The sequence below is a fragment of the Macaca mulatta genome, chromosome X (assembly GCF_049350105.2).
Source record: "Macaca mulatta isolate MMU2019108-1 chromosome X, T2T-MMU8v2.0, whole genome shotgun sequence".
Classification (NCBI taxonomy): Eukaryota; Metazoa; Chordata; class Mammalia; order Primates; family Cercopithecidae; genus Macaca; species Macaca mulatta.
In genome coordinates this window covers 128,375,049-128,447,137 of record NC_133426.1, presented here as the reverse complement: position 1 = coordinate 128,447,137, position 72,089 = coordinate 128,375,049, and the positions used below count along the sequence as shown (strand labels likewise).

Sequence of the window (72,089 nt, the reverse complement as noted above, 5' to 3'; positions counted from 1 at the left end):
AGCAAAGAAAAAATCAACAAAGTGAACAGCCAACCCACAGGATAAGAGAATATATCTTCAAACTATAAATCTGACAGAGGATTAGTAACCAGTGTACATAAGGAGCTCAAACAATCTAATAAATCTGGAAACACATAATAATCTGATTTTAAAATGAGCTAAAAATCTGAATACACATTTCTCAAAATAAGACAGACAAATGGCAAACAGGTATATGAAAAGGTTCTCAGCACCACTGACCATCAAATAAATTCAAATTAAACTACAATGAGATATCATTGTTAAAAAGATATCATCCTAGTTAAAATGGCTTCTTTCTAAAAGTCAGGCAATGGAAAGTGCTGGTGAGGATGTGGAGAAAAGGGAATCCTTGTGCACTGTTGGTGGGAATGTAAATTAGTACAACCACTATAGAGAACAGTTTGTAGGTTCCTCAAAAAAGTATAAATAGAGCTACCTTACAATCCAACAACCCCACTCCTAGGTATATACCCAGAAGAAAGGAAATCAGTATATTGAAGACATATCTGCACTCCCAGGTTTACTGCAGCACTATTCCAGAAGCACAGATTTGGAAGCATCCTAAGCATCTATCAACAGGTAAATGTATAAAGAAAATATGGTACCTATGCACAATGGAGTACTATTCAGATATTTCTTTGAATGAGTTCTTGTCATTTGCAACAACACAGATAAAACTGGAGGTCATTAATATAATTAGCTAGGCACAGAGACACAAAGTTGGTATGTTCTCACTTATTTGGAGGAGTTCAAATTAAAATAATTGAACTCATGGGATAGAGAGTAGAAGAATGGTTACCTGAGGCTGAGATTGGTGGTCGTAGGGGGTTGGGAATGCAGATGGTTAGTGAATACAAAAACGTAGTTAGAAAGAATGAATGAGACCTGGTATTTGCTAGCACAACAGGGTAACTATAGTCAAAAATAATTTAATTGTACATTTTAAAATAACTAAAAGTGTAGAATTGAATTTTTTGTAACACAAAGGATAAATGCTTGAGGTGAAGAATACCTAATTGACCCCGATTTGATTATCACACATTGCATGCCTGTATCAAAATATCTCATGTAACCCATTGATATATATACTTACTATGTACACAAAAATTAAAATAAGTTATACAAATAAATAAATAATATTTTGAGCTAGCTAACATTTAGGTAATTTTGGATCAACAACATGACAAATTTAAGCTTCATGTGGTTCAGTTAACTTCACCCAGATAAAACTTACTCCTCTTCCTATGCTATGCTATGCTATGTTTCTAAACCAGACCAGCTGTCTCACCAATGCCTGAATTTTACTATTCCATTACGTTACTGGAAACAGGGGTCTTTGCATATATAAGAGTAGTATCATCTTAGGTAAAATGAGATTTTACCCGTTTGATACGCTTTTCCTCATACTACATATTTTCTTACTATTTGACACCTGCATCATTTCACTGTAATTTCTAGGACCATAGTTAAGCAATAAACCAATCATGCTTTAATCTCTTACCAAACATTGTGCACATCCTCTTAAATGAACTTGAACCAAGTTTTTCCACAAAACAATAAAGGTCTATTACAATGGACACTTTTCTATCTTCATCTCTCTCTTTGGCATTGCATAGTGTTGAACACTCTTAATATTGTTCTCTTGGCTTCTGTGATAAAACTTAATTTCTTGTAGTATACAGGATATCTAACATAAGAAAGTATATACCAGATGCTTCATGATCACAGATACATCTCCTACTATCCCTCCTCCACCCTTAGCATGCCTAATGCTGTATAAACTTGCTGTTTGCTCATGAAAAGTCCATTGACTGACTAAAAACACCCACCATTTAAGCCATTGCTCTTCCCAGAGTTCTCTCCTTGACTTTTTTCCCATCTTACTTTGACCTCTCTCCCTCAGCCATCTCTTCCATTCCTAAGAATTATATTATTATTATACACTGATGATTCCGAAAGTTTCATTTCCAATTCAAACCACTTCCTAAAACTAGATTTTTGCAGGCTAGTATTTGACAACATTTTCATCATGCCCTATATACAACTCAAACTCAAAACATCTAAAACTAAATTCCTAATTATTTCCTCCACTCTCCACTTCTTCTGTATTTACCATAATGCTGAACACTAACTCCAGTTATTTCAACATCATAAGAACCTTAGTAATTGACCCCATGTGTTCTACCCTGACAACCCCCCATTTATTCTACTCAACTATTACAAGTTTTCCTCTCAATTATATTGCAATAAGCAGTTCAGTTTCAAATCTATGCCTGCCACTGCCTACAGAGACAGTGATATTTCTAATACATGTATCTGGTCAAGTTACTTCTTTACTTATAATCATGCATTGGCTTCCCATTATCTACAGAACAATTTTCAAAGTCATTAGATTGGAAAAGAAAGCCCTTCATGATATGCTGCCTGTCTACATGGTCAGCCACATCTCTCCTCACTATATACGCCCTATGCTCTCTATCTGTGTACTCATGGTCATAACTACACACTTCAGAGTTGTGTATTCAGACAGAAAGATTGGGAGAAGTACTGTAGTTACTTTGAGCTAGAGCTACAATGGTAGAGGCTCACTATATTCTCTAACTCCTCATAACTCAGCAAACCCTATTTCCACTGAGGAGTCACTTGCGACTTCTCACTCCACACCAGCAACACTAAGAAAGCTGGGAAAAAGTACAAGATTTACTGAATTCACCACTGACTAAATCTTTGCACTTGAATTGAAGGACAATTTAGGCAGACTTAAGCTTCCTGGGAGCACTGGCTTATCTCTGAGCACAATGATATTTCAGCTCTAACCACTGGTCTGGAGTTAGAAAAAGCTAGACTAAAATATCTATTCTGTCACTTGACTTTGAGTTTCAGTTTCCACATTGGTAAAATAAAAATAACTAGTTTGTGAGGTTGTTTGAATAATTAAATGAGATAATAAAGTATGTCACAATAGCACCTGGAACATAACAAGTACATTTAGTTATGACCATATGTAAGAAAAGTGTTGACAAATTGGAGATGTATAGTTTTGAAAGGCAAGATAGACACATGACTCGATTTTAATATAAGAGAAAAATGCATTTTTAATATTAAATACTTGAATATTTATAAGCTATCAATAAATGAATATACATTGATATGTTTCTGGCACTAGGCTGGTAGCAGTGGTTATAAAACAATAAAACATACTCATGGTTTCTACCCATAAGAGACCTATGTTACAATTGGAGAGAGAAGATAAACACCTGAAGCAAGACCTCCTGCCACTACTGCATACGTATATAAAGCACCCACTCTAGGTTCCAAACTCAGCATTTCATATTCCCAGGACTTGCTGTGTACCCAGTTCCAGAGTGGAGCCAATTGAAAGTGAAATATTTTTCTCAATTATTGGCTACTTGCCCCAACTACTAAGAAGCAGAGAGACTCTAGGAAGATGACCTGAATGATACACATAGGCCAATAATAGATAATTATCTTTGTAATGTGTATCCTTTTGCTGAGCAACAGGTGCATTTAAAGCTGACAGAGAAATAAAGCATAGTGAGTTCACAAAAGAACAAAGGAGTTAGCTCTGAGAGAGAATGTCTCCTCTCTGGGACCTCTTCAAGATGCTCTTAGATCCTCCCCAAACAGTAGGAGTAAGTTAGTGCTGCTAACTAATCATTAAAGTATTGCTCATAATCCTGGCAAGTTGTCTTCACTTCACTCTTAAGTACAAAGACTACACTTTCAGGAAAAAGGGGCAAAGCACTTTGGGAAACTAAAAGAAAATATCAAGGAGCAAAGCTCATGGGGTTTTTATTGCCCTCAGCCTTACAGAGCATCCTCGAGAATTGCATTTGACCATTTGTTTCCCTAACCAGCCCAGCTGCTCTCACCAGGATATTGTTCTGTCCTAAGAAACTGCGTGCCATGTGTTCTATTTTAGAAATAAACTTATCATTGCTACTGAAATGCCATTTTGCCTTTGGAAACACTCACAGGAACTAGGATTCAGAAAGTGAAAAGATATGTGAAAGCTTGAAAACTTCTCAGTAGGAGCTCCAATTCTCAAAAAGCCAAAAAAGAAAACAGACTGCATCACAGCTAATACAATACTAACAAAGATGAAAATATCATACAAAGCATATGATAATAAAATATTCTTATTGCATTGACAAATGATATTATCAGTATTAGCTACCATGCATTGCTTTCAATTTTGCATTAAGAGCTTTACATTGAATATCTCAATCTTCAAAACTCTCTATATAAAAATAGAAAGTGAAGTTCAGAGAGGTTAAGTAATTTGTCCATGGTTACCAAATCGATAAGTTGTACAAAATGGAATTTTAACCCAAAGTGTCTGTTCTTTCCATAACCCCAAACTGTTTGATTCCCATCCAGGGATGGAGCCTAACCCTTAAAATAGGTAAAAATGTGGTAGACCCTTGAAGTGAGTAAGCTGAACTCTTCAATTATGATAAGGAAATAAGTTTCTCCTGATATTTTGCATATGAAATATTTTATCTACAGATATCATTTGCTTTCTGGTGTTTTCTTATTATAATTTAAGTTCTGGGATACATGTGCAGAATGTGCAGGTTTGTTATTTAGGTATACATGTGCAATGGTGGTTTGCTGCACCCATCAACTCATCCCCTACATTAGGTATTTCTTGTAATGCCATCCCTCCCCTTGCCCACGATCCTGCAACAGGGCCCAGTGTGTGATGTTCCCCTTCCTATGTCCATATGTTCTCATTGTTGAACTCCTACTTATGAGAACATGCAGTGTTTGGTTTTCTGTTCCTGTGTTAGTTTGATGAAGATGATGGCTTCCAGCTTCATTCATGTCCCTACAAAGGATGTGAACTCATCCTTTTTTATGGCTGCATAGTATTCCATGGTGTACACGTGCCACACTTTCTTTATCCAGTCTATCATTGATGGGCATTTGGGTTGGTTCCAAGTCTTTGCTATTGTGACTAGTGCTGCAATAAACATATGTGTACATGTGTCTTTATAGTAGAATGATTTATAATCCTTTGAGTATATAACTAGAAATGGGATTGCTGGGTCAACTGGTATTTCTAGTTCTAGATCCTTGAGGAATCACCACACTGCCTTCACCAATGGTTGAACTAATTTACACTCCCACCAACAGTGTAAAAGTGTTCCTATTTCTCCACATCCTCTCCAGCATCTGTTGTTTCCTGACTTTTTAATGATCACCATTCTAACTGGCATGAGATGGTATCTCATTGTGGTTTTGATTTGCATTTCTCTAATGACCAGTGACAATGAGCTTTTATTCATATGTTTGTTGGCAGCATAAATGTCTTCTTTTTAGAAGTGTCTGTTTATATACTTCACCCACTTTTTGATGGGATGATTTTTTTTCTTGTAAATTTGTTTAAGTTCCTTGTAGATTCAGGACATCAGCCTTTTGTCAGATGAATAGATTGCAAAAATTTTCTCCCATCCTGTAGGTTGCCTGTTTACTCTGATGATAGTTTCTTTTGCTGTGCAGAAGCTCCTTAGTTTAATTAGATCCCATTTGTCAATTTTGGCTTTTGTTGCCATTGCTTTTGGTGTTTTGATCATGAAGTCTTTGTCCATGCCTATGTCCTGAATGGTATTTCCTAGATTTTCTTCTAGGGTTTTGATGGTTTTAGGTTTTATGTTTAAGTCTTTAATCCATCTTGAGTTAATTTTTGTATAAGGTGTAATGAAGGGGTCCAGTTTCAGTTTTCTGTATATGGCTAGCCAGTTTTTGGAACACCATTTATTAAATAGGGAATGCTTTCCCTACTGCTTGTTTTTGTCAGGTTTGTCAAGGATCAGATGGTTGTAGATGTGTGGTATTATTTCTGAGGCTGCTGTTCTGTTCCATTGGTCTATATCTCTGTTTTGGTACCAGTACCATACTGTGTTTTTTACTGTAGCCTTGGTAGCCTTGTAGTATAGTTTGAAGTCAGTAGCATGGTGCCTCCAGCTTTGTTCTTTTTGCTTAGGAATGTCTTGGCTATATGGCCTCTTTTTCGGTTCCATATGAAATTTAAAGTAGTTTTTAATAATTCTGTGAAGAAAGTCAATGGTACCTTGATGGGAATAGCATTGATTCTTTCTATCCATGACCATGGAATGTTTTTTTTTTTTTTCATTTTTTTGTGTGTCCTCTCTTATTTCCTGGAGCAGTGGCTTGTTCTCCTTGAAGAGGTCCTTCACATCCCTTTAAGTTGTATTTCTAGGTATTTTATTCTCTTTGTAGCAATTGTGAATGGCAGTTTGCTCATGATTTGGCTCTCTGTTTATCTATTATTGGTGTATAGGAATGGTTGTGGTTTTTGCACATTGATTTTGTATCCTGAGACTGATGAATTTGCTTATCAGCTTCAGGAGTTTGAGGCTGAGACGATGGGGATTTCTAAATATAGAATCATGTCATCTGCAAACAGAGACAATTTGACTTTCTCTGTTAGTATTCAAGTACCCTTTATTTTTTGTGTTTCCTGGTTGCCCTAGCCAGAACTTCCCCTACTATGTTTAATAGGAGTTGTGAGAGAGGGCATCCTTGTCTTGTGCTGGTTTTCAAAGGGAATGCTTCCAGCTTTTGTCCATTCGGTATGACATTCACTGTTAAGTTAGTCATAAATAGCTCTTATTATTTTGAGGCATGTTTCATCAATATCTAGTTTATTGAGAGATTTTAACATGAAGGGATGTTAAATTTTATCAAAGGCATTTTCCGCATCTATTGAGATAATCATGTGGTTTTTGTCATTTGTTCTGTTTATGTAATGTATTACATTTATTGATTTGCATATGTTGAACCAGCCTTGAATCCCAAAGATGAAGCTGACTTGATTGTGGTGGATAAGCTTTTTGATGTGCTGCTGGATTCGATTTACCAGTATATTATTGAGGATTTTCGCATCAATGTTCATCAGGGATATTGGTGTAAAGTTTTCTTTCTTTGTTGTGTATCTGCAGGATTTGATATAAAGATGATACTGGCCTCATAAAATGAGTTAGGGAGGAGTCTCTCCTTTTTAATTGTTTGGAATAGCTTTAGAATTCCAAACAATTAGGTTGTGAATCTGACTAGTCCTGGGCTTTTTTTGGTTCGTAGGCTATTAATTACTGCCTCAATTTCAGAACTTGTTATTGGTCTATTCAGGAATTCAACTTCTTCCTGGTTTAGTCTTGGAGGGGGGTGTATGTGTCCAGGAATTTATCCATTTCTTCTAGATTTTCTAGTTTATTTCCATAGAGGTGTTTATAGTATTCTCTGATGGTAGTTTGTATTTTTGTGAGATAAGTGGTGATCTCCCCTTTATCATTTTTTTACTGTGTCTATTTGATTCTTCTCTCTTTTCTTCTTTATTAGACTAGCTATCAGTCTATCTGTTCTGTTAATCTTTTCAAAAACAAGCTTCTGGATTCATTGATTTTTTGAAGGGTCTTTCATGTCTCTATCTCCTTCAGTTCTGCTCTGATCTTAGTTATTTCTTCTCTTCTGCTAGCTTTTGCATTTGTTTGCTCTTGCTTCTCTAGTTCTTTTAATCGTTATGTCAGAAGTGTTGATTTTAGATCTTTCCTGCTTTCTCCTGTGGGCATTTAGTGCTATAAATTTCCTTCTACACACTGCTTTAGCTGTGTCCCAGAGATTCTGGTACATTGTGTCTTTGTACTCATTGGTTTCCAAGAACTTATTTATTTCTGCATTAATTTCATTATTTACACTGTAGTCATTCAGGAGCAGGTTGTTCAGTTTCCATGTAGTTGTGTGGTTTTGAGTGAGTTTCTTATTCCTGAATTCTAATTTGATTTCACTGTGGTCTGAGAGACTGTTTGTTATGATTTCCATTCTTTTGCATTTGCTGAGGAGTATTTTATTTCCAATTATGTGGTCAATTTTAGAATAAGTGTGACGTGGAGCTGAGAAGAATGTATATTCTGTTGATCTGTGGTGGAGAGTCCTGTAGATGTCTATTAGGTCCATTTGATCCAGAGCTGAGTTCAAGTCCTGAATATCCTTGTTAACTTTCTGTCTTGTTAATCTGTCTAATAATGACAGTGGGGTATTAAAGTCTCCCACTGTTATTGTGTGGGAGTCTAAGTCTCTTTGTAGGTCTCTAAGAACTTCCTTTATGAATCTGGGTGCTCCCTTATTGGGTGCATATATATTTAGGATAGTTAGCTCTTCTTGTTGCATTGATTCCTTTACCATTATGTGTTGCTATTCTTTGTGTTTTTTGATGTTTGTTGTTTTAAAATCTGTTTTATCAGAGACTAGGATTGCAACCCCTGCTTTTTATTTTCTTTCTTTCCATTTGCTTGGTAAATATTCCTCCATTCCTTTATTTTGAGCCTATGTGTGTCTTTGTATGTACGATGGGTCTCCTGAATACAGCATACTGATGGGTCTTGAATTGTTATCCAGTTTGCCAGTCTGTACCTTTTAATTGGGGCATTTAGCCCATTTACATTTAAGGTTAGTACTGTTATGTATCAATTTAATCCTGTCATTATGATGCTAGCTGGTTATTTTGCCCATTAGTTGATGCAGTTTCTTCATAGTGTCGATGGTCTTTACCTTTTGCTTTATTTTTGCAGTGGCTGGTACTGGTTTTTCCTTTCCATATTTAGTGCTTCCTTCAGGAGCTCTTGTAAAGCAGGCCTGGTGGTAACAAAATCTCTTAACATTTGCTCGTCTGTAAAGGATTTTATTTCTCCTTCATTTACGAAGCTTATTTTGGCTGGATATAATATTGTGGGTCAAAAATTCTTTTAAGAATATTGAATATTGGCCCCCACTCTCTTTGTAGGTCTCTAAGAACTTGCTTTATGAATCTGGGTGCTCCTGTATTGGGTGCATATACATTTAGGATAGTTAGCTCTTTTTTTTTTTTTTTTTGATGTTGATGCTATTGCTTTCTGTTTGTTAGTTTTCCTTCTAATGGTCAGGTCCCTCTTCTGCAGGTCTGCTGGAGTTTATTTGGGGTTTACTCCAGACCCTGTTTGCCTGGGTATCACCAGTGTAGGCTGCAGGACAGCAAAGATTGCTTCCTGCTCCTTCCTCTGGAAGCTTTGTCCCAGAGGTGCACCTGCCAGATGCCAGCTGAAGCTCTCCTGCATGAGGTGTCTGTCAACCCCTGCTGAGAAATATCTCTCTGTCAGGAGGCTCGGAGGTCAGCGACCCACTTGAGGAGGCAGTCTGTTCCTTAGCAGAGCTTGAGCACTGTGCTGGGAGATCCACTGCTCTTTTCAGAGCTGGCAGGCAGGAACGTTTAAGTCTGCTGAAGCTGCGCCCACAGCCACCCCTTCCCCCAGGTGCTCTGTCCCAGGAAGATGGGAGTTTTATCTATAAGCCCCTGACTGGGGCTGCTGCCATTCTTTCAGAGATGCCCTGCCCAGAGAGGAGAAATCTAGAAAGCCAGTCTGGCTACAGAGGCTTTGCAGAACTGAGGTGGGCTCCACCCAGTTTGAACTTCCTGGCAGCTTTGTTTACACTGTGAGGGGAAAACCACCTACTCAAACCTCAGTAATCGCGGACGCCCCTCCCCCCACCAAGATAGAGTGTCCCAGGTCCGCTTCAGACTGCTGTGCTGGCAGTGAGAATTTCAAGCCAGTGGATCTTAGCTTGCTGGGCTCCATGGAGGTGGGATCTGCTGAGCAAGACCACTTGGCTCCCTGGCTTCAGCCCCCTTTCTAGGGGAGTGAATGGTTCTGTCTCGCTAGCATTCCAGGCTCCACTGGGGTATGAAAAAAAACTTCAGCTAGCTCGGTGTCTGCCCAAATGGCCGCCCAGTTTTGTGCTCAAAACCCAGGGCCCTTGTGGTATAGGCAACCGAGGGGATCTCCTGGTCTGTGGGTTGCAAAGACCATGGGAAAAGCATAGTATCTGGGTCGGATAGCACCATCCTTCAAAGCATGGTCCCTCAGGACTTCCCTTGACTAGGAGAGGGAGTTCCCTGACCCCTTGTGCTTCCTGAGTGAGGCAATGCTCCACCCTGCTTCTGCTGGCCCTCCATGGGCTGCACCCACTGTCTAACCAGTCCCAATGAGGTGAATCAGGTACCTCAGTTGGAAATGCAGAAATCATCCACCTTCTGCGTTGGTCTCACTGGAAGCTGCAGACTGAAGCTGTTCCTGTTCAGCCATATTGTCCCCGCTTTCAGGGTTTTAAGAAAAAAACGTACTGAGAAGACATTAATAATTTATTTTTGCCTATTACATGTTATGTACTTTATATATCTTACTTATTTTTAGGACAGCCCTTCTAGTTACATAGCATCATTACTTTTTACTAGATGAGAAATCTAAAGCTCAGAAAGATAGTCATAGAGAGAGAACGTGAGTTCCTATATTCCTAAGACTTAGTGCATACTTAAGTGTCTTAGCAACTTGAAGCGTTTTGGTGCTGATGCCTTCTTCAACCATCTCATCTTATGAAGTACACATTGGCATAAATTAAGTTTAAATTTGATTTAAATAGTAAAAATATTATTTTCTAAAACCCTCTTCAGAAATATTAGAGTAGGCAGATTTATGAAATTCTAATTTATAACTCAGGGCTAATATTGGTGTGCCAATTTATCTATTTTTGTCAAATAAACTGAATTAGACACTTATTTTAATAAAATCTAAGCCATAGTTTGCTTTATTTTCCCATTGTCAGGTTATTGAAGTATATTCAAATGAGATAGAGTAGCTCAGAGAAAGGGGTGTATGGGATTCAATTGCCAAATGATAGATTTCTCCCTACCTTCCTCCCTTGAATATACACCAACTTTTTTTTAAAGAAGTTACTTACTGATACAACAACACTGTGTAACAAAATACTAGAGAATGAAAGAGCTTTAAAACAATAAGCCTTTAAGTCAGGAGTCTGTGGGTTGGCAGTTTATGCTGCACTCATATGGGTTCTTCTGGTCTTAGATGGGCTCATTCGTATGTTTGGTAGTTGGTGGTTGATAGTCTGGTTATAGGAGCCACATGTATTTTATCATGAGCAGTTTAAATTAGGAATGCTCTCATGCTGAAGGCAGAGTAGCAAGAAAAGAAACAGAAATACCTAAGTACTTTTTAAATCCTTTGCTTGCATCGAGTTTTTAAATACCCAATTAGCCAAAGCAAGTCACAAGGTCAAGCCCAGAGTCTACAATGAGTAATGATATAGGAAGGATTGTTACAGAGTGCCATTAACACACTCCATAAATCATATTCCACTCTTGTCACAATAATTCACATCCTTCACACATGCAAAATATGCTTACCCCCAAACTAGGATCTCAACAGTCTTATTCAGTCAGGTCATCAGGCCCCGAATCTAGGATCCCAAAATCTATTATCAGGTGCTGCTATGGTTCAGATAACAATTATCCTAATCAAAAGACCAATAACAATTTATTAGCCACTCAACATTCAGTGGTGATACAGGAATTGGATGACTATATAAACACTCTTGTTCAGAAACAAAAAATAAAAATAAAAATAAAAAGGAAGCACATAGCACTGTTGTATAGTAATTATTGCTGGGCAAGTGTGGCTAAGACTCCACACAGGATTGAAGAATGCTCCTTAATTACATCGTTACACTTCCTTGGATTCGCTTACCTGTCCATTGTTCTTCATGGTCTTTACCTTTGTTGTCTGAAATATAATTCTTTTGACATTCTGCTCAGTCACTTTTGAAGAAGGCATTTAAAAATATGATTTTTGAGCAACTTCTTAGCCTGCTTCCTGTGCATAGAATATTGAAATACCAGTGCTTTTCAGAATTTATAGCCTCATTCTCTTTTAATCAAGGCTGATAGCACTATTTCCCATGCAACATCTTTAAAACTTTTTGGGCTTCACATAAATGCAGTTCAAACTCACTCCATTGCAAAAAAGCCACAGACATAATTCTTTTTGAGATGGCCTTCTGCCTCTAGACTTCATAGTGTTTCTTTAGGTCTCTTAGGTTGCTATAAGACAATGCTCTTAATATTCTTAGAAACACTTTTCTGTAGTTGAGAGCGTCTATATAACATCTCCTTAATTACTTCAAATATCTAAACAAAGAGTCTTACAAAATTATCTTGGTCTTTAGTACTAAGAACATGTTTCTGGCAGCTCCCTGGATTTGATTTTTTACTAGCTTGAGAAGATAAAGAGGAGAAAAAGTAATTTTCCAATCCAGTGAATTATGGGACTCTCTAAATGTTACTCACAAACTGGCTAGTTATTTACTTAGCTCATTTCTTTTCTGTTGTATCTTATCATACACTGCCAGTAAGATCCAGTTGACATTTTCAATATTTTGCCTGGAGATATCTTTGTTCCAGTATAAATGTTAATTTGATATATTTTCCATATTCAATGTTACCACATGTTTTGCCAAATGTTTCACCACTAGATAACACTGTTTGCCATTTATTCAGGCTGCTATAACAGTTTCCTCACCACTTTTCCAGTCTCTACTGTTTCCAATCTCTTTTACCACTCTTTACGCACTGCCTTTATAAAAGTCAATAACACATGTTTTAGGTTTCTACTAGAGTGGCATTCAGCTTTCAAAATTAAACTTTTGTATATTTGTTATCTATTACTACAATAATGCTATGTAACAAAACAAATCCAACTAAGTGATGTAGAACATTAGGTATTTATTTAGCTCATAAGCCTGTGAGCTAATAATTTAGAATAGACTTATCTGGGCCATTCTTCTGGTTTTAGTTGGTCTCACACACACATCTAGTGGTTGTCTGGCTGTCAACCAGGATAATAGCCATGACTGGGCCATATCTCTTACCCCACCTAGCAGGCTAGCCTGGGCATTTTTTTTCATGGCGAAGCCAGAAAAACAAGAAAAGAAGTAAAAACACCAAATATTTTTTAAAGCCTCTGATTGCATCTTTTAAAAAGAAAATTTGTTTGCCAAAGCGAATTTTGTGGTAAGGCATAGAGTTAATATAAAAAGATACTTACAAAGAATATTGATACAGGCAGACATGAAAAATTGGGGTTATTAATGCAATCAATCTAAAACACTTATTATATAACTGTCTCAATTCTGATAACTTCTTTTCTTATCAAAAAGATGATAGAAATCTCCAGGAAAAGGAATTGCTGTGCCTTATATGGTTTGGATGTGTGTCCCCTCTAAATCTCATGTTGAAATGTAATCCACAGTGTTGCAGGTGGGAGGTGTTTGGTTCATGGGGGTAGATCTCTCATAAATAGCTTGGTGCTGTCCTCATGATAATGAGTGAACTCTCACTGAGTTCACATGAGATATAGTTGTTTAATAGACAGTGGAACCTCCATGCTCTATCTTGCTCCTGCTCTCACCATGCAATGTGTTGCTCCCACTTCATCATTTTCCATGAGTTGAGTTACCTGAGGTTTCAACAGAAGCCAAGAAGATACCAGCACTATGCATCCTATACACCTTACAGAACCAATTAAACCTATTTTCTTTATAAATCTCCCAGCTTTAGGTATTTTTTTATAGTTACACAAAGTAGAACTATGCAATGCCCTTTTTGGTTTTGCTAAGAATAATTTTAAAACACATATTTTTGAAATAGAAGATATGGAAAACAGCAATAGTTCAAACAGATAGACTTAGATAAGGCTTTTCTATATCCAGTGCCTACAGAGATCAGAAAGCTAGTGCAAATTGCATATCCCATATTTAAAATGTTCCAGACCAAAGTGTTTCAGATTTTTTAATCATTCAGATTTTGGAATATTAGCATGTACATAATGAGATATCACAGGGTGGAACCCAAGTATAAACATGAAATTTATGGAAGATTTTGGAGAAGGTATGATACATTTTTTGTGTACATTTAAAGACTGCTCTTATTTTCTTCAGGATAAGCCCAAGTGCTTACAAGGATCAACAAATAAAGTCATAGGTAGATAGATTTTGCTTCAATACAAGAAGAAAAAAAAAACTTACAGTCATACTTGCCTGAAGGTGAAATAAGATAGATCAAGAAGTAGATTTTGGTAAAAATCCTCCAAGTAATGGGAAACAGTCAGTATATGATGTATTAGGAATGTTGCAGAAAGGATTCAAATTTTTGATAGAGGAGAAGAGATTTCAATTATGTGGACTTCAGAGTCTTTTCCAATTCTGTTTTTAATACATATGATTCTATTAGGAGCATAGAATGTTTTAAGTCAGACAACCAACATATGCTTGAAAATCTTACATTCACTATCAAAAAAGTAATAGAAGAAAGTTTGAAAGAACAAAATGAGAGCCATAGGGCAGAAGAGAAACCAAAATTAATCTGAGGTTAATGTCACAAGTGATGTAAGCTGCCAAGTCACTTTTGAAGCAGCCTTGGATAAGAGATCAGCCATGGATGAAGCAAGATCATTTTAGAACTGAATGAGAAACAGTCACTGAGGATGGTGAAGTAATTCAAGCATTAAATTAATTCTTACATGTTTACCAAATGAATGATGAACAATATGCCTACTCTTCTGTGTTTCAAGAAAATTTTTTTTAAGTCACAAGGGTGATTGAAATGCCAAGTATCCAGATAAGATTAGTGCCATGTTTTAACCCTAAATTAGTCCTCTTCCATGTTTCTGTATTATCCAATACAGAAATCTTAAGTCTTATCTTTGACCCTTTGCATCTGGGTTAAGTAGCACCAGGAGCTGGCAAAAATGGAAGCCATAGTCATATCCATAGCATTTCCATTTGTTTGAGACCAACCAGTTTTAGTGCCCACAGGGCAGAACAGCCCTTCACAAAATTGAATGGAAAAGAATTGGCTGCATTTCTCATCCTGAGGCACTAATGCAAACCTGGATTTCATTTCCAAAATTATTGCTCATGTAACCCAGTTTACTTGGGTTTGCTAATTTTCTCTATTTCTCTATCTGTATTAAGGATAAGTTTCATTTCAAAATAATCAAGGTATAAGATGAAACTGCATCTGCTACAAAGAAAACTGCAAAGGCAGAACAAAAGTTACATATACTAGATTTCGACTGGAATCATTTTTGTATTAATTATTGCAAGACTACAAAGAAAAATTGATGTGTCCCTTGAGTTCAATGAGATTATAGCTTCTGGACTAAGACAATATAAAAAGTACTCCAACTGGTGTACATTAATTCAACACTAACTAATGGCTTAGGTACTTTCACATAGTTGTCTTAAAGTGAATATTCTCCACACTTTACAGATGAAAAAATATGAATTGCCCATATGGTAACCATATATTTTCTTTTTTGCCCTGGCCAGTCCCAAGTTACATCTGCTTTCTCAGTATAATTTTCAACAGCATCATGTTTCATTCTCCAATGTTGCCCAGTTTTGATTACAAATTTTATGGTCACTCCAATTGTCACAGTGATAGATGGCAGACATGAGATTAAAATTGTGGTCTTTTGATTTATTCTGCTCTATTAAACATGATATTAAAGTGGATATTATATAGTGGAAATATGACAGAAATCAGCTGCTATCTTCTGAAAGTCCATTGTTAGTATTGCCATTTCCAGATAATTACTTATTCAACTTTGTGTTAACACTCTTGTCCCTTTGTGACTATTTGCTCTGTAATCTTCATCTGTCCTCTCCTATCAGTATCACAGTCACTACCACATGTTTCAGCTGAAGACCATAGAACCCCAATATTTGAATTTGTTGAAGCATTCAACACTTTGGCCTGAAACTTTCTTGACCCCATAAAATCACAATCAATACATTAAGACATTCATTCCCACGGCTATTTCTTGGCTACTAAATGATTTATCAGAAACTATTCTACTTCTTCAAAACAAAAACTCTAGTATCACTCATACACCAAAAATGCCTTTTGTTCCAGCTTTTGTACCATCATTTCCATCTAACCAATTTTCTTTAGTCTCATAATTGCTTTCTGTTTGTTGACCCCCATGTTTCTGCCAGATAATCAAACTACTCTTAGCCTCACCTTCTTTTTTACCCAGTCTGTACCCTATGAAAATCTTGTCTATTCTTATATTTTTTACTATTTTGTTGTATTTTGATAACATGGAAGCGGGGTCATGTGTTTCTACCCATAGCACATCAAAGAAATCCTGGGTCATAATAGGTACTCAATATGCATATGTTGAACAAATAAAGTAATGATGTCAGGGAGACTGTCTCCTCTTCATTGAATTTTCTGCTTCCAATTCTCAATGGAGTTACAAGTAGCATATTTGAATGTGCTAGCTGGCATAGCACTGGTCTAATAAGGCTGTAGTAAAGAGGAAAATCCTCAGGTGGGCCAGCTTTGAACTACTACATGAAAATAAAATGATACCCTAATCTTTGATCAGCTATGTCACTTGCTATTACTTTTTGAATTGAATTTTATAAAATTAGTACTTGTAAATCTGTTTATTTTCTTCTAGATACTTAGCCACTTATTTTAATTGTTCCTATCCTTTAGGATCATACTCCAAATGGCTGGATGTCCTATAGCAATAGTAAATTTAGAGGCATATCTAGCAATGCGTTTTGAATATAAAAGTTGCCCCATAATTGACTAATGGATAAGCATATTTTCTCACTCACACATGCACTTAAAAAAGGGTAATTATGTGAAAATAGTCAAATGGAAACATTAAAATAGTGTTTTAAGTAGGACATATCATTCATCAACCAATATTTTCAAAATATAAACACCTTCACATAATAACATATTTATAAGTATTTGACTATTTTATGATAACTCCGTGATATAAGTAGGTTTTGTGAAATATATTTTTTATTCATCCTGAATTCAATTTGCAGTTCAGATTTGTCTGAAACCTCTATGTAGTTTCACTTTATTGGTCTTTGGTAGAAATGACTAGTTACTTTCAGAACAATCCATCTATTGAAGACACCTAGAATATATAGATAAAATATAAAAATAGCATTGTAACACTACAAATGCAATGTAATATACACTACACACATATATGTCTCTCTTTCTACACACACACACACACGCACGCACACTGCAAAACTACAAATTAGAGTTCAGAGTTCATAAAAAATGAAGATTCTTCTTAAACACCTCAGACTTTCATTTGAGAGGCTAAAGGGCTACACTCCAGATTAACAACAAACTTCAGTAGATGAATGCTTGTAAGGACACTCAAACCCTCACTCAATTAAGGAAATCTGGAATTGTGAGTGCCCTCATCTAGCTGTTTACTGGATTCAAAGTTAAATCAATTCTGAAGAAAGATAACATCATCTAGAACCTCAAACTTATCTACATTTTATATGTAACTCTTTAGTTTTTAATAAAATATAACCAACTATATACAAAAAAAGAGTTAACAAAATAAAGAAAAAATACACTAAAAATAGATTCATATACTGGAATTATCAAACAAGTACTGTAGAATAGCTGTAACTATTGCGGTAAAGAAATTAAAGAAAAACATAGGTAGAGGACTAGAGACTAAAAATTAAGAATCATATGTTAAATTCCAGAATTTGGAAATAAGCTAATGAAAAGTAAATACTCAAAAATATAGGTTCAACAGCAAAGTGGATGCAAATGAAAAAAAGAATTAGTTAATTAGAGATTAATCAGAAAATACTATTCATCTTAAAGCATAGAGAAACAAAAATAGATTAATGTGAATAAAGGCTTAACACTGAGCCTAAGCCTTGGAAATTAGAGATTTATGTAAATGTGTCTGTATCTGCCTTGTTTGCTCTGTGAGACTGCACTTAGGTTGGAGAAGTTGTGAGTTGGCAACTAGGGCTTGGGCCTACATGAACAGAATAATATTCAATGATGAAAAACTAAAGCTAAGATATCTTTGTTTCAAAGTGATCCACACACATCTTGACTCTCATCTGGCAGCTGTAGGTGCTCTATTTGAATGAAAGACAAACAGAATCTGTATATTCTTGGGCATTTGTTGGGCCTCCTGATAGGATGAAGGTGCCATATCTGCTGAATTTCTTGCCTTTGCACTTGTATCCACAATAGTGGTGTTAGAAATGTAAATACAAAAAAATAACATAACCAAATATTAAATTTGATTGGAGAAGTGGAAGAAAATTGGGCAGAAATAGTATTAAAGATGTAGTTGCTGAAATTTTCCAAAACTGATAAAATACATTGAACCACAGATTCAAGAACTGTAAACCCCAAGAATATGAATACAAATAAAACAACATCAAGACACATCATAAGGGAACTATTGAAAAACAGGAAAATATTAAATCCAGTAGAGAAAAAGCATTAGCATCAAAGAAGCAACAATATGACTATTAATAATTTAACAATAGAAAAATGTAATGATATGTTTGAAGTTCTAAAAAATAGTTGTTAACCTATACTTCTGTAAGCAATAAGAAGAGCCTTCATAATAAAAGCATCAAAAGTCTATTTCTCATTTAAGTTAAGTAGCAGGTATTAGATGACACTTTCTACCAAAACAATTATAATGATATAAAGTAAGAAAACCCCCAAGGGAGCCAAGACTTCAGGGGTCAAGTTCAAAGAGAACATGGAGGAATTTTGGCCTGTATAAAACACAAAGAGACCTGGCTAAAGACGTCAGAGAATACTTAAGTCATCCAGTACCTCACACGTTATTCTCAAAGAGAGAATGACACATTAGAGCAACCCTTAAATCATGGATATTTTCCCTCTTAAAACATTTGTCAATTCTGGCAAGGAACATGAAAACTAACAGATTGCAGATTTCTTGAGCTTGCAGTAGTCTCACTGGGCTTAAAATACAAATATTAGAGTTTAGGGCTACCAAAAACGCTATTATTTAAGGGCCAGAACTCCAGAGACAAGGGAACCAAAGAGAAGCAAGGCCAACATTCTGCACACAATTTTCTGCTGAAGCATTTTTATTAGTTCCAAGCTGCACTGGTATGGAGGATTATTTTGGGAAACCAAACTAAATGTACCTGTAATAGATAAAAGGCTAAGCAGAGACTTCATCAGTGCCATGGTGTGGAGAAGACAAAAATTAGAGTTCAGAACCTACAAAGGAAGAAATATCCTGGTAAATGACAAAGGCCTGCTGGTAAGACCCTGAAAGGGACACATCTAAGAGAAAGGACAAAATGTAAACAGACCAACCTCAATAAGATCCAAGTGATTTGACCATATTTTATCCTCCTGCAAGAAGAAAAGTAACTCTTCTCCAAATAAAAATAATAGGATCCAAATAAAAATAAGAGACTTTACAATTGTTTGTGCATGATGTCCATATCAATAAATAATAAATAACTGACAGGAATGGTATGAAATGAGACAAATTGACGGAAACCTAAGAGAAAGCTCAGCCAATAGAAACAGACCTATTGGTGGTAAAGATATTAAAGTTATCAGACACAGACATATAAATAACTATATGGAATATCTTCAAGAATATAGACTAAAATATGGATAATGGAATCAATGATCAAAATAATTAAATGAAAATCCTAAAATTAAAAAATAAAATAAGTCAAATTAAGGATTTGATTGGTTTAACAACAGAGCAGACAGCATAGAATAGATCAATAGTCAAGTGGAGGATAAGTCAGTAGAAAATGTAGAGAATTAAGCTTAGAGAAGAAAAGGATGAAAAATATAAACGGCCTATTATATTTGTAACTGGAGTCCATGAAAAAGATAAGAGAATATATCAGAAGACTATTTGGAATAATATCAGTCAATAGTTTTCCAAAATTGATTAATTCCATCGACCGTAGATAAGAAACCATCTATGTGTGTGAGCACATGCATGCACACATACATGTATGCGCACACACACAAAGTACATCATGGTAAATCTTCTGAAAACCAAAGAAAACATTAAAATCAGTCGAATGAATAATAAATGACCCATAAACTTTAAAAGAACACTGATAAGGCTAACAGCTGATTTTTTCCATAGAAAGGACTGAAGAAAGAATAAAATGTGACTTAAAGGACTGAAAGCAAATTAATGTAAACTCATCATTCAATTTACAGTGAAAATATCCTTCATACATGCAAACAAAATAAAACATCTTTAGATAAATAAAAGCTGAACTATTTAATTACTATATAATCTACAGTAAAAGGCATACCACAAAAAGATATTTATGAGAGTAAAATAATTCAAAGTAGAACTACAGTAATGAAAAAATAATGAATAACTCTTGAAAGGATAAATTTAAATGGATAGTAACCATTTAAGGCAATAATAATGTTGAATTGCATGACTTTAAATATGTGTAGAATCAAAATTCTTGGCAACAATAGCACAAAACATAAGAGGAAGGTGAAGTAAAGTATTGGAAATTCATGCATTATTTGGAGAGTAGTAAAGACACTAACGTATATTACATTTTAATGAGAAAAAAATGCATGTTGTAATCTTCAGGGTAATCATGAAACAACATGAAAATGATTTATTACCAAAAAGGCAACAAAATAAATAATAGAATCAAAAACATTTGATTAATCCAAAAGAATGCAAAGAAAAAGAGAATATAAACAACCTAGTCCAAAAGAAAGTAGATATAAACCCACAAATATCAGTAATTACATTAAACAAAAATGACTAAAGACTCCAAATAAAAGACAAATATTGTCAGCTAAATATAAAAATAAAAGCCAAATATATGCTGTGTACCAGTGACATACTTAAATATAGGGAAATATAAAACTTGACATTAACAGGGTGGACAAAATACATCATGCGTACGACTAACCCAAAGGAAGCTAATCTAACCATACTAAATATCGGAGAATTTAAGGTAAGAAAATAGAGCTGGAAGGAGACAAAGAGGCAAATTTAATGATAAAAGGATAGCTCAACAGGAAGAAATAATTCTAAATCTGCATGCACTTAATAATATAGTTTAAAAATATATAATGCACACATTGGCAGAAAAGGAGAAATATACAAACTCATAATCAGATTGGGGGACATTTTAACAGACCTCTCTCAGTAAGTGACAAAACAAGCAGACAGAAAGACTCATGAGAATGCGAAAGTTATAAAGAAATTGTTTTTAGTTTGGGCTTTCCTGCTTTTTCAGAAGCAGATCTGGAGGCAAGAATTTAAATAGTAGTAATTGATTTGGGAGATCCAGGGAATATCAGTAGGTGACTGAGAAATTTTTAAAGAAAAGACAAGTCAGTTACTGCTGTGTGCTGCTGTGGGCAAAAGAGCTTATTTTGTGAATGACCTCTTAGAAAATGGAAAAAAAAAAAAAAAAACACACACACACACACACACACTCCACAACTTTCTCAGTACTATACCAACCAAGGGAGGGACAAAGGCTAATAGACATAGAATATTTATCCACCTGCTTCCAAGAGGTGTATAAATCAGTTAAGGGCTGTTCCCTAAAGGTATAAATTCTCCAGCACTTCTGATCTGCCATGTGAACACGGATAGCATAAACTTCCATCTTTCTATTAAAAGCCCTCAGGCACAGAGTTATTTCAAGTTACCAATAAAGCAGAGCATGTGATAGTGTCAAGAATATGGATGAGGTAGTAGCAGGATCTGCTGTAACAATTAACAAAAATGACCTAATTGACATTTCTAGAACACCAAATTGAAAAACTATCGCATACACATTATTTCCAAGTGCAGATGGAATACCTCCAAAGTAGACTACATGGTGGGCCATAAAGCAAGTCTCAACAAATTTTAAATGATTAAAATCCTACTGAACATGTTCACTGACGGTGACATTAAACTATAATTTAATAATAAAATAATAGCTGTAGAAGTCCACACATGTCTGTATATTAAATACTTTACTCCAAAATAACCCACTGCTCCACTTTTAAGAAAAACTGATTTCTAATATGGCAGAGAGGGTCTCCTTGAGGTGAAAAATGTATGCTAAGACATGCAAATCAGAGAATAAGGACTGAAAAAAGAAAAGCATGTTTCACTGAGAGGGAATAATATATGTGAAGGCAATAGAAGTTAGGGAGGACTTCTTGTAAGAGACGTCTTGAAAGGGCTGTGAAAAATGACTATGATTTGGCTGGATAGAGAGAAGAAAAAGCAAGGGCATCACAGGCAGAAAGAACACTATGAGTGAAAAATAGGTATGGACACAAAAATATTGGCAATAGTAAACCTGAATGAAATCAAAACTTTTTGTTGGGTAGCTGTGGGAAATTAAGCTGGATAATCAGGATGGGATAAGAAGATAATTGTGTGGAGGGCAAAGATTAGCTATGGCCCAATACACAAGAGGTGCTTGTGCATATACCTATGTAGCAGACTTCTTTTCTAAGGGCAGCTTCAGTAGAACATTATTTGAAAACCTAAGTTTACCCACAGAGATATTAAAAGTCACTGAGTAAATGTACCTTTGTAATAGTACATGTAATAGTGGCCCACCTTCTGTTCCAAGAAAGGCATTCCTCTGTTTAGTATATGCTGTAACAGCAAGTTGCTATCAAGCCCAATATTATTTAGTGACAGATTGTTGCAGTAGACAAATCTAATACCACCCATCCTTGGTCTTTCAGCAGGCACCAGAATGAATGTTTTGGTTGAGTATTCTACACATTTACCATGGAAACATGGAGGGTTTAGCAGCATTTAAAAAATTTGAGCACAATTCGAATCACTTGATACAGTTTAAGATTCAACAATCATGTACTTAAATTCTCTTTCAGTTAATTCCAGTATATCTTTGGCAGTTCAGAGGGGTTTCAAGGTCTTACAGGTAGTCTCAGGGTCATTTATAGAAACACTAATCCTTACCAGATTGTGTGTGCACACATAGTAATACTAGCAGCCTTGAATCCGAGGTGGCTAAATAATATAATTTCTTATAAGCTGGTACTCTAGAACATTATGGAGAAAATGGTGATAGGGTATTGGAAAAACTTGAAGAAGAACGTGCCAACAGGCGTACAGCTTTGAAAAAGGAGAGTGTTTCTTGTGTTGGACATGAGGGATGTAGAACTGTGTGTTCTCCTTAGAATCCCCAAAGAAGATAGTGGTTCAGCCCTAAGTCAGAGTGGATACATTCTCTAGCTCTATTTATTACCTTGATTTCCTTCAGTTTCCTTATCCTAGCTGCATACTCCAAGATTACAGTACTTCATCTTTCTTGGATTCTGTTTCCTTAGGGTCCCAGTCTCAAGAGTTATGAAACCCAGAATTTTGTGAATGGAGAAATTAAGTTAGGAAACCATTAGTACGAATTCAAAGGGAAAGGGAGACATTGCAATATGCAGGGTGTTATGAAAAACTCAGAAAACAGAGACAAAATATATTCTACTTTTAAAACTATTTCATTTGTTTTTTGTTTCCAAGATGGTAGATTACAGGCATTGCTAACATATCTCTCCCACTTAGAAGGACAAAACAGTGTCTAGAGATTCACACTGTGAATTTTTTTCAAAAAGTGACACAGGAACTGAACAGGAAAACCAAAGGAATCTACAGATCCTTTGAAGGAAGTAGGAGGCTGCAACCTACACAGTGAGTTAGGCAAAAGGCTGAGTCCTCAGAGTATGAGGGGAGAGGCACTGCCTCTGAGACACATGCTCCCACTGAGGATCTTAAAAGTCCAAGCCACAGGAAAGGCCTTAATTCTCTCCAGCACAGTAATAGACTTGTGAACTATCTTGGAATATAAGTAGAAACAGTGGCAGGAAGACCCTTGCATGCACTCCCAGTTTCCAGCATGGACTGAGGGAAACCATTCCTTACTGTTTCTCATAGGGAACCCTGTGGAGGACAGCCAAATAGTTTAGGCAGTGGTCACGGGTTGAAAGAAGCTCCCAAGTGGGTTTTACGATATAATCTTGGGTGGGGATGATAAACTCCTTTGGCCAGGGCCGGGGTGAGAGAGAGTGAAAAGCAGGCTGCCTCTGTGAATACAGGAGCCACAAGTGCAGGAGTCAGGCACCTGGCTTTGTAGTGAACAGGGAAAGGCATGGCCTGAAGGCTGTGGTTGCTATGCTGTGGAGAAGGTTATGACTCAGAGCAGTTGTGAGTTCTAGGTGCAAGATGTCTGGAACTTAGCCCACTGCTACCAGTGGAACACTGCAGGAGTGGATGTAATTTTCCAAGTGTGTAGAATTTGTGTGTAGCTTACCACCACCTGCTACTCCCTATTCCCTGTGTGAACTCTTCTGCACAGCAGAGGCAGCAACACTCCCTTCTGGAACATCAACTGAGTGACCTGAGAACTACTTCTACCACCTGACATCCACAAGGGCTACTGCTTGCCCTGCACATGGAGACTCAGAGCACAGACATACCTGACTAAGCCCTTACCTAATTTTGCCCTGTCATCTGCTCTGGTAGCTTAACACAAAGGACAGAAACTCTTAGAAGCTATATGAGAGAACTATATAAGGCCCTGCCCATTGTCCGAGAAACCAGAGTGTCCACCCTGGGCAACATAAGGCAAGCAAAACTCCCACTACTACTACTGCAGCCAATGCTCTTTTGCAAGTACCACCTCCTGGCTGGAGGCCAACCAACACAGTCCATTACATCTCCTGGTAGAATAATACTGCTCCCAGGAAGGAGAAAACGGCTGCACATTCTCAGCTATCACCACTTCCTGCATCACTGGCTAATCAGAAGCTCCTGAGTCTGTCCACATGACCAGTTTATTACTACTATAACTGGCCATCATGAAAGCCAACACACTAAGGGTTTCAATAGCTAAGTAATCTCAGAGTCTACATTACTCCTCTGCACTCTCATTAGAGCTGGTGCTGCTACCCATTACTGGAAGACGTGAGGACAGATCACATCACTGGATCCACTGCAGACATTTCCCAGCACCACCCTGAAGTATGGAAACTTCACTGGGCAGCTAGACCCAAAGGAGCAATAACATTCACAATAGTCTTGCTCCCAGGGACTCTCACTCCTAGGAAAAGTGGGAGTGTGCCACATCAAAAGAACACCCCATGGGACAAAAGAATCTGAATGGCAGGCCTTGAGCACTCTTTCCGCTGGTGGGAAGTATCTTTCCATAGAGTCATAATAATTGCAGTGCTGGGCTCAGCAAGGAAAGATTTCAGGTCTAACTCAATAGTCAGACAACTCTGATGCACATGAAGGGTCTTGGAGGAGACATGCTTTCCACCTTGTCCAACACTGCAAGCACATTTGGGGCTTCTCCCATGAAAGCTTGGCATGGGTACAACTATAGACAGCTTTTCTGGAACACATCAGGGTGACTGCATCCCTTCACGAGGAACATCCTCCAAGTTCAGGCTTGAATGAGAGACAGAGTCACAACTCCTCTCTACTTAAAACATCAACATTCATGCAGATGAAAAGAGGTAACTGATCTGAATAGCTGGAGCACTAGGACCAGAGTGTGTCTGACTAGTGGGTGACTTTCCTGTTTACCTGGCAGGGGAACTGAGGTGACTCCAACCTTTGCTCCTAATAAAACCTCACTGTGACTCACTGAGAGCTTTTCCAGCCACTTCTGTCAAGGCTAGGACCTCTGCCCACAATTGGGTATTGCACTTACCCACTAGCTTTAGCCACAACCAATTTCTAACCAGGGACACCTACCCTACTGGCCTGAAGCCTGAACCATCAAATCATTAAATGAAATACTAGGGAAATATAAATAAATAAATAAATAAATAAATTAATTAATAGTGCACACCACAGAGGAATGAGACATTCTTCAAGAGCCCTTTACCATCTCAACTCCATATGAAGCAGTAAACTTGTTCACGTAATGAGCACATTGCTACAACAACCGGAATATGAGAAAACCACCTGTATTAGTGTATTCTTGCACTCCTATAAACACTTGAGACTGGTAATTTATAAAGAAAAAAGGTTTAATTGGCTCACAGTGCTGCCGGCTGTACGGAACACATAGTGGCTTCTACTTCTGGGGAGGTCTCAAGAAGCCTCCAATCATGGCAGAAAGCAAATGAGGAGCATGCTGTGTCACATGGCTGGAGAAGGAGGAAGAGGGAGGGGGGAGATGCCACAAACTTTTAAACAACCAGATCCCATGAGAACTCACTATCACAATGGCAGCACAAAGGAAGATGGTATTAAATCATGAGAAACTGCCCCCATGATCCAGTCGCCTCCCACCAGGCTCCATCTCCAACCTTGAGTTTTACAACTGAACATGAGATTCAGGTAGGAACACAGATTCAAACTATATCACCACCATAAAAAGACTCTCTATAACCAAGGAACTCTTACAGAGTCTTCACCCTTGAAAGTACCAAGAACTGAATTAAGCTATAATTAACTATAAGCATTAAAGCCACACTCTTAAGGGGAAAAAAATAAATTAAAAAATAAAAAAGAAACAATCCAATCAAACATAAATTCCAGAATATTTAGAAGTAATAGCTTACCCAACTAAGAAGGAACCAGAAAAGTAACTCTGTTAATGGGACAAAACAGGGTTCTATAATGCTCTCAAAAGATCACAGTAGCTATCCAGCAATGAATTCAAAACAAGATGAAATATTTGAAATATCAGATTAGGAATTCAGAAGGTTGATTATTAAGCTACTCAATGAGATATAAGAGGAAGATGAAAATCATAATAAGAAAATTTAAAAAGCAGTTCAAGATATGAATAAAATCTTCCCAGAGTGATAGATATAATAAAGAAAAAACAGTCAGAATTTCTGGAAATAAAACACACACTTATGGAATTACAAAATGCAGTGGAAAGTTTTAACAATAGACTAGAACAAGTAGAAAAAATAATTTCAGAGCTCAAAGACAAGGCTATTGAATTAACCCAATCAGACAAAAATTTAAAAAAAATCAAAATCAATGAGCAAAGTCTCCAATAAACATGGAATTATGTAAAACAGTCAAATCTAAGAATAATTGGTGCTCCTGAGGGAGAAGGGAAACAGTCTGAAAAATTTATTTGAGGAAATAATTGAGGAAAGCTTTCCTGGTCTGGATAGAGACCTAGATATCCAAATTTAAGAAGCTCAAATAACTCCTGAGAAATTTATTGCAAAAAGATTTTAACCAAGGCATATATTCATGAGGCTATCTAAAGTCAACATGAAGAAAATAATTCTAAAAGAAGTAAGCCAAAATCATCAGGTAACCTACAAAGTAAAACCTGTGAGAATAACAAAAGTCTTCTCAGCAGAAACTTTACAAGTCGGAAGGGATTGCGTTCTATTTTCAACCTTTTTAAACTGAACAACTGTCAGCCAAGAATTTTGTATCCACCAAAAATTAAGTTTCATAAATGAAAGAGAAATAAATTTATTTTCAGACAAATGCTGAGGGAATTTGTCACTACCAGATCAGCACTACAAGATATGGTAAGAAGAGTTCTAGATCTTGAAACAAAAGCCTGATATGCACCAAAATAGAACCTCTTGAAATTAAAACTCGCAAAGCATAAAAAACAAAAATACAATTTAAAAAACATCTGAGTAACAATTAACATGATAAAGAGAACAGTACTTTACATCTCAACATTAACATTGAACCTAAATGGCTGAAATACTTCACTTTAAAGATGTAGAATCACAGAATAGATAAAAAAACTGCCAGCCAAATATCTGATGTCTTCAAGAGACTCTCCAAATTGGAAAGATTCCTATAAACTCAAGGTAAAACTTGGGAGGGGGGAGATATTCCACACAAATGGAAACCAAAATTGAACAGTAGTAACTTTTCTTATGTCAGACAAAAACAGACCTCAAAGCAACAACAGTAAAAAAAGACAATGATGGTCACTATATAACAATAAAAGAATCAATGTTGAAGAGGCTTGGCCAAGATGGCCAACTAGAAGGAACAGCGATCAGAGGTTCCCATCAAAAAGAACAAAAAGAGTGTGCAAATCCAGCGCAGGCATCCAAGGTATCCAGGTTCTGTCATCAGGACTGACAAGGCAGCTGATGTGGTCCATGGAGAGGAAGGAAGAGCAGTGTGGTGCAGCAGCCCACCTGAGAGTCATACAGGGCAGAGGAGCCCCCAACCCCCAACCAAGGAAGGCAGTGAGTAAGGATGCTACCCAGCCTGGGAAACTATGCTTTTTCCTCAGAACTGTGCAACCCATGGATCAGAAGGTCCCACTCATGAGCCCATTCCATGGGGGCCTAGGGTTTCAACCACAGAGCTGTGCAGATGCTCAATAGCCACTCAGCTAGAATCTGCTTAAGCCTGCTGAGTTCCCTAGAAAAGAGGCAACTGCCTGCTGTCTAAGCCACCTAAGCTCCTTGGGAGAGGGACAGCAGCCAACACTGGGACTGCTAGCTGCATAACTTATTAAGCTCCCGGGGTGAGAGGAGGATGGCAACCATCTCCATAGCTCCAGGCCATGCTTTTCCCCTGCTAGAGCCAAGGAGGTTGGACGGCTTGGTCCCAAGGGGTATTCCCCATAGCCCAACATATCAGCTATGGCAGCTGTGGCCACAGTGCCTCTTTATGCCTGACCCTGACCCATCCCTCCTCACTGGGGAGTGCTTCCCTGCAGGAATGCCAACTCCAGACAGGGGCTCAGGGACAGAACTCTGATCTCCCTGGGTCTGAGCCCCTAGGAGGAGGGATGGCCATAGTCTCCACAGACCAGCAGACTTAGTCGTTTCTCCCTCTAGTTCTGAGAAATTTTGGCAGCACGTCCCCTCCACCAAGGGGGATCCAAAGTGCTTCATTAAATTGGTCCTGTTCCCTGTACCACCCAAATGGGTGAGACTCTCCAACAAGGGTTGTCAGACATCCTATAAAGGAACATTCCTACTGGCATCAGGTTGGTTCCCTTAGAGGTCAGAGATCCCAGAAGAAGAAACAGACACCCATCTTTGCTGTTCTCCAATCTCCTCAAGTGACATCTCCAGGTGCAGGAGTGAACCAGACGAATAGGGCCTGAAGGGAAACCCCAACAAACCACAGCAGCCCTACAGAAGAGGGACCTTACCATTAAAAACAAACAAACAAACAAACAAACAAGCAAACAAGAAACAGAAAGCAACAACAACAGCATCAACTAAAAAAACTCCCCATAAAAACCTCATCCAAGGGTTAGCAGCCTCAATGATCAAAAATGGACAAACTCATGAAGATGAGAAAGAATCAACAACAACGAAGAAAAACCACTGAAAACTCAAAAGGCCAGAGTGCCTCTTCTCATCCAAATGATCACAACACCTCTCCAGCAAGGGTGCAAAACTGGAAGGAGGATAAGATGGACAAATTGAAAGAAGTAAGCTTCAGAAGGTAGGTAATAACAAACTCTGCTGAGCTAAAAATCATGTTTTAACCCAATGCAAAGAAGGTAAGAACCTTGATAAAAGGTTACAGGAGCTGCTAACTAGAATAACCAGTGTAGAGAAGAACATAAATGACTTGATGGAGCTGAAAAACACAGCACTAGAACTTCTCGAAGCACACACAAGTATCAATAACTAAATTGATCAAGGAGAAGAAAGAATATCAGAGTTTGAAGACCATCTTGCTGAAATAAGGCAGGCAAACAAGATTAGAGAAAAACAAATGAAAAGTAACAAACAAAGCCTAAGAGAAATATGGGACTATGTAAAAAGACTGAACCTACAATTGATTGCAATATCTGAAAGAGACAGGGAGAACAGAATCAAGTTGGAAAACACACTTTGGGATATTATCCCGGAGAATTTCCCCAACCTAGAAAGACAGGCCAACATTCAAATTCAGGAAATAAAGAGAATATCAGTAAGATACCCCATGAGAAGATCAACTGCAGGACATACAATCACCAGATTATCAAAGGTTGAAATAAAGGAAAAAAATATTAAGGGCAGTCAGAGAGAAAGTCCAGGTCACCTACAAAGGAAAGCCCATCAGACTAAGCACAGATCTCTCAGCAGAAACAATACAAGCCAGAAGAGAGTGGGAACCAATATTTGACATTCTTAAGAAAAGAATTTTCAACCCAAAATGTCATATCCAACCAAACTAAGCTTCATAAGAGAAGAAGAAATGAAATCCTTTGCAGACAAGCAAATGTCAAGGGATTTCATCACTGCTAGGCCTGCCTTGCAAGAGTTCCTGGAGTAAGCACTAAATATGGAAAGGAAAAACTGGTACCAACCACTGCAAAAATACACTAAAATATGAAGACCAAAGACACTTTGAAGAAACTGCATCAACTAGTGGGCAAAATAACCAGATAACATCATGATGACACAATCGAATTCACACATAACAGTATTAACCTTAAATGCAAATGCACTAAATGCCCCAATTAAAAGACACAGAATGACAAATTGGATAAAGAGTCAAGACCCAGTGTTGTGCTGTACTCAGGAGACCCATCTCATGTGCAAGCACACACATATGCTCAAAATAAAGGGATGGAGGCAAATTTACCAAGCAATTGGAAAGCAGAAACAAACAAACAAACAAACAAAAAAAAACCAAACAAACAAAAAGAAAAAAAAAACAAGGGTTGCAATCCTAATTTCTGACAAAACGTACTTTAAACCAACAAAGATCAAAAAAGACAAAGAAAGGTATTACATAATGGTAAAGGGATCCATTCAACAAGAAGAGCTAGCTACCCTAAATACCTATGCACCCAATACAGGAGCACCCAGATTCATAATACAAGTTCTCAGAGACCTACAAAGAGACTTAGACTCCCACACAATAATAGTGGGAGACTTTAACACACTACTGTCAATATTAAACAGATTAACAAGACAGAAAATTAAGAAGGATATTCAGGACTTGAACTGAATTCTGGATCAAGTAGACATAATAAGCATCTACAGAACACTCCACCCCAAATCAACAGAACATACATTCTTCTTGGCACCACATGGCACTTATTCTAAAATTGACCACATAATTGAAAGTGAAAAGCTACTCAGCAAATGCAAAAGAACTGAAATCATAATAGTCTCTGAGACCACAGTGCAATCACACTAAAACTCAGGATTAAGAAACCCACTCAAAGCCACACAACTACATGGAAATTGAACAACCTGCTTCTGAATGATGTCTGGTTAAATAATGAAATTATGGAAGATATCAAGAAGTTATTTGAAACCAATGAGAGCAAAGAGGCAATGTACCAAAATCTCTAGGATACAACTAAAGCAGGATTAAGAGGGAAATTTATAACATTAAATGCTTATATCAGAAAGCTAGAAAGATCTCAAATCAACACCCTAACATCACAATTAAAATAACTGGAGAAGCAAGAGCAAACAAATCCAAAAGCTAGCAAAGACAAGACATAACTAGGATCAGAGCAGAACTAAAGGAGATAGAGACACGAAAAAAACCTTCAAAAATCAATGAATACATGAGTTTGTTTGTTTTTTGAGAAAAAAAATAACAAAATAGACTGCTAGCTAGACTACTAAAGAATAAAAGAGAACAAAATCAAATAGACAAAACAAAAAATGATAAAAGGGACATCACCACTGACCTCACAGAAATACAAACTACCGTCAGAGAATACTATAAACACCTCTACACAAATAAACTGAAAAATCTAGAAGACATGGATAAATTCCTGGAGACAAACACCCTCCCAAGACTAAACCAGGAAGAAGTCAAATCCCTGAATAGATTAATATCAAGTTCTGAAATTGAGGCAGTAATTAATAGCCTACCAACCGAAAAAGCCCAGTACCAGATGGATTTACAGCTGAATTCTACCAGAGGTACAAAGGGGAGCTGGTACCATTCCTTCTAAAGCTATTCTGAAAATTAAAAAGGAAGGACTCCTCCTTAACTCATTTTATGAGGCCAGTATCATCTTTATATCAAATCCTGCAGATACACAACAAAGAAAGAAAACTTCACACCAATATCCCTGATGAACATGGATGTGAAAATCCTCAATCAAATACTGGTAAACTGAATCCAGCAGCACATCAAAATGTTGATCCACCACAATCATGCCAGCTTCTTCTTTGGGATTCAAGGCTGGTTCAACATACGCAAATCAGTAAATTTAATACATTACATAAACAGAACAAATGACAAAAACCACATGATTATCTCAGCAGATACAGAAAAAGCCTTTGATAAAATTAAACATCCCTTCATATTAAAATCTCTCAATAAACTAGATATTGATGAAACATACCTCAAAATAATAAGAGCTATTTATGACTAACTGACAGTGAATGTCATACTGAATGGACAAAAGCTGGAAGCATTCGCTTTGAAAACCAGCACAAGACAAGGATGCCCTCTCTCACCACTCCTATTCAACTTAGTATTGGAAGTTCTGGCCAAGGCAATCAGGCAAGACAAAAAAAATAAAGAGTACTCAAATACTAAGAGAGAAAGTCAAATTGTCTCTGCTTGCAGATGATGTGATTCTATATTTAGAAAACCCCCTCGTCTCAGCCTCAAACTCTTTAAGCTGATAAGCAACTTCAGCAAAGTCTCAGGATATGAAATCACTGTACAAAAATCACAAGCATTCTTACACACCAACAATAGGCAAGCAGAAAGCAAAATCATAAATGAACCTTAATTCACAATTGCTACAAAAAGAATACAATACCCAGAAACACAGATAACAAAGGATGTGAAGAACCTCTTCAAAGAGAACTATAATCCACTGCTCAAGAAAATAAAAGAGGACGCCGGGCGCGGTGGCTCAAGCCTGTAATCCCAGCACTTTGGGAGGCCGAGATGGGCGGATCACGAGGTCAGGAGATCGAGACCATCTGGCTGACATGGTGAAACCCCGTCTCTACTAAAAAATAAGAAAACCTTAGCCGGGCGAGGTGGCGGATGCCTGTAGTCCCAGCTACTCGGGAGGCTGAGGCAGGAGAATGGCGTAAACCCGGGAGGTGGAGCTTGCAGTGAGCTGAGATCCGGCCACTGCACTCCAGCCTGGGCGACAGAGCAAGACTCCATCTCAAAAAAAAAAAAAAAAAAAAAAAAGAAAAGAAAAGAGGACATAAACAAATGAAAAAAAAAATCCCATCCTCATGGAAAGGAAGAATTAGTATTGTGAAAATGGCCATACTGCCCAAAGTAATTTGTAGATTCAATGCAATTCCCATCAAACTATCATCGACATTCTTCATAGAATTAAAAAAAAAAAACTGCTTTAAATTTCATATGGAATGAAAAAAAAGAGCACATATAACCAAGACAATCTTAAGGGGAAAAAAAAAAAAAAAGCCGGAGGCATTATGCTACCTGACTTCAAACTATACTACAAATCTACAGTAACGAAAAGAGCATGGTACTGGTCCCAAAACAGACATACAGACCAATAAAACAGAACACAGATGTCAGAAATAATACCACACATCTACAACCATCTGATCTTCAACAAACCTGACAAAAACAAGCAATGGGGAAAGGAGTCTCTCTTTAATAATGGTTCTGGAAAAATTGGCTAGCCATATGCAGAAAACTGAACCTGGACCCCTTCCTTACACCTTAAAAATTAATTCAAGGTGGACTAAAGACTAAAATGTAAAACTCAAAACCATAAAAACCCTAGAATAAAACTTAGGCAATGCCATTGAGGACATAGGCTTAGGCAAAGATTTCATGATGAAAATGCCAAAAGCAATTGCAACAAAAGCTAAAATTGACAAACGGGATCTAATTATGCTAAAGAGCTTCTGCACAGCAAAAGAAACTATCATCAGAGTGAAAGGCAACCTATAGAATGGGAGAAAATTTTTGCAATCTATTTATCTGACAAAGGTCTAATATCTAGAATTTGCAAGAAACTTAAACAAATTTACAAAAAAAAAAAAAAAAAGATGCTATCGAAAAGTGGGCAAAGGATATGAACAGACACTTCTCAAAAGAAGACATTTATGCAGCTGACAGACTTTTTGAAGAAAACTCAATATTAGAAAAATACAAATCAGGGCACCCAAGATGGCCGAATAGGAACAGCTCCAGCCTCAAGCTCACAGTGTGAATGACACAGAAGACGGGTGATTTCTGCATTTTCAATTGAGGTACTGGGTTCATCTCACTGCGGTGTGTCAGACAGTTGATGCTGGTCCATGAGTCCAGCCTGACCAGCGAGAGCTGAAAAAGAGCGAGGCATTGCCTCACCTGGGAAGCACAAGGGGGAAGGGAATTCCTTTTCCTAGCCAAGGGAAACTGAGACACACAACACCTGGAAAATCAGGTAACTCCCACCCTAATACTGCACTTTACTCTCAATAAATTTGGTATTGATGGAACGTATCTCAAAATAATAAGAGCTATTTATGACAAACCCACAGCCAATATCATGCTGAATGGGCAAAAACTGGAAAAATTCCCTTTGAAAACCGGCACAAGACAGGGATGCCCTCTCTCACAACTCCTATTCAACATAGTGTTGGAAGTTCTGGCTAGGGCAATCAGGCAATAGAAAGAAGTAAAGGGTATTCAGTTAGGAAAAGAAGAAGTCAAATTGTCCCTCTTTGCAGATGACATGATTGTATATTTAGAAAACCCCATTGTCTCAGCCCAAAATCTCCTTAAGCTGATAAGCAACTTCAGCAAAGTCTCAGGATACAAAATCAATGTGCAAAAATCACAAGCATTCTTATACACCAGTAACAGACAAACAGAGAGCCAAATCAGGAATGAACTTCCATTCACAATAGCTTCAAAAGAATAAAATACCTAGGAATCCAACTTACAAGGGATGTAAAGGACCTCTTCAAGGAGAACTACAAACTACTGCTCAGTGAAATAAAAGAGGACACAAACAAATGGAAGAACATACCATGCTCATGGATAGGAAGAATCAATATTGTGAAAATGGCCATACTGCCCAAGGTAATTTATAGATTCAATGCCATCCCCATCAAGCTACCAATGAGTTTCTTCACAGAATTAGAAAAAACTGCTTTAAAGTTCATATGGAACCAAAAAAGACCCCGCATTGCAAACACAATCCTAAGCCAAAAGAACAAAGCTGGAGGCATCATGCCACCTGACTTCAAACTATACTACAAGGCTACAGTAACCAAAACAGCTTGATACTGGTACCAAAACAGAGATATAGACCAATGGAACAGAACAGAGCCCTCGGAAATAATACCACACATCTACAGCCATCTGATCTTTGACAAACCTGACAAAAACAAGAAATGGGGAAAGAATTCCCTATTTAAGAAACGGTACTGGGAAAATTGGCTAGTCATAAGTAGAAAGCTGAAACTGGATCCTTTCCTTACTCCTTATACAAAAATTTATTCAAGATGGATTAGAGACTTAAATGTTAGGCCTAAAACCATAAAAACCCTAGAAGAAAACCTAGGTAATAACATTCCGGACATAGGCATGGGCAAAGACTTCATGTCTAAAACACCAAAAACAACGGCAACAAAAGCCAAAATTGACAAATGGGATCTAACTAAACTAAAGAGCTTCTGCACAACAAAAGAAACTACCATCAGAGTGAACAGACAACCTACAGAAGGGGAGAAAATTTTTGCAATCTACTCATCTGACAAAGGGCTAATATCCAGAACCTACAAAGAACTCAAACAAATTTACAAGAAAAAACAACCCCATCAAAAAGTGGGCAAAGGATATGAACAGACACTTCTCAAAATAAGACATTCATACAGCCAACAGACACATGAAAAAATGCTCATCATCACTTGCTATCAGAGAAATGCAAATCAAAACCACAATGAGATACCATCTCACACCAGTTAGAAATGCAATCATCAAAAAATCAGGAAACAACAGGTGCTGGACAGGATGTGGAAAAATAGGAACACTTTTACACTGTTGGTGGGACTGTAAACTAGTTCAACCATTGTGGAAAACCGTATGGTGATTCCTCAAGGATCTAGAACTAGAAATACCATTTGATCCAGCCATCCCATTACTGGGTATATACCCAAAGGATTATAAATCATGCTGCTATAAAGACACATGCACACGTATGTTTATCAGAGCACTATTCACAATAGCAAAGATTTGGAATCAACTCAAATGTCCATCAGTGACCGGATTAAGAAAATGTGGCACATATACACCATGGAATACTATGCAGCCATCAAAAAGGATGAGTTTGTGTCCTTTGTAGGATCATGGATGCAGGTGGAAACCATCATTCTCAGCAAACTATTACAAGAACAGAAAACCAAATACCGCACGTTCTCACTCATAGGTGGGAATTGAACAATGAGATCACTTGGACACAGGAAGGGGAACATCACACACCAGGTCCTATTGTGGGGAGGGAGGAGGGTGGAGGGATAGCATTAGGAGATATACCTAATGTAAATGATGAGTTAATGGGTGCAGCACACCAACATGGTACATGTATACATATGTAACAAACCTGCACATTGTGCACATGTACACTAGAACTTAAAGTATAATAATAAAAAAATTTTTTAATTAAAATTAAAAAAAACACCACAAATCAGAACCACAATGAGATACAATCTCACACCAGTCAGAATGGTGATTCCTAAAAAGTCAGGAAGCAATAGATGCTGGCAAGGCTGTGGAGAAATAGGAATGCTTTCATATGGTTGATGGGAATGTAAATTAGTTCAACCATTGTGGAAGACGATTCTTCTAGGATCTAGAACTAGAAATACCATTTGACCCAGCAATCCCATTACTGGTTATATACCAAAATTAGTATAAATTATTCTACTATAAAGACACATGCACATGTATGTTTATTGCAGCACTATTTACAATAGAAAAGACATGGAAGCAACCTAAATGCCCACCAATGTTATACTGGATAAAGAAAATGTTGTCTATATACACCATGCAATGCTATGCAGCCATAAAAAGAATGAGATAATATCCTTTGCAGGGACATGGATGAAGCTGGAAGCCATCATCCTCAGCAAACTAGCACAGGAACAGAAAACTAAATACTGCATATTCTCACTCACAAGTAAGAGTTGAACAATGAAAACACATGGATAGAGGTAGGGGAGCAACACACACTGGGGCCTGTCAGGTTTTAAGGAGCTAGGGGAGGGAGAGTATTAGGACAAATAGCAAATGCATATGAGGCTTATAACCTAGATGATGGGTTGACAGATGCAGCAAACCACCATGAAATATGTATACCTATGTAAAACCTGCATGTTCTGCGCATGTATCCTGGAACTTAAAGTAAATTTAAAAAATAGAAAAAAAAAGAATCAATCCAATAAGAAGGCATTACAATCCTAAATTTATGTGCACCTAATAGTGGAGCTCACAGATTCATAAAACAATTACTACTAGACCTAAGAAGTGAGATAGAAAGCAACACAATAACAGTGGGAATCTTCAATACACTACTGACAGCACTAGACAGATCAATACACTACTGACAGATCTTCAAGACAGATAGTCAACAAAGAATCAATGGACTTAAATGACGTGCTAGAACAAATGGGCTTAACAGATATTTATAGAACATTTTACCCAAGAACTGCAGAATATACATTCTTCTCAGCAGCACATGGAGCATTCTCCAAGATAGACCATACAATAGGCAACAAAACAAGTCTCAATAAATTTTAAAAAATTAAAATTGTATCAATATCTTATCAGACCACAGCAGAATAATATTAGAAGTCAACCCTAAAAGGAACATTCAAAGCTGTGCAAATATATGGAAATCAAATAGTTGGTTCCTGAAAGACATCTAGCTTAACAATGAAATCCAGATGGAGATTTAAAAGTTCTTCAAATTCAATTATAGTGACACAACTTATCAAAACCTCTGGGATACAGCAAAAGAACTGCTAAAAGGAAAGTTTATAGTGCAAAAAGCCTACATCAAAAAGTCTGAAAGAGCAAAATTGAAAATCTAATGTCATACCTCGAGGAACTAGAGAAACAAAAACAAAACAAATGTACAACTAACAGAAGAAAAAAAATAACAGGTCAGAGCAGAACTAAAGGAAATTTAAATTAGAAAATTACATGAGATCAATGAAATAAAAATCTGGTTTAAAAAAAAGCTAAATAAAATAGACCATTAGCTAGACTAACCAAATAAAGTAGAGAGAAGGCCCAGTGCAGTGTCTCACACCTGTAATCCCAGCACTTTGGGAGGCCAAAGGTGGCAGATCACTTGAACTCAGGAGTTTGAGACCAGCATGGGCAACATGGCAAAACCTCATCTCTACAAAAAAATGAAAAAATTAACCACGTGTGGTAGGTTTGTGCCAGCAGCCCCAGCTACGTGAGAAGCTAAGGTGGAAGGATTGCTTGAGCCTGGGAAGTCGAGGCTGCAGTGAGCTGAGACTGGGCCCTGCACTCCAGCCTGGGTGACCAAGCAAGAACCTTCTCAAAGAAAAAAAAAAGAAGAAGAACAAAGAAGATCCAAATAGCCTCTATTGGAAATGAAACTGGAGACATTACAACTGACACCACAGAAATACAAAACATCATTCAAGACTACTATGAACACCTTTATGTGTACAAACTAGATACACAAGAGGAAATGGATACATTCCTTGTAACACATAACCTTCCTAGATTAAATCAGGAATACATAGAATCCCTGAATACACCAATAACAGGCAGCGAGATTGAATCAGTAATTTAAAAATTGCAAACAAATAAAAAACCCAGGACCAGATGGATTCACAGATGAATTCTACTAGACATTCAAAGAAGGATTGGTACTAATCCTACTGAAACTATTCAAAGATTGAGAAAGAGGGACTCCTCCCTACATCATTATATGAAGCTACTATCACCCTGATACTAAAACCAGGAAAGGGCACAACAAACTACAGACCAATTTCCCTGATGAACATAGATGCAAAAATCTTCAACAAAATACTAGCTAACTGAATCCAACAGCATATCAAAAAGATAATACATCATGATCAAGTCAGTTTCATCCAAGGGATGCAGAGATAGTTTAACATACATAATTCAATCAATGTGATGCACCACATAAGCAGAATTAAAAACAAAAAAAATATTATCTCAGTAGATGCAGAAAAAGCATTCAACAAAATCTGGAATTCCTTTATGATAAAAACTCTCAAACTAGGCATAAAAGGTACTTACCTCAAATTAATAAAAACTGTATATAACAAACCCATAGCCAATATCATACTGAATGGGGAAAAGTTGAAAGCATTTCCCCTGAAAACAGAAAAAAGACAAGGGTGCCTGCTTTCACCACTCCTATTCAACTTAGTTCTGGAAGTCCTAGCCAGAGAAATTAAGCAAGAGAAAGAAATAAAGGGCATCCAAATTGAAAAGAGAAAGTCAAATTATTGCTGTTTGCAGATACTATGATCATATTCCTTGAAAATCCTAAAGACTCCTCCAAAAGACTCCTGAACTTTATAAACAAATTCAGTAAAGTATCAGGTTACCAAATCAGTGTACACAAATCAGCAGCACTGGTATACACCAACAACAACCAAACCGAGAATCAAATCAAGAACTCATTTCCTTTTACAAGAAACGCAAAAAAGGGAAAATATCTAGGAATATACCTAGGAATCTCACTAAGGAGGTGAAAGATCTCTACAAGGAAAACTCCAATAAACTGCAGAGAGAAATCATACATGACACAAACAAATGGAAACACATTCCATGCTTATGGATTGAAAGAATCAATATGTAAACATGACCATACTGCCCAAAACAATCTACAGATTTAATGCAATTCCCATCAAAATATCAACATCATATTTCACAGAATTAGAAAAAAAATCCTTATATTCATATGTAATTTAAAAAGAGCCTGAATAACCAAAGCAATCCTCAGCAAAGTGACAAATCAAAAGGCATCACATTACCTAACCTCAAATTCCATTACAAGACTGTAGCTATCAAAACAGCATGGTAGTAGTATCTACTCATCTGACAAAGGGCTAATATCCAGAACCTACAAAGAACTCAAACACATTTACAAGAAAAAAACAAACAACCCCATCAAAAAGTGGGCAAAGGATATGAACAGACATTTCTCAGAAGAAGACATTCATACAGCCAACAGACACATGAAAAAATGCTCATCATCACTGGCCATCAGAGAAATGCAAATCAAAACCACAATGAGATACCATCTCACACCAGTTAGAATGGCGATCATTAAAAAGTCAGGAAACAACAGGTGCTGGAGAGGATGTGGAGAAATAGGAACACTTTTACACTGTTGGTGGGATTGTAAACTAGTTCAACCATTATGGAAAACAGTATGGCGATTCCTCAAGGATCTAGAACTAGATGTACCATATGACCCAGCCATCCCATTACTGGGTATATACCCAAAGGATTATAAATTATGCTGCTATAAAGACACATGCACACGTATGTTTATTGCGGCACTATTCACAATAGCAAAGACTTGGAATCAACCCAAATGTCCATCAGTGACAGATTGGATTAAGAAAATGTGGCACATATACACCATGGAATACTATGCAGCCATCAAAAAGGATGAGTTTGTGTCCTTTGTAGGGACATGGATGCAGCTGGAAACCATCATTCTTAGCAAACTATCACAAGAACAGAAAACCAAACACCGCATGTTCTCACTCATAGGTGGGAACTGAACAATGAGATCACTTGGACTCAGGAAGGGGAACATCACACACCAGGGCCTATCATGGGGAGGAGGGAGGGGGGAGGGATTGCCTTGGGAGTTATACCTGATGTAAATGATGAGTTGATGGGTGCAGCACACCAACATGGCACAAGTATACATATGTAACAAACCTGCACGTTATGCACATGTACCCTACAACTTAAAGTATAATAATAATAAATAAATTTTAAAAAAATAAAAATAAAAGTAGACACATAGACCAATGGAACAGAATAAAGATCCCAGAAATAAAGCCAGGTGCGTACACCCAACTGATTTTCAACAAAGCATACAAAAATATTAACTTATTTAATAAATTATGCTGGGAAAACTGGCAAGCCACTTGTAGAAAAATAAAACTGGATCCCTGTCTCCCACTTTAAACAAAAATCAACTTGAGATGGATTAAGACTTATATATAGGACATGAAACTATAAAAATTTTAGAAGACAACGTTGGAAAAACTTCTAGACATTGGCCTAGGCAAAGAATTCATGACTAAAACCCCAAAAGCAAATGCAACAAGAACAAAAATAAATAAATGGGACCTAATTAAACTAAAAAGTTTCTTCACAGCAAAAATAATAGCAATAACAATCAGTAAACAGACAACCTACAATGTGGAAGGAAATATCTGCAAACTATTCATCTAACAAAGGGCTAGTATCTAGAATCTACAAAGAACTCAGACTTATTAGCAAATAATAATAACAGTAATAATCCCATCAAAACGTGGGCAAAGCATGGTAGTGGTATAAAAATAGGCACACAGACCAATGGAACAGAATACAGGATACAGAAATAAAGCCAAATACTTACAGTCAAGTGATCTTCAACAAAGCAAACAAAAACATAGACTGGGGAAAGGACACTCTACTCAATAAATGGCACTGGGTTAATTGGCAAACCACATATACAAGAATGAAACTGAATCCTCATCTCTCACCTTACACAAAAATCAACTCAAGATGGGTCAAAGACTTAAATCCAGGATCTGAAACCATAAAAATTCTAGAAGATAACATCAGAAAAACCCTTATAGACACTGTCTTAGGCAAATACTTCATGACCAAGAACCCAAAAGCAATTGCAACAAAAACAAAGATAAATAGATAGAATTTAAACTAAAAAGCTTCTGCACAGCAAAAGAAATAGTCAGCAGAGTTAACAGACAACCCACAGAGTAGGAGAAAATCTTTGCAAACTATGCAACCAACAAATAACTAATATCCAGGATCTATAAGGAACTCAAATCAGCAAGAAAAAAAATAAACAATCCCATCAAAAAGTGGGCTAAGGACATGAATAGACAATTCTCAGAAGAAGATATACAGATGGCCAACAAACATATTAAAACAAGGCTCAACATCACTAATGATCAGTGAAATAGAAATCAAAACCTCAGTGAGATACCACCTTACTCCTGCAAGAATGGCCATAATAAAAAAAAAATAATAATAATAATGTTGACATGGATATGGTGAAAAAGAAACACTTTTACACTGTTGGTGAAAATGTAAACTAGTACACCCACAATGGAGAATGGTGTGGAAATTCCTTAAATAACTAAAAGTAGATATATCATTTGATTCAGCAATTCCACTACTGGGTACCTACCCAGAGGAAAAGAAGTCTTTATATGAAAAAGACATTTGCACACGCATGTTTGTGGCAGCACAATTCACAATTGCAACAATATGAAACCAGTCCAGATTCCAATCAATCAATGAGTGGATAAATATAATGTTTTACATATATATATATATTTTATGGTATACCATGTGATATATATGTGAGATATCTATATCACATATATATCACATGGTATACCATGAAATACTATTCAGCCATAAAATGGAATGAAATAATGGCAGTAGCAGCAACCTGGATGGAATTGGAGACCATTATTCTAAGTGAAGTATGGAATGGAAAACCAAACACTGAATGTTCTCACTCATAAGTGGGAGCTAAACTATGAGGATGCAAAAGCATAAGAATGTTACAATGAACTTTGGGGATTCGGGGGAAGGGTGGGAGGGGCGTGAAGGATAAAAGACTATGTATTGGGTACAATGCACTCTGCTCATGTGATGGATGCATCAAAATCTCAGAAATCACCACTAAAGAACTTATCCATGTAACCAAACACCACTTGTCCCACAAAAACCTATTGAAATAAAAAATAAAAATTTAAAAAAGCAATTAAGAAGAAAGTGGACAAAAGCCATGAATAGACAATTCTCAAAAGAAGATATGCAAATGGCCAACAAACATAAGAAAAAAATGCTTATCATTAGTAATGATTGGGGAAATGCAAATCAAAACCACAATGGGATACCACCTTACTCCTGCAAGAATGCCCATAACCAATAAATAGAAATATAGTAGATGTTGTTGGGAATGTGGTGGAAAGGGAATGTTTTACACTGCTGGATAGGACGTAAATTAGTACAACTTCTACGAAAAACAGTATGGATATTTCTTAAAGAGATAAAAGTAGTTCTATTATTCAATCTAGAAATCCCACTACTGGATATCTACCCAAAGGAAAATAAGTCATTATACGAAGAAGACATTTGTACATGTATGTCTATAGCAGCACAGTTCATCATTTTAACAATGTGGAACCAAACTAAATGCCCATAAACTAATAAGTAGATAAAGAAAATGTGGAATACTACTCAGCCATAAAAAGGAACAAAATCATGTATCTTGCAGCAACTTGGATGGATTTGAAAGCTATTATTCTAAATGAAGTAACAGGAGTGAAAATCTAAAACCATATGTTCTCACTTTTAAATGGGAGTTAAGCTATCGAACACAAAGACATAATAATGATATAATGGACTTTAGAGACCCAGAAGGAGGAGGGTAAGAGTGGGACTCTGGAAAAAAACTACCAGTTAGGTACAATGTACACTTCTCGGGTGATGGGTGCACTAAAATACCAGAATTCACCACTCCATAATTCATTCATGCAACAACAAATAAAACTTGTACCCCAAAAGCTATTAAAATACAAATATTTTAAAATTTAAAAAATAAGTTATTTCAAAGTCCAGCCAGATTTAAGGCAAGAATTAACATTTAGTTAGATTGGATCCTCCTATTTATTATTATTTCTATTCATAATATGTTCATAAAATTATTCCTGTTTTATAAAAGAGAAAACAGAATGATGTATTGAGAAATAAGCTAATGTATGTAACCTGCCCATAGTCACACAGCTAATGCATTTTTGAAACAGTATTTAAATTTAGATTTGTCTGATTTCAAAACCACTTTCTTCATACTATTCCACACACTCTCACCTTCACAATAACTCAGGAAGGTAAAAAGTAAAACAATAATATGAATAGCTAACATCTTGAAAGCTGTGTGCCAGGTAGTGAACTAAGCACTTCCCATGCATTATTTCAACTTAACTAATTTTAAAGTTTTATAAACCAAGATCCAGAGGGCTTAAGTAATATGTTTAAGGTCCCATAGTAAGTGAGTAACCAGGATTTGAACTTAGCTGTGTGATTCCAGGGTCTACTTTTTAAAGCTTTATTACATATTCAAACAGAAGAGTATTGTAAATATATTAGCTCGATTTTGGTATTCAAAGGCAGGATGCCCCTAGACCTTCATTCAACTAGGATGTAAATGCCCAATTAGGAAGTTGTGTTCATACTTTAAATTTATTGTATTGGTTTTTTTCCTAACACTCAATGAGAAGATACTCCAATGCCCATCAAACAGGGTAGAGAGGATTTTGTTCATGGATAATGCCATCTGGCAGAGGGATATCTCCTGCAGCATCTGGTGCCTGTTTTGAAGGAGCAACATCTGGCTCAGAGCCCAAGGTAATATTCTGGACTCAATTATATAAATTTATGCCACACGGCCCTAGATTAACTCACCAACATCATCTGAACTGGTTCATTTTCTGTAATCTTCCCTAGCATGGCCTTTGTTGTCTCACAGAGCTCCTACATAACTAATCAATTCCATATTCTTTCCTCTCTTCTTTGATTCTTCAAGGGAAAAAAACCACAGCAGTAAGTTGCATGTATTTGTTCCCAAGCTTGTGATATACCTGGAGGACTTCAAGTACTGTTCAGTTCTCTAGAAATCCAATTCACATACATAAAAATAAGATACAAAAGATCAGATCCCTTGATATATTAATCGAGTAGTTTTACCTGTAATTATGCTTGCTGTAGAAAGGTCAGGGTTTGAAATGGTACAATAGATTGACCAATCCTCCACTCATACACTACTCATTTATAAGGTTTGTGTCAGAGAGAAATAAAGGCCTGATAGCTGTGTTCTCAGTGTCCTACGTTCTATCTGACCTTGCTGTTAAGGAATTATTCCTCAAAGGATACTCCTGCATCTGAGGCATGTCTAAATCAGGTACAAGGTGATGAGGCAAAGCACCTGCTCTGGTCAATAGCTCTCTACATGCAGGAGTGGATATATTATGGCTTTTGGGACAAAACCAACCTGCCGTTTATTTTTGTAAATAACATTTTATTGCAACACAGCCACACCTATCACTTTATATATTAACTGTAGCTGCTTTTCCATTGCAACAGCAAAATTTAGTAGCTTAAATAAGAATGCATATCCTGAAAAAATTGAACATGCTTGCTATCTGGCTATTTACAAAAAAAAAAAAGTCAATACCTGGTCTACAGCAATAACTGTCTTGGAGTCTACAAATGAAGACAACATTAACCAATATAAACAAATGTTCATCAGATGCCTTCTGTTCTCCTCCACCCTTCTGTTGCTCGCTCTCCATCTTCACTGAAGAACCCAAAAAGAAGACGTCCCATAAAATGTAATGTGGAGTTTTTAATCTACAGCGGTCTGATTTTTTATAAACCTGACAAAAACAAGCAATGGGGAAAGGATTCTCTATTTAATAAATGGTGTTGGGAAAACTGGCTAGATATATGCAGAAAACTGAAACTAGACCCCTCCCTTGTACCTTATGCAAAAATTAACTCAAGATGGATTAAAGACTTAAACGTAAGACCTAAAACCATAAAAACCCTAGAAGAAAACCTAGGCGATACCATTCAGGACATAAGCATGGGTAAAGACTTCATGACCAAAACACCAAAAGCAAAGGCAACAAAAGCCAAAATTGACAAATGGGATCTAATTAAACTAAAGAGCTTCTGCACAGTAGAAGAAACTATCATCTGAGTGAACAACCTACAGAATGGCTGAAAATTTTTGCAATCTATCCATCTGACAAAGGGCTAATATTTAGAATCTACAAAGAACCTAAACAAATTTACAAGAAAAAAACAACAACGCCATCAAAAAGTGGGTGAAGGATATAAACAGACACTTCTCAAAAGAAGACATTTACACAGCCAACAAACACATGAAAAAAAGCTCATCATCACTGGTCATTAAAGAAATGCAAATCAAAACCACAATGAGATACCATCTCATGCCAGTTAGAATGGCAATCATTAAAAAGTCAGGAAACAACAGATGCTGGAGAGGATGTAGAGAAATAGGAATGCTTTTACACTGTTGGTGGGAGTGTAAATTAGTTCAACAATTGTGGAAGACAGTGTGGCGATTCTTCAAGGATCTAGAACCAGAACTACCATTTGACCCAGCAATCCCATTACTGGGTATATACTCAAAGGATTATAAATCATTCTACTATAAAGATACATGCACACGTATATTTATTGCGGCACTATTCACAATAGCAAAGACTTGGAACCAACCCAAATGCCCACGAATGATAGACTGGATAAAGAAAATATGGCACATATACACCATGGAATATACTATGGAGCTGTAAAAAAAGGATGAGTTCATGTTCTTTGCAGGGTCATGGATGAAGCTGGAAACCATCATTCTCAACAAACTAATACAAGAACAGAAAATCAAGCACCACATGTTCTCAGTCATAAGTAAGGAGTTGAACAATGAGAGCACATGGACACAGGGAGGGGAATATCACACACCTGGGCCTGTTCGGGAGTCGGGGGCTAGGGGAGAGATAGCAGTAGGAGAAATACCTAATGTAGGTGACGGGTTAATGGGTGCAGCAAACCACCATGGCACGTCTATACCTGTGTAACAAACCTGTACATTCTGCACATGTATCCCAGAACTTAAACTATAATTTTAAAAATTGTAATGTGGGGTTTTTTAAGGGGACATGTGATCTCAATAAGTGGAACAAAGAGTGAAATGCTGGAAAAACTTCAGAATATTGAGCAGTTAGTTAGTAGGGTTGAATTGAAAGAAGGAAAAACTTAGGGTTTCAAGCAGCATAAGGGCACTTGGGATATTGGGAGAGAGGATTGTTTGGAGCATGATAGGCTTCTAGTGCCTATTTTAAAGTTTTACTAGAAACTTCATGATTCATACACAGCATATATGAAGTTAAAAAAACCTCTTATTTGGACCATGCATTTCTTCATGCATGCATTCATTTTTTCAATATAGTTTTGAACCAGTCACTAGGTTAGGTGCTGAGAATACAACAGTGAATAATCAGTGCTGTTACTGTTTTAATGCTGGCTACAGATTAGTAGGAAAAACAGGAAATAGAAGAATCGTCACAAAACTATATAATTCTGATTAGCACCACACAGGAAAATAAAGGATGTTCTAAGAGTATATAATAAGAAATAGTGATCAAGATTGGGAGCTTAAGGGTGGGTTATCAATAAAAACAATATTGATTAAAAACATTTAAGCTAAGACCTGAAGGGTGGATAGCAGTTTATATGAATATCACTTTCTCCAATCCCTATTCTTGTTTGATTAGAATAAGACTACTGTAGGTAGGAACTTGGCATCTTCCAGGATCTGAAAGAAAACAAGATTTCTTAGGAAGAGTAAAAGAATCATTACATTAAGTATGTACATAGAATCCAAATCACAGTGGATTTTGCAAGCTCTAGATTTTTATTCCAATGATACAACTTGTAAGCCGTAGAGCATGATGGTTTTATTTATAACTTTCTTCTAACACTCCAGAAAGAAGGAAGAGAATGGCCTGAAAAGAATGAGAGGCCAGAGTTTATATAGGCAGGAGACTCATGAGCTCTGGAAATGACTTCTGACTCTGCCCTTTCAATCACCTTTTCTTCTCCACATTCTGTACTCTTTTGCCTACTTTTTCTTCTTCCTGGATTTCCTCTCTTCCTCTCTAAATTGTCCACTGGCTTTGGATTTCAGCTCTCAAGCTTATGCTATTCGTTTTACTGCTCAGCAACCAAATGGGCTCTGGAAGACTGGCCTGGAAAGCTAAATACCACTTAAACTGTTGAAACATAAGTTGTATGCCAGGCTGTTTGTCTGCAAGAGTAAATACCTTCTGTTTGAAGGTTAGAGAACATTTGTACTACAGGTCTTGGCTAAGCAGGTGCCCAATACTAGGTTATTGATAGGCAGTGGACTCTGCCTTGCCATACAAATGGAAAAATAACAGATAGGTTCAACTCAAGGACAAAAGATAAAGAGAGAGAGAGAGAGAGAGAGAGAGAGAGAGAGAGAGAGAGAGAGAGAGTGTGTGTGTGTACACCCCTTAGGCCTCCTCCTTCTTTCAACTGAATTATAACACTCAATCTCTTGTCCATCAATTAATACCCACACCATGGGCTTTCTGACTTTATCCTCTCCTATTCTCCTTTTCTCCCTTTCTTATTTGTTGTTTGTTTCATAGCATTTCTCTTTTTAAGGAACAAGATGCTTTATCACTAGCTAAATAATTTTGTTTTCAGCATGCAGATGGAAAAGGAATCTGTTTGGTACCAGGGTACTTCCAAGTTCGCTATGTATGGAACTACCTACTTGGACTATATGAAAGCCTGACCTGTGCAAACATTTACAATTGCAGACTGAAACACCACAGCCTACTATGATTTTATTAAAGTAGCCTGTAGGCCCCATATGTTATTGCTGCCCTTCACCAAAAGTGTAGCCTAGCTCTTGTGTCACAGTAACCATAGCTTGAATGGTTGTGATGTAAATTTCCATTTAACAAAGATTTCCAAGACTTTAGTGACGCCCTCCCTACTTGTTTCAAGAAATATACATCTATAAAACTTTATTTTCCTTCCACCTGGGAACCAAGGAGTAGGGTGACAGTGAGCATTCTGTTAGGTCTAGGCCCTCCACAATTCTGTCCTGCAGTTTCTTACTTTACAAGATGTCTTTCCTCTTCTGTGCTTTGATGCTTGATGGTAAGTCCCATGGCCACAATGAGAAGGAAAATGAGTATACAAGCACAAAACAGCCACTGCATTTTCCTGGAGCTTCTGAGGAATTTACAGTTGAGGTACTCAATTTCCAGGTGAGATATTCAGGTGCCTCTTAATGCAGCAGGGTCCCCAGTTGCTCTGGGTAACTTGATATCTTTCTGTTCTTGCTCTACTTGTGTTCTGATCTAGCCTGAACCTGGAGCTGCTGCTGATTCCTCCTCTAGGTCCATGGTACTTCCATCACCCTTTTGGCAATGAAGTCTACATTACTCTTTTGTCTGAACATGCTTCTAAATTTTGACCTTATTCCAGCTTGTTTCTTCCCTACCAGCTTCCCTTTTGTGTTACATATCTTGAACAGTATCTGGCCTTTTTACTGTTCCACAGATACAGTTTCTTCTATTGAAGATTAGTGTCTCCTTAAAGAGTAAGGCAGCATATCATAGCCACATACTCCTAGGTAATGATGCTGGTCCATAGTAAGATTAATGCCTAACATATGGGGTTTTATATATGAAATAAGCCAACCAAGTGAAAGTGTCTAGTAAGAAAATAGAGGGAAAAAATTATTTTTCATCCCTTACTTTGGGAACTACTATGGGATTTCCATATACGATCTAATTTAAATCTCATGAGAACATTATTAGAAAGCTACGATTAGCCCCATTTTAATGATAAAGACATGAGGTTAACAGAATCTAGAGGTAGCTCATCCAAGGTCCCAAGGCTATAAATGTGTCTGATACAATGTTCCATCTCTTAACCATTACATTGTACTGTTTCTGCACTTATTAAAAATAGGAAAATGAAGAAATACTTGGAAAGGTAAAACCAGCCATTTTTACTTAAGAGAATCATGTAATTACAAGTGTTCAAAAGAGGCAATTTTGAACACTTGGCCTTCTGTACATGGTGTACTGGCTGTGGATTATCAAACAATTGGTTAAAGACAAGAGTAAAACTTCCTCTCAACAACTAAGATTCTATGATGCTGTATTTGGTAATGGTGATGTTTCACATGACAAATATGTATCCCTTTGCTGGATTGAGTAAGGGCACAAGAAGCTAAACGGGGTTATAAATAATCAGCTTTATCTGTGATAAGTCTAGATTTAAAAACTAGATTTGTTTCTAAAGCTAAAATTTGGCCTCCTACTCCCTCACTACAAACCAATTTTTGAGATAACTGGCTTCTAGTAAAAGGTAGACATACTTTATTTGTTCAGGTGAATAAATTAGAAAAATGACAAAATATTAGCTGGGCTTGCAGAAGGAAGCCACCAGGACTGACAGTCCAAGACAGAAAAAAGAAGAGAGAGAGATCAAAGAGCTTTAGATAAGCTTACCTTGTTTTTTCTACACATTTATTTTATTTTATTTTATTTTATTTTATTTTATTTTTTAGTTAAAACACAATCCTTGAGAAGTAGAGTGTAGGAATGGAGAGATAAACTGGAAATATTCTCCCCTAGACTCCTCTCTGTAGCTCCCTTCCTCAATCAAAGAGAAACAAAATCCCCTTTATATGAAGTCATAGGCACAAGAAAGATGAAAAACAGTCCTGCTCCCAGGTAATTATAAAGATGTACTTTGTTGATGAGGCAGCAGAATAGAAGTCAAACTTATATCTCTAGTTAAATTGTTAGGGCTTGAATCCTGGCCTTGATAATTACTCTGTAACACTGAGCAAGTCACTGTAACACTGAGCAAGTCATTTAATCTCCCTGTGTGTCAATTTGCTTAAACACAAAATGATAATTACAGGAAAGGATTTGGGAACATGATGACAACAGCAGCACAGGTTTTGAATCTCTAAATTCTCAGAAGTAAACATAACAGCTAGATATCAAATTTAAAACTCATGCCTAACACTTGCAACAAAGTAGGTAACAAGATATTACCACAATCCCAAAATACAAGCAGATAAGCATGATTAATATCAACATGTTAAGAACAGTATGATGTCAAGAATTGTTCAGAATAAACAACAGGGCATTTGATTAACCTAAGAACACATAGGAAAAAAAAAAGTTTGCTAGAAATACAGCTGACTTGAACTGAGAATAGCAGCTGAAACTGGTTGGGAATAGAAGAAAGTAGATAAAGATATGATATAGATGATATTAAGTAAAAACAATGTAGCCCTGAATTGAAATTAAAAGTATACATATTAACTCATGAGGTATTATCTCTGTCTAGCTACATATCTAACTATCTCCTCCAGCTGTATCCATGGAAATCACTAGAAACATTAAACAAGAAGCAATAAGCACTCTAACATTCACATTGTGGACTTGAAATACTATGTTCCATCAAAAGAAAAGCATTTTAAAGAATTGGCTGATTCCAGGTCAGGCACATATTATCATATAAAATAGTGAGTATGCTACCCAAAACTATTAGGGTCGCGTTAAAAGAACTCACAGACTAATTTGAAGCCAAATTTATTAAACAAGTATGGGAAAGTGAGCCTTAAAAAGGATTATAGTAGGGGCATTATGACAGCAAAATGTCATTATTGGCAGTAGTTCCAAGCTCTCATTCCCCCACAAAAAAATATTTTTAAAAAATTTAAAAAGTGGAATTTATCAGATCTAACCTTGTCAGAACTCTGGAAAACAGTCAAAGATTTAGAACAACTAAGAAAACAGTGAATCAAGAAAAGGGCAATTTAACCACACAAAACTTTGAGGAATTTTTTAGTAGCCCTTGGCATGCTCTCTCTAGTATGGTAATAATCTTGAAAAAGGAAGCCTGCATTCCCAGTATGGGAGACTGATTCCAGGATATAAAGGGAGCAGAACAGACTTCATTCACAAGTTATTGTATATGCCTGTTCTAACCTTCCTGGAGAATACTTGAAAGAGAGACACAAGATAATCATCCCTGATTCCCTCAACTTAGAGGTCAGTCTGAAAAAGTGGCAGGCTTTGCAAAAACATTCTGCAAGCTGAAATATCCAGGAGAAATCTGGAGCAAAATATTATGGAAAAAACATAAAATAGTCCACCTAAGTATATTCCACCCAAAAGAGGAGAGACTTTTGGGGAATCAGTACATTTAAAAGGACCTGTATAATCAGAAGAATCAACATCATTAGAAAGACCATACTGCCACCCAAAAATCTATAGATTCAATGTGATTGCTATCAAAATAACAACATTTTTCAAAGAATTAGGAAAACAATTCTGAAATTTATATGGAATCAAAAAAGAGCTCGAATAGCCCAAACAATCCTAAGCACAAAGAACAAAGCTGAAGGCATCACATTACCTGATTTCAAATTATACTATAAGGCTATAGTCACCAAAATGATGTGGCACTGATATAAAAATGGACACATAAATCTATGAAACAAAGTAGACAACCCAGAAATAAAGCCACATACCTACAGCCAACTGATATTTGACAAAGTCTACAAAAACATACACTGAGGAAAAGACACCCCATTCAAAAAATGATGCCAGGAAAATTGTATTGACACATTAAGAAAAATGAAACTGCCTCCCCATCTTTTTACCATATACAAAAATGAACCCAAGGTGGATTAAAGACTTAAATATAGTACCTGGAACTATAAAAATATTAGAAGAAAACCTAGGTAATACTCTTCTGGACATTAAGCTTGGCAAATAATTCATGATTAAGACCTCAAAAGCAAATGAAACAAAACAAAAATAGGCAAAGGTAATTTAATTAAACTAAAAAGCTTCTGCACAGCAAAGGAAATCATCCACAGAGTGAACAGACAAGTTGCAGAATTAGAGAAAATATTTGTAAACCATGCACCCATCAAAGCACTAATACCCAGAATCTACAGGGAGCTCAAAATATCTCAACAACAACAACAAAAACACCCAAGGAACCCGATTAAAAAGAGGGCAAAGGACATGCACAGACATTTTTCATAAGAAGAAATACAAATGGCCAAGAAGCATATGAAATAGTGCTCAACATCACTATTCATCAGAGAAGTGTAAATTAAAACCACAATGAAATGCCACCTTCTACTATTCAGTATGACTGTTATTGAAAAGCTAAAAAATAACAGATGTTGGTGAGGATACAGAGGAAAGGGAACCTTTATATTCTATTGTTGGGAATGTAAATTAGTACAAACTCTATGGAAAACAGTATGGAAATTTCTCAAAGAACTAACAATTGAACTACCATTTGATCTCACTACTAAAAAGACCCACTTCTCTTCATTTTTGTAGATTTGCTTTGTGCAGAAGCACTCCTTCCAAACAATAATCCCACTACTGGATATCCACTCAAAAGAAAAAAAAATCATTATATATTAAATATATGGACTGTTTAATGTTTATTGCAGCACTATTCATGATAGTAAAAATATAGAACCGATCTAATTGATCATTAATTAATGGTTGGATAAAGAAAATGTGATATATATATAATGAAATACTACTCAACCATAAAAAAAGAGTGATATGTCTTTTGCAGCAACATGGATGGAACCAAAGGTCATTATTTTAAGTGAAATAACTCAGGAACACAAAGGAAAATACCGCATGTTCTCATTTATGAGTAGAGGCTAAATAATGTGTATAAACATGTATAGAAAGTGGAATAATAGACATGGGAAACTTGGAAGAGTGGGAGGATGTTAAGAAAATGAGGGTTGAGAAGTTACTTAATGGATACAATGTACACTATTTGGATAATGAATGTAGTAAAAGCCCAGACTTCGCCATTAGGGAATATATCCATGTAACGAAACCACTCTTATCGCCACTAAATCTATAAAGAAAAATTCAAAATTAAAAAACATATATATAAATAACCCACATATACAGGGAAATTTAGAAAGCCACATGCATGCTGAGAAAAGACCTGAGATGATGCTATGCTATCAACTAAGACTGATCCTTAAGGTCAGTTCTATTGTGGTTAAATATGGAAGGAGTGCTTTTGTACAAAGCAAATCTACAAAGACTAATATAAGTGAGTCTTTTTAGTCTGTTTCTTGTTCTTTGGATCTTTTTAGCTCTTGGCATTCAAGGAACTATCTGTCAAATATTAAGGAAACACATACATAAGGAAGTAACTTACACATAGCAATGAATATAGAATTTACAAAATAGTTTGGGAAAGTCACTGAACAAAAGAACTGCTAGCCTTCCACAACAACAACAAAACAAAACAGTAAACCCTGGGTGACGGTGGATAATCTGATTTCCAGACTTACCACATTATAATATTCAAATGTTCAGTGTTTAACCCCCAACCCCCCCAAAATAAAACCAAAGGTATACAAACAGACAGCAAAGTATGGCCTATTTAAAGAAATAAAATAAAGAAACTATACCTGAAGCATCTAGACATTGAACTTACTAGAAAATTGCTTTAAAACAGCTGTCTTAAATATAGTCAAAGAGCTAAAGGAAACATGGGCAAAGAACTAAAGAAAATAGGGGAAACAATATATAAACAAAGTGAAAATATAATAAAAGGATAGAAATTATGAAAAAAAAATCTGGAGCCAAAAATTGTAAAAACTAAATTTCATGAGAATGGTTCAACAGCAAACTGGAGCAGACAGAAGAAAGAATAAGTGAACTTGATGATAGTACAATTAAAATTATTGACTCCAATGAGAAAGATAAAAGAACAAAGTAATGTGAACCAAGCTTAAAGACTCCTGTGGAACACCATCAAGTGGGGCAACACATACATTTTAGAAGTTCCAGAAGGAGAAGAGAGAAACAGGAATAAATAATATTATGCATAAATAGCAGCTAAAAATTTCCCAAATTTCATAAAGATATGAATCTATAAAGTTAAGGTAAATAAACTTCAAGTAGTGTGAGCTCAAAGAGACCCACATTGCCATATTATAATCAAACTGGTGAAAGGCAGAGATAAAGAGAGAATCATAAATACAGCAGGAGAGAAGTGAAACATCACATACGAGGGATTACCATATGATGATAAGCACCATATTTCTCATGTAAAACTGTGGAAGCCCCAAAAAACAACTGTCAACCAAGAATTCTATAACTGTCAAAACTATCCTTCAAAAACAAAAGAGAAATGAAGACTTTCCCTGATTTTAAAAGCTTGAAGTAACTTCATACCACTAGAAAAACTCTAAAAGAAATACCAAAGGGATTCCTCCAGCAGAATACACTACAACTCAACAACAACACAACAACAACAACAATTCTCTATTCAAAAATGGGCAAATTATTTGAGTAGACATTTCTCCAAAGAAGATATATGACTGGCCAATAAGGACATGAAAAGATGCCCAAGAACACGAATCATTATTAAAATGCAAATCAAAACCAAAATGTAATACAAGTTCATACCCATTAGAGTGGTTATTACCCAAAACAAAACAAAAAATGTCAAATATTGGCAGGATGTCGAAAAACTGAAACTCTTATGCATTGTTGATGGGAATGTGCAATTGTGCAGCTACTGTGGGAAACATTATGATGGTTCCTCAAAAAATTAAGCATAGAATTATCTTATGATCCAGTGACTCTACATTTAGGTGTATATACAAAAGATTTAAAAGCAGAGACTTGGACAAATATTTATACACCAATGTTCATGTTCATAGCAGCATTATTCACAGTAGCCAAAATCTGGAAACAGCCTGAGTATCTATTGATGGGTGAATATATTTTTTTAAATGTGGCATATACACACAATATAATATTATTTTGTCTAAAAAATAAATTATAATATATACTACAATATGGGTAAACCTTCAACACATTATGTTAAATGAAATTAGGCAGGCACAAAAAGACAAATATTGTATAATTCCACTTATACCAAGGGAAGAGAGAGACCCTCTTATACTGTTTTACATTCAGAAAAGGAAAGAGAAGCGAAACTAAAGGCAGGTAGCCCGGTTCCTAGGAACCAGACCCGAAACCAGGCCTGGGCCTGCCTGACCTAAGCCTGGTAGTTAAAATTCGACCCCTGACCTAACAACTGATGTTATCTATAGATTCCATACATTGTATCGAAGGACATTGTGAAACCTCTCATTCTGTTCTGTTTCACTCTGACCACCACTGCTCACAGCCCCTGTCACGTACCCCCTGGCTTGCTCAATCGATCACGACCCACTCACGTGGATCCCCTTAGAGTTGTGAGCACTTAAAAGGGACAGAAGTTGAGCACCTGAAGAGCTCAGATTTTAAGACGCTATCCTGCCGATGCTCCCAGCTGACGAATGCCACTGCCTTCTCTGTCTCGGTGTCTGAGGGGTTTTGTCCATGGCTCGTCCTTCTACAATATGAGTTTCCTAGAATATTCAATTCACAGAGACACAAAGGAGAATAGTGGTTACCAGCAATTGTTGATAGTGGGGAATAGGGAATTATTTAATGGGTACAGATTTTCAGTTTGGGGTAATGACGATTCTGGAGATGGATAGTGGTGACAGTCACACAACAATGTAAATGTTCTTAATATCACCAAATTGTACACTTGAAAACAGTTAAAATGGTAGATTTTATGTTATATGTATTCTACCAAAATAAAAATTTAAAGATACATAGACAGATAGATTGATACGTAATAGATAGACACATAGATAGATAGATAGAAAGATAGATAGACAGACAATAGACAGTAGAAGATAAATAAGAGTGTATGATAGAAATGACAAGTAAGCCAAGGGTCAGAAAGTTCAAGTCCACATTTGAGAACATTCAGGAAAGCACTTCAAAATGATGTATGTGTAACCAAGTTTATACCCTATTCTTTCCTACTTTCTTATTAAATTTTCTATGAATATATAGAAAAAGTAAAAAAATTCATAATAATGAAAAAACACTGAAAATGAATATCGGAATTTGGAAGGAAGGTCTACTAAATAAAAGATCCAAGGAATTGAACTAAAGTTAACAAACAGTGGCTGAAACATGGGTTTCTACTTAAAACAGCAAACTCGGGCTTAAAGTTGATAAGGTGCTTTGAGTTACACTATAGGCACTGAAACAAATATCCAAGGTCTGTTAGGATATTTATATCTAGTCCTCTACTACTCAAGTACCAATCTTGAGTAAGGCAAAATATGATACACAGGCCACACACCTAGTACCTCCCTTGGCAGTATGGTTTTCAAAACTACAATGATGTGCATCAAATCAGAAATGTGAAGAGCATGGGTAGTAGTGAAGACTTGTAGATACAATTTTTCATTTTTATGTTTGTGTTTTTCCTATCCCAGTGTCAGAAGATAAGTAGTAGAAAGTTGCAGAGCTGCACAGTGTAAATATATCTGTTACTTCAGAAGTTGAGTTAGGAAACAACCACACAAATCTTTCTCCTGGTTTAAAGTCCAAGGATAGGGATGCCATGCTTTTTTCTTTCATGTGCATTAGTTTGTTTATTTTAACTACTATAAAAATGAGAAAATATTGTGAAATGGTTCTATGAAGTGGTATACCTATCTCTCAATTGTAGTAACTGCTTCTGAGCCAGGTATTGGCTCTTTAGAAGAGAGTTTCAGTTTTGTTTATTGGTATTTATGATTCAGACTATCTGGCAGTCTTCTCCCAGTGGCCAGTAAGTAGGTCCAAGGAGAGAAAAGAGAAAACATTTACAAGGAGCCCATGGAAAAGTGCTAAAAATTCTCTATGCTTTGATTCTTCAATACAATTTTAAGAAGAAACAGTCTTTTAGGCTCAAGCTTATGGCCTCACAGAAAAAAACATTTAATGAGCCAGGCATGGTGGCATGTACCTGTAGGGCTGGCTACTTAGGAAACTGAGGTAGAAGCATCACCTGAGCCCAGGAGTTTGAGGCTGTAGTCTCCTATGACTGTGCTTGTGAATAGCCACTGCACTCCAGCCTGGACGACACACTGAGACCCTGTCTCTTAAAAAAAATGTTTCAGTATAATTTAAAAACAGAGAAACAGAAAGATATAGATAACAAAAACAATACAAGGAGATGCAAATGCACCAATGGTTAAAAAGAACAGAAATCCAAACAAACAAAAACTGACATAAATATGTGATATGAAGAAAATCTAATATTGTGTCTTTACCCTGCATTCTTCAAAATTAAGAATGAGTATAAAACAAAACAAAGTATAAATTAGTAAATAAGCATGGAAAACGGAAATTGAAACTATAAAGTTTAGGTGTCCTAAAGAGGGAACAAAACCATTTGAAATGAATAACTAAATATCAGAAATAAAATTCTCTGGATCTAAGGAAACAATGCTTAAGAATAGGAAGAAAAATGTCAACTTTTGTTCTGGATGAATTAATAGAAAATTAGGCCTGTATGTAGACACGAACTAGTAAAATTTTGGATTTGAATATGCATAAAACATCCTAATATATTCAAGCAAATAAAATTGGGGTACTCTTTCAGATATACCAACCTGATTTTTACTCCCTTCTTAAAATAATGGCATAAGAAGATACACATTTTAACAAAAAAGTATATTTTCAAACCATTACCTTTCACCGTTCTATGTTGTTGCCCCAAAACAGAACACATTAACTAAAGTACACACAAATCTGCTGTGAAAATTGGGCAAATATGCTTCATAGATGGCACAAATAACAAGAAATTTATCTTTGAAATAAAAATTGAGGTTTCATCTACTCAAACCTTTGCCCTGAAAAAACAGTGTGGGATCACAAGCATTATTCTGATCTTGGAAAAACCACTAATAACTCCAATAATAAGAAGATGTGAGTTTTGGTATTTTATAAGATGGAGGACATGTTGCTGGGACCTTTTTAGCCTTACAGAACCTTATTAGAAACAGCTACACCAAGAACTTTAAGGACAAATATGGCCACAACAAATATAAATCATTTGGTATCTCCCTAGAATAGCTGTTTCTTGACATAGTAGATAACATCCCTAACCTGTAGAACTGTTTTTATTTCCCATTTTGTTTGTTTGCTCTACGATCTTCTTTAACTTTATCCTCGCTATTGTATTATGAAAGAATTCAAGTAATCAGAAAAGATTAAAGAATTTTGCAGTGCACAATTGCATATCTGCCTAAATTATACAATCACCATTTTACTATTACTTCTTTAATTTTCAAACTTAAGGTATATTTTAAATATAGTAAAATGTATCCTTTTTGGCATTAGTTATGCCAGCTTTGTCAAACACTTTCAGTTGTATCATACCCACCACAATCAAGAAATAGAACTTTATTTTATCCTTTAAATTCCCCCATACCCATTTGTATTCTATCCCCATCCCCCCACTCCCAGACCCTAGCAATCATTGGTCTGTTTTCTATCCTGAGTGTTACCAAATTTAACAAATAAAAATACATGTTTTTGAGAATACTTATACTATTTTAAATAATTTATCTGAAGTTCAAATTTAACAGAATATTCTACATTTTATTCAGCAGCTTTTCTGTACTTATCATTTTGGTGCCCTATTAAAAAAAATATGCAGCCAAACCCAAACTTCAAATACATTTGTTCCTGTATTTTCTTCCATAAGATTTATTGTATTCTATTTTACTATTAGGGCTATAGTCCAATTTTAATTTTGCATAAGACATGAGATTTATGTTAAGGTTCCTTTTTTTCTTTTTTTGAATGGAAATGTTTAATTGTTTCGGCCTATTCTCTTTAAAATATTATTGTTTCTCCATTTAACTGCCTTTGTACCCTTGTCAGAAATCAAATGGTCATATCTCTGTGGGTCTAATTCTAATCTCTGTTCTGTTCCATTGATCATTTTTTTTTTTAAATCAATGCCACACTGTTTTGATTACTTCAGCTTTAGAAAAAGTTTTGAAATTACTTATTGTTCAAAATTTTTTGGCTATTCTAGTACCTTTGCCTTTTCATATGAATTGTAGAGTTAGTAATTTTTAAATTTTTTAAGCAGAGATCCTGTAGGGAGTTTGATTGACATTAACTTGACTCTATAGATTTATTTAGAGGAGAGTTTACATCTTCATCACAATGAGTCTTTGAGTTAATGAATAAAGTATATCTCCTCATTTATTGGGTCTTTAGAATCATTTTTAATATATCAGCAATAACACACATAACTAAAATTAGATATATTACCAACTATACGAAATAAAATAATTATTAGAGAATAATATGAACAATTGTACACCAAAAATTAAGTAGACTAGATGAAATAGAAAACTTAGAAATGCAGAGCTTACCTAAACTGGCTCAATAAAAAGCAGAAAAACTCAACAGGTCTTTAACAATATGTATATTGAATCAGTAATAAAACATCTGTGAAAAATTTAAAAAACAAATAACACAAATTCTTCTCAAACTCTTGCAAAATACAGAGCAGAAACCATGTCCTAACTCATTATATGAGACTAGGCTTGCCTTGATTCCAAAGCCAGAAAAAGATATCAGAACAAAATAAATTTACAGACAAATATTTCTTATGAGGTTAAATGCAAAAATTATTAAGAAACTACTAACAAACGGATTCCAACATCATATTTAAAGGATTATATACCATTACCAAATGGGATTTAACACAGGAATACAAGGGTGGTCCAACATAAGTAAATCAATCAATGTAATATACTACATTAATAGAACAAAAGATTTAAAAAAATGATCTCCTCCTTGGTGCACAAAAGGCATTTGACGCAATCCAATATACTATCAAGACAAAAAGCACACATAAACTAGGATGTGGGTAGTGATGATGGTTATGCAGCATTGTGAATATAATTAGTGCCACTGAATTGAATTGTACACATAAAATGATTAAAATTACATAACTTAAGATGTCACAACTGAAAATTTAAAACAAATATTACAATGAATTAAAATGACTACATGCATTAAATCCATGAGTACATATTTATATTCAAAGATAAGTGAATTGTTCAACTTTGGAGCTTCACTCTTATTTTATGTTGAAATAGGTAAATAAAGGAAAAGATGAAGCATTTATCCTGCCACTTCTATATGAATTTTACCCCTCCATAATCAATTAGGAGATGAACTGATGCATCTATTTATAAGTAAACAAGTGATAGTAGAATTAGAACTTTTGCCATTTTCAATCGTAGTGAATTACTCAGTCTAGACAGTCTGCATTAGTAGCTGTTAACATCACAAATAGAGAACCAAATATCATGTTCTTTATGATTAAAAAACACACCACCACCTATGGTTTTGCTAAGAAGATCAAAACTGAGTCTAACCTGAGCTACACTTCAAGTCCAGCCTCCAATTTGCAGAAAAGACTGAAGACAGAAAAATGTGCTTAATTTCATCATGAGTATACAAGATATTCTTTGGATTCTCCACAAAATAAGTTTTAATAAAAGCCAAGATTTAGAGGAAAAACATACTGATTAAACAAAATTTATAAAAATGTTTCATAAAAATTCATAACTCTAAATAAATAAAAGGAAGCTACTACTATAAAACTAAGATACGTGTTATTCTAGAGAGAGAGGGGAGTTTTTGAATGGACAGCAAAATTGGAAGGACTTATGGGGTTGGTGGTATGATTCTGTTTCCTAACTTGGGTTGAGTACACAGGAGTTTGACTTATAATAAGTCACTATGCTATATATACCTTCAGTGCATTTTCATAATTCATTTCATTTTGCAATAACATATTACAAATAACTTATTTACAGAGAGAAATGTATTCACAACATTTTTGAAGTGGCAATATTAATGGTACTACCTTAAGGGAGGAAGTTGTAAGAATTAAGTGAGAGTATATATAAAGCACTTTGATATGACTGGCATGTTTAAAATTCTATTTTTAAATTCTACTATTACGGCACATCTTATTTATTATTCCAAAACTAATACTTAAGTCGATACATAGTTATATTACCAATTTAAACACATTTGCTACCTCATAATTAGCACAACCATAGAGGTAATACGTTCATCCTTATATAGGGACATGACTAGCTTTTGCCCAAATATGGGTAAAATATGTACTGTTAAAGTACAGTCATATACCACTTAATGATGGGGATATGTTCTGAGATATCTTTCCTTAGGCAATTTGGTTGTTGTGCAAATATCAGAATAAATTTTACAACCTAGATGGTATAGCCTACTCCATACCTAGGCTGTATAATATAGCCAATTGCTCCTAGGCTATAAAAGAGTACATGTTACTGTTCTGAATATGGTAGGCAATTATAAAGCAATACTGAGTGTTTGTGTATTTAAATACATCTAAACATAGAAAAGTACAGAAAAATATGCAATAAAAGTTTTAAAAAGTACACCTGTATAGAGCACTTACTGTATAATAGAGCTTGCAGGATTGGTAGCTGCTCTAGGTGAGTCATTGAGTGGTTAGTGAATTTGTGAAGGCCTACACTGTACACTTAGGCTACACTAAATCTATAAAAGAATATTTTTCTTCCTTCAATCTTAGGTTAATTGTAACTTTTTCCCCTTATAAACATACTTTTGAGACAAGGTTTACCCTGTCATCCAGGCTGGAGTGCAGTAGTGTGATCGTGGCTTACAGCAGCCTCTACTTCCCAGATTCAAGTGATCCTCCTGCCTCACCCACAAGAGTAGCTGAAACTACAGTCCCAAACCACCATGATCAGCTAATTTTTAATTTTTTTGTGGAGACAAGGTTTCAGTATGTTTCCCAGGCTGGTCTCGAACTCCTGAACTCAAGCCATTCGCCTGCCTCAGCCTCCCAAAATGCTGGGATAAGAGGTATGAGCCACTGTGCCCAGCCTATAAACTTTTTAACTCTTTTATATTAACAATTAACCAAAATACAAACACATTATACACCTGTACAAAATATTTTCTTTCATTAATCTTATTTTATAAGCTTTTTCTATTTTTAGTTTTTTTTTTTTAATTTTCTAAAATTTTTGTTAAAAAGTAAGACATAAACACACATTAGCCAAGGCCTATACAGAGTCAGGATCATCAGTATTATTGTCTTCCACCTCTACATCTTGTCCCACTGGAAGGTCTTCAAGGGCCATAACACACATGGAGCTGTCATCTCCTATGACAGCAGTGCTTTCTTCTGGAATAACTCCTGAAGGGCCTGCCTGAGGCTGTTTTACAGTTAACTCTTTTTTTTTTTTTTTTTTTTTTTTAATAAGTAGAAGGAGTACACTCTAAAATAATGTTTAAAATTATAGTAAATGCAGGCTGGGCACTGTGGCTGACGCCTGTAATCCCAGCACTTTGGGAGGCCAAGGCAGGCGGATCACTTGAGGTCAGGAGTTCGAGACTAGCCTAGGCAACATGGAAAAACCCCATCTCTACAAAAAGTGCAAAAATTAGCTGGGCGTGGTAGCTAATACCTGTAGTCCCAGCTACTTGGGAGGCTGAGGCAGAAGAATCATTTGAACCTGGGAGGTGAACAGGTTCAAACTTTTCAGTGAGCAGAGATTGAACCACTGCACTCCAGCCTGGGTGACAGAGCAAGACTCTGTCTCAAAAAAAAAAATATATATATATATATATATAGTAAATACATAAACCAGTAACATAATTATTTATTATCATTATCAAGTATTAATATTATGTACTATACATACTTATATAATATGTGCTCTATTTTCATACAACTGGCAGCATGGTAGGTTTGTTTACACCATCATCACCACTTGTGAGTAATGCGTTGTGCTACAGCTTTAAGACAACTATGACTGACATCACTAGGCAATAAGAATTTTTAAGCTCCATCATAATCCTAATGGGATCACTGTGGTATATGCCATCTGTCATTGAAGCCTCGTTATGCAGCATATGTCTGTATCTGTTTTGCGATAATAATGGTGAATTAGGACAGCAATGCAAGATGGCAGCCACCACGGGCTCAGACTATTTATGAAAACCAAATATACAGCCTTAAAATAAAATATGGACCTAAATCATTCCCTTTTGTAAAAGTTGTAACAAAATTTAATATGAATGGAGTCAATAGTTCTTTTTTTAAATTGCAATAGGTTTTTGCAAAACAGGTGGTGGTTGGTTACATGAATAAGTTCTTTAGTGGTGATTTCTGAGATTTTGGTGCACCCATCACCTGAGCAGTGTACACTGTACCCAGTATGTAATCTTTTATCCCTCACCTCGCTCCCACCCTTTCATCGAAGTCCCCAAAATCCATTGTATTATTCTTTTGCCTTTGATCCTCATAGCTTAGCTCCCACTTATGAGTGACAACATACGATGTTTGATTTTCCATTTCTGAGTCACTTCACTTAGAATAATGGTCTCCAATTCCATCGAGGTTGCTGCAAATGCTATTATTTTGTTCTTTTCATGACTGAGATATATAGATAGATAGATAGATAGATAGATAGATAGATATATCACAATCAATCGTTCTAATGGAGTAGTGAACCCAAGAGCCATATCAATGCTATCAAAATGGCAAAATTCATGTCGTATTAAAGTTTTCCTGCAAGAGCCTTGGCACCTAATGATGTCTAAAAAAATTATGAAACTCCCTCAGCCGACTGAAGGTCAGTGTTATAGCAATTAATCAAAAGTAAAAGAACACAGGCCTTCCTCCTTCACCCCACCATTCAATTAAAGAAGTCTTCATTTTCCACAGTAGTAAATTTTCTAGATATGTCTTGTAGACCTCAAAGTTCATGAAAGGGAATTCCTATTCAAAGGAAATTTACTTAAAGATACTATAACTGACACTAAATTTTTGTCCATTTAAAATACGTAAGTTGTGCTATAACAAATCATCTCGTCAAGTGTAACTACTGTCCACGTAGTTGAACTTCTGGAATGAATACAATATATTTGAATTGTTCCCGCCATAACTAGCAGGACACATCTAACTTAACTGTGAAAAGACATATTACACAATCATTTTGTTGTTAATTACATGACCTGAGATCTCTGCCTTTTCTTGCTAGCCCTCACCATCCCTGCAACAGCCCTCTAGCCTGCGGCCTTGTTAGATTAGATGTGAAGATTTCAGGTCACAGCCTGTGGGACTAATGGTGGGTATGTGGGTTGCTTTAGATGTCCCTGGTTTCTTCCTTTAAGGCTTAAATAATGCCCCTTCCATGTCCTGTCCCTACATTCCTTCACTTCCACTCTCGGCCAAAGCATAGATTGTAACCCCTCTGATCTCCTCTGAGATTGGCCTTCAGTGAGTAATTTAGTGCTTTCCCCATATTTTCTCTTCCCCACCTTTATGGAGGGTTGCTGCTTTTTTCTCCCACTTCCTCAAGTTCCTTTCTGTACCATCACAACCCATTGCTTTCTATGACACTTCCTTGCTTTGACCAGAAGCCATCAGAAAATGATGGAAAGACTCTTTAACTGTTCTGGTTAAGTTTTGGAACTGCATTTATTCACTCTCCATCAGCCTAAGAAATGAATATTGGGTCCTCAGCTCTACCACCCTCTGCTGTCATCATCAGCTGATGGGTTTTTTAGCTCAGGTTTTGATAAGGTGAAAATAACAGTCACCAAGTTTATTCAGAACTCTCAGCTGTCAGAGTCCTTGGTGGTTAAACTTGGAAAAAGACCACATGAAGATATGTGTAAGCACACATGATCTCTCTTAATTATTTTCTTTTTCTGTAATTGTTTTTGCTTCTAAAAATTGAATAAGTATTAAACAGGGCTTTCTTTTGGTCATCCTTGCAGTCCATTGTGGCCTAGTCTGGAATCTGACAACTTGAACAAAAAGAACTTTAAATTTGGTACATACTTCTTTGGTTTGGGTGCTGCTGCTTCACGAGATCCTCAGCAGGGGTTTAACAAATAACTCGGTGTGCACAGCAGGTCACTGTTGGTAGGTTTGACTTCCTGGCAAATTGTTGTATTTCTCCACTTGCTGTTTAGGACTACTAAATGCTGAAATATGGACGAGTACAGAAATAAAAGTAATTCATTGTGTAAAAATAAATAAATAGTGGTGACTTGGAAAATTAATTCAATTTTAATTATGAAGCAAGTGACACTGAGCAAGGTACTTTGCCATTTACAAGCCGTGTCAAATTTTGTGTGCAAGAAATAACTATTCTGTTAAACCACTGAAATTTGGGGGACATATAGCAGAATCGTCTTAACTAAGACATGTGAGCAAGTTATTTAACATCTTTGTGTGTCAGTTTACTCCTATAAAATGGTTAATAATCCTTACCTCATAGGGCTATTTTAAAAATTAAAATAATCTGTTCAAGAGTATTGAGCAATGCCTGGCACCTAAGGCTCTCACTGTTATTAATGACCTTCTGGCTGGTTTTGTCAGAATTGGCTCAAGGACTGGGCACTTCTAATACTGTTATTGGTGGAAAATTCTCAGAACTGCAGCTGACTGGGATTGGGGCAGACAAAGACTGGCATACCTGGATTTTCGTTACCTTATTATATTGCTTAATTTTTCTCTGTGGTGACTGCACATTCAAAAACACCTCAACCCTTTTCCTTTCCTGCTCTACTCCTTAATTATGTGTGCTGCTAAGTAATTTACTGTTTTTGTTTTTGTTTTTTTTCAATTAACCACAGGAGTCCTGTCATGTGCAAAGTAGATCCTCCTAGAAGCAATTCAGAGGTTAATAATTCCAATAATATGAACCTGTGAGAATGCACTGTTTGACTGAGGCTGTGTGGCTATTCCCTTAAATGTCACTTGCTGCTTGCAATATGCTGGGAAGGATGCTTTGTTATAACTTGGCCTGCTTTCTGTGCTTTCTTTGTGGTCCCGTAGGTGAAATAGTTAATACTCTCAAAGTAATTAATTATGGGTAAAATGAAGAATTGTATTTTTGTAGCCTGAACTACTGGAAAATGGAAATATGAGGACATTGCCCTCTCTGGATGAATTTGCTTATATTTAAAAAATTTTAAGATGTGTATCCCTGAAAAAAATAAATTGAGTTTCACAGCTATGAATTGGAGAGTCACATGGGTTTTCCATTTTGAAAACAAACAAAGGTTAAAAGGAGTGCCAAGAAGTAAATACTCCAAATTCTATTAGCATGCGGTTTCGAAGGGCATGACTAAGGTTCACCTTAACATCTATCTAGAGTTGAGGAGGCTTTTGTATAGGCTAACGTTCCAGGGGTTCAAAATGTGACTTTCAAAATAGTCCCTGTCCTAGCCGGGCATGGTGGCATGTGCCTGTAATCCCAGCTACACGGAAGGCTGAGGTGGGAGGATTACTCAAACTTAGGAGTTCAAGACCAGCCTGGGAAACATAGTGAGACCCCATTTCAAGAACAACAACAAAATAATAATAATTGGCCCTTTCCTGTTGTAAACTGCAAGAAGCACAGGTAGAAGATATCAGAGGAGGGTTCTAATACAGTCTTCTCCTCCATTACTAGCTGTGTACTCTTGAACAGGTCACTCATAATTCTCAGTATAAAACAATTCCAGGCCGGGCGCGGTGGCTCAAGCCTGTAATCCCAGCACTTTGGGAGGCCGAGGCGGGCGGATCACAAGGTCAGGAGATCGAGACCACAGTGAAACCCCGTCTCTACTAAAAATACAAAAAATTAGCCGGGCGCGGTGGCGGGCGCCTGTAGTCCTAGCTACTCAGGAGGCTGAGGCAGGAGAATGGCGTGTGAACCCAGGAGGCGGAGCTTGCAGTGAGCCGAGATGGCGCCACTGCACTCCAGCCTGGGCAACAGCGTGAGACTCCGTCTCAAAAAAAAAAAAAAAAAAAAAAAAACAATTCCACAGACATGTATTGAACACCAACTGTGCCAGACATTATGTCAGGTGTTGTTAAAGTGACAAAGATAAACTAGACATGGTCCATTTCTTTCTTCTATTATACAAGTAAGGAAATGGAAGCCATTGGACTGCATGATTTCCAAATTCCTTCTCAATCCAGAAAAGCTTTGGTTCAACCAAGCCCTATGATTCATATATATTTCATTATTATGCATTTCAAACTGAGTATTTTCAGGTTGCACAAGTTTGGAAGGGTTTTCTTATTTTTTCCAATGATCTGTCAGTTCTTAAAGTCAAGGTAAAGGCATCAGATACAGCCTTTTTTCAAATTTGGGCTGCTATAGGCACCTTTCCTTCTCTACAGTGTTTCAGCTGAAACATAGGATGAATGGCTTATTTCAGTCCAAAATCTAAAAGGCCATCTTTTGTCTTAATAAGGTCATTGTAGTTAAGGTGGTTCACTACCTTCTTAAAACCTATGGGACTTTACAAACAAGGACTGCTTGCTAAGGTGACAGTCAGTGATGTGCCGAGTAGAAGAATAGGTTAACCTGCTGTGAAATTCCTTAATTTAGGTGCTTCAATATGCAAAAGAAAATAAAAGTATGCTACAGCAACCTCAACAGGAAAATAGAAGAGAGAACATTTTCCCATATACTCTGAACTCTGAAAGGAGTAAAAGAAGAGGCTAAAAGTAAGCAGGTTTTATGTTACTAAAGGAGAAAGCGAAGGTTGAGGTTTGGGAATACTTGATAAAAAAAGCAACTAGTAACTGTGAAAGGCAAGAAGACACAAGGTCAGCTAATGGCTGGGTCCATCCATTCTCTCTCTGTTGAGTAGGCCTCTTTCCCAGGGAAGATCCCAATCATATCCTAAATATCTCAAGAGCTGATATCACAGTAACTGAAATATGAGGATGTTGATGATGATGATGTTTGCTCATCTCTTAAATGGAGAATCAGAATAATGGTACCTATTTCATAGGATTGCTGTGAGGATAAAATGAGTTAATATGTGAAAGTGTTATTGGAATACACCCATGCCTTGAGACGTCACTCAAGGAGGCTGGACAGCAGCAGAGATGGGTGCCTGCTCCTTCTTCTGGGACCTCTGACCTCAAGGGGCACTAACCTGATGCCGGTAGAATCACCCCCGTATGTTGTTTCTGACAACCACTGTTGAAGGGTCTCACCCAGTTGGATAGCACAGGGGTCAGGACCCATTTAATGAAGCACTTTGTCCCTTGGTGGAGAGGGTGTGTTTTGCTGGGGGGAAACCCAGACATCTGGGCTGCCCGGATTCCTCACAGTTACCAAGAGGAGAGGCTAAGTCTGCTGGTCTTAAGAGACTCTGGCCACCCCTCCCTCTAGGGGCTCAGGCCCAGGGAGAACCAAATTCTGCCCCTGAGCCTCTGGCTGGAGTTATTGGAAATCCTGCAGGGAAGCCCTGCCCACTGGGGAAGGATGGGTCAGGGTTAGACCTGAAGAGACACTTTGGCTGCAGACTACCACAGCTGGTGTGTTGGGCTGTGGGGACAAGTCTTGGGACCAAGCCTTCCATCCTCCCAGGCTCCAGCAAAGACAAAGTGCAGTCTGGAGCTATAAAAACGGATGCTGCCCTTCCCCTGCCCAGGGAGCTTAGCTTGTTAGGCAGTCGTGAGTCCCAGGGATGGCTGATCATACAAAGTGCTTGATTATACAAAGTGATAGAGAATCACAGCCATACAAGTTAGTTCATTCTATTTTCAGAAAACTGTGCAGGAGAAAGTCCTTAACTATATTAAGCTTAAATCAGTACCTCAACTATGAGTGATGGCTTAACTTTACAGAGAGACAAAAAAGATCAAATTGTTTTTTGACTTTTCAGTTATATTTTTAATTTGGGCTAAGTGTTACTTCTCTGCACCCTTTTACCAACCTGTGTTTGATGCTATAATAAAATTTCCCAACAATCAGTTAACATCCGTAGTGAGGAGGTGCATGGATGTAGACTGTGAGCTCTTTGAGTACAAGGAATATACTTTTCATAGTAACCCCTATAAGTAGCAGTTAGCGCAGTGCCTGTTACACAGAAAGTGGTGTGTAAATGTTTGATTAAAGGAGTATGGGAGGAAGACTGGGGGGAGGAAAATGGAAGAAATATATAGAAGGATAATGATTTACATTATCTTCGCTGATTTTGATGTTTAATAGGGCAGACTCATTGATTGAGTGCAGTGTGTCTTGGTTAGCACATTTTATATATTTATACAAATATGACACATATAAATATGGTATACTTGTTTATATATATTTATATATATAAATATTTATGTATTATGTATGTATATAAATATGAATGCTAAAACTATACATGGTGTCTCTAGTCTAGGCTAATCTTGACATTTTGCACACAAGGACGTATTTTTCTTTGAATGACAGGACTTTATGTTAATGAAACAATAACTCAAGATGCCTAACACTCACTTTTGGCATTTTATCACTAAACTTTACTACTGTTATTCCACCTAGATGTATCCAATCCTAAGTGGTATTACTTGAGGGAGCGGTAAGAAACTCTAACAGTTCATCGTGGTCCCATGAATCTTGAAGGGCTTAGGAACAAATAAAACAAGCAAAAACATTGAATCCCTCTGTTACAATGAGCTACATTATTTAGAAAAAACAAAACATACAGATTAAATAAGTCAGTAATGGCCAAGGTAAAAAGAAAATTTCTATCCTTGTTTTAAGTCGCTTAAAATAATCTGATGTTTCCTTGGGTTGGCGGAACTTTGACATGTTATCTTTGTACTAATGGGGTCAGGGGAAACTATCTTACATGTAATTATCATGGATGCCCCAATTTTCATTTGGACTTAGAGTTTCATTGTCATGTATAAATTCCAAGACAGTGGAAATGCTTATTAGATTTCTGTCTGGACCCCACTTGGCATCCTGATAAACAGAGAAAGTATCTTCAAGTCTGATGAATAACTACATTAGCAGGCAGGAGGAGGTATTAAAAGTCTGTATTTTCTATGCATCAGTCCAGCACAGTAGAAAGACATTGTGCTGGTGAGAATAATCAACCAGGAAGCCAGCTACTTTCAGAAGTTTATAAAATTTAGTACATGGAAAATAGGACAGGCAGTCTCTTTTATGGCAAATGCTTTAGTGTTATACAAAATGATAAGAATATTAGCATATTGGGAAGGGCATTAGGAAGAGGAGTGGAAGTGGTCAAATAGATGGCATCTGGATGTATAGGAAAAGAGACTGAAAAAAATTTTAATGAATAAGGAAAATTAAAACTATGCAACACAACATTTAATCATTTCCAAGTACAATGTAATGCTGGTACTGAGTACACATATATTCCCTCCCATAAATGCATATATACATTAAGCCCACCCATGTACACTCAAGTGCATCTATACTCTCAATTCAACCATACTGTAAAGTCTGCACAGGTAAATGCATATGCAAATGTGTGTGACAAATATTGTCAGAATAAAACCATGAAAAGAGTAGTCTACTTCAGTTTGTAACTGGTGGCATTCCTTTTTTTTTCTGCACAAATAAGTATATTGCTAATCAGATTAATAGGGCCTGAAGTGAACCCCCAGCAAACTGCAGCAGACCTATAGAAGAGGGACCTGACTATTGAAAGAAAAACAAGCAAAAAGCAACAGCAACAACATCAACAAAAACAACAACAAAAAGGCCCCCACAAAAACCCCATCCAAGGGTCAGCAGCCTCAAAGACCAAAACTAGACAAACTCGCAAAGGTAAGAAAGAATCAATGAAAAAATGATGAAAACCCAAAAGGCCAGCATGCCTCTTCTCCTCCAAATGTTCACAATATCTCTCCATCAAGGATGCAGAACTGGACAGAGGATCAGATGGACAAATTGACAGAAGTAGGCTTTACAATATGGGTAATAAAAAACTACAATGAGCTAAAAGAGCATGTTCTAATCCACTGCAAAGAAGCTAAGAGCCCTCACAAAAGGTTAGAGGAACTGCTAACTAGAATAACCAGTTAAGAGATGAACCTAAATGACTAATGGAGCTGAAAAACACACCACGACAACTTTGTGGAGCATACACAAGTATCAAAATCCGAATCGACCAAGTGAAAGAAAAGATATCAGAGTTTGAAGACCAAATTACTAAAATAAGACATGCTGACAAAAATGGAAAAAAAAAAAAAGAATGAAAAAGCCTCCAAAAAATATGAGACAGAACCTACAATAGATTGGAGTACCAGGAGGAGACGGGGAGAAGGGAAACAAGCTAGAAAACACACTTCAGGATACTATCCAGGAAAACTTCCCCAACCTAGGAAGACAGGCCAACATGTAAATTCAGGAAATACAGAGAACACTGCATAGATACTCCACAAGAATATCAACCCCAAGACACATAATCATCAGATTCTCCAAGGTCAAAATGAAGGAAAAACTGTTAAGGGCAGCCAGAGAAAAAGATCAGTTACCTACAAAGGGAAGCCCATTAGACTAACAGGAGATCTCTCAGCAGAAACTCTACAAGCCAGAAGAGATTGGAGAACAATATTCAATATTCTTTAAGAAAAGTATTTCCAGCCCAGAATTTCATATCCAGCCAAATTAAGCTTCATAAGTGAAGGAGAAATAAAATCCCTTCTAGACAAGCAAATGCTGAAGGATTTTGTTATCACCAGGCCTGCCCTTCAAGAACTCCTGAAAGAAGC

The 72,089-nt window shown here is 36.6% G+C and overlaps 1 protein-coding gene across 1 annotated transcript; it reads left to right on the top strand.

The window, feature by feature from the left end:
* The first annotated feature begins 25,713 nt into the window (after positions 1 to 25,713).
* Positions 25,714 to 64,205, top strand: LOC106995313 (ubiquitin-conjugating enzyme E2 variant 1). Its single transcript, XM_077988419.1, has 3 exons — positions 25,714 to 25,797; positions 63,502 to 63,640; positions 64,045 to 64,205. The coding sequence occupies exons 1-3, from the start codon at positions 25,714 to 25,716 to the stop codon at positions 64,203 to 64,205; spliced, it is 384 nt and encodes a 127-aa protein (XP_077844545.1).
* Positions 64,206 to 72,089: the final 7,884 nt, after the last annotated feature.

What these genes read in the sequence shown, in the direction of transcription:
- LOC106995313 (XM_077988419.1), top strand. Translation starts at nt 25,714, where the DNA reads ATGAGCACATTGCTACAACAACCGGAATATGAGAAAACCACCTGTATT. An exon ending in CCTATAAACACTTGAGACTG is followed by an intron (nt 25,798 to 63,501) that starts GTAATTTATAAA and finishes ATGGTGAATTAG; the next exon opens with GACAGCAATGCAAGATGGCA. An exon ending in TAATATGAATGGAGTCAATA is followed by an intron (nt 63,641 to 64,044) that starts GTTCTTTTTTTA and finishes TCACAATCAATC; the next exon opens with GTTCTAATGGAGTAGTGAAC.